The sequence below is a fragment of the Numenius arquata genome, chromosome 5, assembly GCF_964106895.1.
Source record: "Numenius arquata chromosome 5, bNumArq3.hap1.1, whole genome shotgun sequence".
Lineage (NCBI taxonomy): Eukaryota > Metazoa > Chordata > Aves > Charadriiformes > Scolopacidae > Numenius > Numenius arquata.
In genome coordinates, this window is record NC_133580.1 from 31,287,002 (window position 1) to 31,359,090 (window position 72,089).

The window sequence follows — 72,089 nt, forward strand, 5'->3', positions numbered from 1 at the left end:
AGGATTTAGGCCTTGGAAATTCCTAAAATGTCCCAGAATTGATAATTGATTACAGTGCAAAACTTGTGTGTGTTGTTGGGTCTTTAATGATGTAATGTGGGATACTTTGGCAATTCTTTAAAAATTTAGAACATGAAACTTCTATAAGATACACCAGTATAAAGAAATGAATCTGTTCTTAATAATGTTCTCTATACATCTGGGTAGAATAAGGTAGTACATAACGCTGAGCCTACTAGCCCTGAGCCAATATCTGTACTGGGCACTGTAGGGATAAGTTGGCTGGTTTTGCTCTCTTTTGTTTGCGACAGCTAATGTTATCAGTCTGTGTGAGATTGTTTCAGATTTCTCAAACACCATGTCAGTGGTTAAGTCAGGACTTGGTATCATTATGCTTCTTACTGTGATAAGTATGTTGGAAATGACAAAGCATGAAAAAATTAAAATCCAGGACCTCATTTGAGATCCATTATTTAATTTTGGATTCCTTTTGCAATGTAGTTACAGATTCAACACCCACTTCCATGCCCCCCAAATAGTTACTTGATGCATTCCAATTCCTTCCCTTCCTATTTCTTCTACGCTGTGAAATCCAAAGATCATGTTTTAATGCTCTGCTTTCTACTGGAAGAAAATTCATCTGGCCTCTGGGCAGTTGCCACTTGACCCTATGACATATTTCAGTGACGTGGGCAGTTTTGCCACATGTGAAATCCTTTGCCTGTTGTTTATCTCACAGGTGTTAGTGATGAATACTTTCCCTACAGAAGAGATCAGCTAAAAGTTTGAAACAGGGGAGGGTCGTCTCTTACGACACTTGAGTAATGTGTTGCTAGAAATAGGAGATGATAGTGCTTCTTCCGTGTTATTGTGAACCAATGTTTCACTTGACTTGCTTCCAAGCAACAAAATTACAGCATGTCCTTAAAAAACAGGGTTTTCTATGTCCTGAGGTGAATTTATTTAAGACTAAAAAAGTGGTAAGCACTTGGTAAAGTGCTTAATGTGCCTCACAAATTTTGAGCTCATCCCTTCTGCTTCTCTTGTTGAAGAATTTAATCCTGCACATAGCCTTGCCCTTGTTGAATAGTGTTTTTACAAGGAGCAAGTGGTGTTCAGGAGTTAAAAAAGTGGATTCCATGCACTTGTTTGCATTTAAATCATTGAACTTCACTATTTGTAAGTTTCCCAAGCTGTAAAAACTAATGTGGTATTTCCTTCACCTACAGGTTTTTGGAAGGTGAACTCATTAAACTCGATGTTCTTGAGATTCTCAGATAAAGGTCACACTTGAGATGCCTGTTGCTATTAAACTATTGCTTCAGGTGCCCTTTAGTGAGGACTGAATCTGTATTTACTTACAGGGATTAGATGGTAAATCTTTCTTTCCTAAGGAATCATAACTAACCACCAGCAACTATGTAAGGAATCTCAACAACTGTGTGGTGTCAAGCAGTAGACTGGTAATTGTTTACTTGCGAAGTTTTCTCACTGGTTGTACTGTGCTCTTCTGTCGCTTGGTGATCTATATCTACCCCCAAAATGAACTATTTGTAGGGCAGTTGCTTAAAGCCATTTGGGTCTTTTAAATTGGTTCTCTTAGTTATTAGCATTTGTTCACAAAGTTTTTCAGTTCTTCCCGTATTTTCTAAAAATAAGAATTATTTTTGAATATTTTGGAATAATTTTATAATCAGTTCATGTTGGTATACTTTGACAGCTATACAGGTGGATATAGAGAGGCCATTTCCTCATCTAAAGCAATTTATTGTCTGCTTCTGCAACCTAGAGCTTGGAAACATGCTGTGTCCACACATTTGTCTCACAAGCTCACAATAACAGGGAACAAGCTGACCTGAACTCTTATGTTTCTTTTCTCCCTGCTGGGCTTGCCTGAAAGGACATCTTTTGTAGGACAAGCAAATACAGACTGTCGGACTCTTTTAATTTTTGGCTTGTAAATTGTGATTCTGATTTGTCCTGTGTTCTGCTTTGCCACAGAGATTCTACTCTGATTTATACCAGAAGAGCATAAATTGACTCAAAGGACTTAACATAATGTATTTAGTCTTCAAAAACCTTTAAAAGTAGTAATGGACTATAAATCCTCTACAGCATTTTAGAGTTAGGATGATAAGAAACCAGTGTGTGAACTGACCTGTAAAATTATTGAGGACTTCTGCAGCCAGCTTGCTTAAGTTAATAGTACTGAACTACTTGTCTGATTTCTTTTGTGAATTTTTTTGTGACCCCCAGTTGCAAATCCCTAAGCTTTTTTTTTTTTTTTTTAATCTGTAACTTGTTCAGGAAGTATTCTCTGTCAAATGTTTGTGCTGTGTTATCCTTTAGCCATTTTAACACTTTCTATTCCACAACTTACAGTAAATACTTTGGAAGGTTGTGGTGTTTTTTGTTTGTGTTTCCCCCCTACCCCCCTTTTTTTTTCACTTTGAGTCACTCATTTCCATGTTTGAGTTGTGGTGAACAAAGGCAATGGTTTTGTGTAGGTTTTTTAGTATTCTGACCTGATAAGTCAACATACAGCTTCCAACCCCCCCCTTTTTTTTTTTTTTTTTTAAAAGCGTATTTTTTTTTTTAGTCATAGAACCTTTCTGGTTCTCTAAATTCATGACTCCTTTAAAATCAATGCTCTGGTACATTCATGACTTCAGCTTTAGCCTTCTGTACACATTGTGTATAAAAACTACTCAGCAGAGCTGGCAGTACTCCTGCCTCAGTAAGGTAGGCTTAATGGTGGTAGGCCTAAATGAGAGTGCAAGATTTTAAAGCAAAAATAGTTGAATATTAAAATTCAGCTGTCGCTGTCTCCCCCGCCCCCCCCCCCCCCCCCCCAAAAACAGCCACCAACCAACCAAACACACAGTCCGTAACATCCAAGTCCAGCACTAAATAAAACTCTTAAAAACAGGTGTGCCATGATGAAGTTAGTAATGGAATTAGAAATCCTTACATAAACAGTAAGCATTCAAATCTGAAAATCACTACCGTCATCTAGACAGGTATACATTAAATACTTGCTTGTCAAAAATAACTGTTCCATTAACATTTTGGCACAGTGAGAGAAGGTTCAAACTTAGACTGCATCCTGCCAAGGGCTGTTGCAGACATGTTAGTCAAATAATACTGAAACACACTGTGCATATACACAACTTCCCTCTAGTGATAAGTGAGAATGCCAAGGGAATATATGAATTTTGTGTATTCTCTCATATGTTGCTCAACAGAGTGACGTGTCTTGGAAAAGAGGGCACTGTGAGAAGGGTGGATGATGAATTATTCTGCTTGACTAGAAATATTCTGGGAAGAGAAAGGAGAAACCAGCAAATGAACATTGATCAACAGCTACTTGCTACTGGAAGTATCATTTCCTTCTGCATGTGAGGAACCCTCACAGAGGAGCCTTTTCCCCCCATAAATTCTAGTGAGCTCTAGAACACACTGTTACATAAGTTGAATCTATTTATTTTACGCATGTAACTGAAACGGGTATTTTTTGGTGCTTTTACTCTAACTGCTGAAGTAAGACCTAATGTCAGCATTACCCTGTGGCAGAGCTTATTCCACTCCACTGAGTTCTAGCACATGAGGTTCGGCACAGTTAAATCCCTGAAGTTGGATGCATCCACACCCTTTGTGAAAATGTACAGAACATGGAAAACAATAAGAGCTCTCTGTTCCACTGAATTGGGTATATTTTCCTTTAAGGGAAAAGCATTCTAAAATACTTGAAGTACATAAGTTCCTAATGGCTTTTAGATTCCTAAAGTAACTTTTAAAAAATTTGCAAGTTCTATTTACAATAACATTGAATATAGTCGTCTTTTCTTCTTTCTTTACTAGATACTTCAAACACTAGGTTTGAAGTGCTGTGCGTAGCTTATGGATGTCCTGTTACCTCTGGCTGCGTATATTAAAGTTTTTCCTGTAGATTATTTAGTGGTAGAACATTCTAAACTCCTCTCTGCTTTGTGTTTATGCGCACTTGTGTTTAGTGAAATAAGCATGGAATTGGATTCCACTGTTGTGTGAACTAAGTCCATAATAATTCATACATGTAATGCCTCTGATTTGAATAACCTCAAGATGAAATAGGAACTGCCTTTGGTTGATCTAGTGTGCTCCTTCTATGTGTGGTATTAGAAGCCTTACCTTGGCTTGTATGAAATCCAAACTTGGTAAGGCTGTCAGTGGGCAACCTTATACCTAATGGTATATCTATATGTAAGGGTTCATATCCTTTTCTCTTTCATTTTCTAAAGTCGTGTCTGGTGTACCTGAATGTTTTGATTGTCAATATGTATTTTCAATCCTGTTTAATTCTTATCTAACCTCAGAGGCATCCTGTGGCTGTATTCGTCAGTGTAATTGTGAGTTGTGAGAGCTTTAGAAAAATCTATTTTCTAATGCTTTTAAACAAAAGAAAGCCTGTTTTCTTGCCAGGCAGAGTTTGAATATTAATCTAGCCTATAAATGTTTGTAACTAGTTCACAAAAGCACAAAGTTTAAAAGCTGTCATGAACTGCATGGAATGCTGGTGCTCCATTGTGATAATGCTGCTGTTCTTGCAACAGCATGATGCAAGGTATCTTTGAAATCATGTTAACACACTTTGTTACTTCCAGATATCTGCAGCTAGACATGAAAATACATCCAGGATGGAGTTAAAACTGAGATGTGTTTTGTGTTCAAGTGATATGCCCCAAATGACTGAACTAATATTTGACTGAGAGCCATCTCTCAAATTTTAAAACTTTGTTTTAAAGTCATAGATTAAAGCACCACAGTTTTAAGTATATCCTGAATTTAAACTTGGCATGGCGGCAGTATGTACTTAAGAATTCCTGCAGGCCTGGAGTACTGTCTGTTAATTCAAACTTTTAAAATTTCGGTGTTAAGTAAGTGAGTAGAAGAGAAGTGACTGAAGATACAGCCTTATTCTGTATGATAACTCACTGCATCCCAAACTAGGAGATTGTTAGCTGCAACTGTAGTTTTCCTCTGAAGTAAGATGTCTTCTATCTTACAGCACCTTTTCTCCCCTCTCTCGTATTAGTAGTTGTGGAAAAATTAAGCTGGGTTCGATGCACGTTTGCCAATCCCAGGGGCCTGTATAGGACCTATGTTGGAGATGTGCAAAGCATACTGACATGATTTGCAAACTCAGAGCCGAGTTTTCATGTTTTTGGAAAGAATTTGCTTATTCAAGCATGTTTAGCAGCTGTATTTCCAAGGAACGGAGAAAGAGACTGATGTACTGAAGGCTACTGATCTAGAAAAATGTCCAGAACAACTGTTTTCTTCCTGGGTCCTGTAACGGGAGCTGGTAAGGCTATTCTGGTCCCTTCCCAGAAATTCTACCTACTTTTTCACCCTACAGGATTATGAGGAATAAACTTAAATGACTCCTGCAGCTGATTTAGCATTGCTTTCTCACAGGGTTCATCTTGATCCCTGCAGAATCCAGCCTGTAAAACACAACGCCAGCATGTTGTGTCTCAGACATCCTGCTGACACTACTCTGCTTATCTAATCATACTAATATTGACATATGACTGTTTCTCCTTTATTCTGTCACAACCCTTGTTCTTTAGATACATACAATTCAGTGCAGATATGTCAATATAATCTGGGCTTTTAGCTTTCAGTCATGCACTGACCCTCCCCTGGAATCCTCTCGTGGATTTAAAGGTCATCACCAGGTAAGAGGTTACTATTAGGCATGTACCTACAAAACATGAATTGTTTCGTCAATGGTTTTGAGATTTTAAGGTTGGTTTTGATCTAATTTTAGAACGATAGAAAATTTAAATTTCAAAGTGCATCTCCAAGACTTGGGGAGAATAGCTGAAATGTTTAATTTTGAATTTGTAAATGTAAAAATTCTTTTTTTATACTGCTACAGTTCAAAATAAGTCTACCTTGAAAAATAGCTCCAAACCTCTAAACTTCCCTTTTCTTACAAAATGAAGTTTTGTACTCATAAGAATGTGTAGTGTCTTTTTGCTTCTTTTAAAAAACTTTTTGTGTGTGTTTTTTTTTTTTTTTCCAAAATTGTAAGAGACCTTTATGTTTTCCAGAAGATGACTCTACTGGTAAAGATTATTTGAGCAATGTAAGCAGTATTGGTCTTCACAGTGAATACTGTTCTTTTTTAAGAAAGTTTATTACTTCCTATCTCTCCGCACACCTATCTTGGGTACTCTGAGTCATGACCCACAGCTGCTATAGGCTGGCTCAGCTCTCCAGGCACTAGCTCACTTCATACTATCCAAAAATGTAGCCCAACAGCTGCTGGATTTGTAAGTTAGAAGCCTGTTTACCAACTGAAAATCAGAGATACCCCTAGGCCAAAACTTTATATTCAAAACAACTTTAAGCTTTGACACTGGAAATATGATCTAGATAGTCTTGACCCTATGCTAACAAGGTGGAGACAGATAATGTTTCTGAAGTGTCAGCAGAATTTTATTAATCTTAGTTTTCTAATGAGCAGCTATGAACTGGGAATACTTTCATCTGCATATCTCCATTAAAGAGATATTCTTGTTGTGGTTGAAGATCTTTAAATATCTCTATGTATTATTACTTGAAAATGTAAGCTGTAAAGATTTTATCTGCTATTTTATTATAGAGGTTTTGTTTCTAAAGGTACTTGCTTAAACAATATTTAGTCCTAAGGAGTGAATGGATCATTTTCCTTACTTAGAAACAGGGTCTTTTACAATTTCAGAGTGAGTGCTAATGAACTAGCTAGTAGAGGGTTGTAGAACGAGTAATACCTCTTGCTGGGTGAAATCTATTGCATAATGTTAACCTTTTGTGTGAGCCAAGCTTCTCAGGGTAGTAAACAATACACAAATTGTACTGATAGTGCAGCCTCAGAAAAGAAGCAAGTTATGATTGATTTACCATAGCAATGCCATTATACCTCTGGTACGTTGAGGTTCATATCGTGCCCCTAGCACTTGTAATTCAGTATTAAAATTACAGTCAAACTCTTGTAAAACCTGAGATCCCACTTTTCCCTTTGAATGTTTTACTGTACCAACACGAGGTATTTTGGCCATTGTGCCTTAAAGGAAACATTCCTTTTAATTCTGTAATTTCAGAAACTTTTCTACTATGATATATTAGGATAAGGATATATTTCTAGTGCTGTTCTATGAACAAAAAACTTTCAAAAATTAGTCAAGATCTGCAGATTGATGAGATTCAGGCTTTTTTAAGCCAAACAGTATGTTTTTTGCCTGGCTTCTAGGAACTGCGTTCCTAGAGCTGTAATCCCTGAATTTCCTTGCAGTATTTGCAAGGGCACAGAGTTGAGAAGAACTGCAAGATTCCTGAGCTGGCAATACTGAAAACTGAGTATCTATCTTAGCATGCTATTAATCTGTAATTTATTTGACTGTGAGACTGGGGAAGCTAGAATAGAGTGGCTGTGAGTGTTTCAGTCTGCCTTGCCAAGTTAAAAATGAACAAATAGAACCCCTGGGAAATCACTTACCACAGTGAAGAGAATTATTTAGGGGAAATACATGAAAAAAGGTGTCAGTTGAATATTTTTACATATCTACCTAGATACTTCCCCTAGAAATATCCATTGCTATATATCATTTCATTCAAGGGTGTTTAGTTACAGGATGTAATTTTTTAATCCTATTTAAATAGTTAATCCAAGTAAGAGTTGAGAGAAAAAAGGTACAAATGTTAATACGAGGAATGGGTGTGTCTATTTTACCTGTCAAATGACGGAATTATGACTACTAGTTTCAAATAGGTTTATTTCAATTGGTTTGAATGACAATAAACAGGGTTCTTCTGACTTTGAAATAAGTAAATAACACATATGATTGCAAATCGTGCTAGCTTTGATGTAATTAGCTACAGCTTCACTGAATGAGAAACCCACCTCAGAAAGGATCTGGCGCTTTAGAAGATTGGAGAAGCTGATTATGCGTCGTCTTGCCCACTGCCAGTCACCATCTGGTGTGCTGGCAACCTGGGGTGGTTTAAAGGTGACAGTAACATTACACAGGTGTATGAGAAGAAGGAAAAAAAAAACCAACACAATAGTGAATCAGGACCATGAAGTACTGTTGGGAAATACTTCGTTTACAGTGTACAAACAGATTGTTCTTCTGCTTTGAGAAAGAGAATTTGGCTCCGTTATGTATTTGGCCAAGATTTATCAGACTTTACATGAACAAAAGATCAAACTTTCTGATTGGGTCCGTACATGACAGGAATATAGACAAAATCCAGAGCAGTCCTTCAAGTGTTACGTATACAATTTGAAAGGTACAGGATGTCTGGCCTTATTGTTATTATGCCCTTCTAGCTCTTGCAGTCTTTTTCGGTAACGCTCAGTTTAGAAACTTTTTTTTCCTTTTAAACTAGAGCAATATGAATGCATCACTCCCTGAGGAAAAATTTTGGCTATCTCTCAGAAATAGAGCAGGATTTTCATTCTGCAGAGGATTGGCAACAGAGAATAAGTCTTAATGGAATTATCCAGGAATTCCTTGAACTTTTTAACATTATGCAAATACAGGCCTAAGAACTAATGTAAATATAAGTTTGTTTAATTATGCTAATTTAAATAATCCTTTATATTTCTGTTACTGATAAAAAGAAACTCTTAAAATAATAACTTCTGAGATTAACCCTTTGGCCCTGCACAATAAAGCACTGACAAATCTTTTTGAGGCAACCAGCAACCTGTTTTGATTTACCTGATTTAACCAGTTTGCAGTTTCCAGTTTATCTACTGGTCATAAGGCACTTCTCAAATATAGTTTTGTTTTTTTTTTAAATTTTCAGAATGCCTTCAGTAATCAACTGTTACTAGAGCTGTGTTTAGAAATAGACGCACTTGAAGAAGAAAGTATAGGAGGTATCAGTTCTGCTGCTGCCATAGCTGCTGCCTGAAGAAGAATGTTGCCATTCCCTTAGCAGCCAAGGAAATCTTGTGTTGATTTCTCTGGAAGAGACCCAAAACGCACACATAAATGGAGAGGTGGGTAGGATGGAACATCTCCAGCCACCGCTGGTGGTATAACCAGTGCAGATGGGGACCATCATTTGCAACAACCTGCGACTAAATTGTGCTGGGGCTGTTTTAGCTGCCACCAACCAAAGATGAGGGAAGTGTGAAGGTATCTTAGCTATTTGGGCTCCAATTTGGAAAGATTAACATTTTGGGTTTCCAATAGCAGAATTTATATGATTGTAGCTCTCTCTAGATTTCCCACCCCACCCCCCACCCCCCCACCCCCCTTGGTAGTGGGTTATGCTGCTGGAATTTTTTTTTTTTTTTCTGCTAGACGCTTTGTGCACTGTGGTATGGAAGTTGTTTACGAAGAATTTATCCAAGCGAGTTGCACTGCTTGTGAAGTATGTTTAACTCTGCCTCCTTCATGGTGCTGCTACCCAGACAGCTTGGCACACACAGTGCAAAATTCTGGTTTCAGAAAAATTGGAATAGCGGAAAGTGTCTCAGTTCATGTGATTCAGCATAGTTCCACAGAGGTCTAAATGAGAATATGTTTAAAAAAAAAAAAAATTAAAATGTGCTATCTCTGCCCACTGTAGGGATATATAAGAAATCTGGAACAGGCAGTTACAGAATAACTTGTCAGTAGTACAAATATCACTGGAGCCAGAGCTGCTATTATTCATAGATTCATAGATTGGTCCAGGCCGGAAGGGACCTCCAAAGGTCGTCTAGTCCGACCTTCCCGCAGTCAGCAGGGACACCCCCAACTAGACCAGGTTGCCCAGGGCCATTACATGGCTGGTGTGCTGAAACATGAGGATCTCTACCCAAACCACTTGAGTGACAGCTTCCAGGACCAGTCACGATTTTATCTGTTTGTTAAAAAGGATGCATGAAATCACATGCTTTTTTTTTTGTGTGTGTGTGCATTAAACCTTCCTAAAAAGGTAGCCTAGGTCCAAATCCGTGTCTCGGCCTGAGGGAAGGAGGGAAGGGGCCTGAGAGAAGCGAGCAGCTGAACAGCTCGTTCCAAGGTCCAGCCGCCTCGACGGCGGAGATAGTGCTGCTGAGGTGTGTGCGCCTGGCCGGGGCCGGGGCCTGGACCTTGGCCTCGACTATCCCACCGGCTGTGCGGCAGGTCACGGCAGGTGGGCAGCTTGTGGGGCCCGGGCGGGGGTAGGTGTGTGTGGGGTGTGGGTACGGCTGGAAACAGCCCTTGGGGCATTTCAGCAAAGAGCGCCTGCCTCCGTGGCTGTGTCTGATCGTTTGATGACCCTTGCCCCCCCCCGGGGTCGGGGCTGGCAGCAGCCAGGAATTTTGCAGCCTTCCCCCTCTGCCCGCGCGTGGGGCCTTCCCCGGGCAGCCCCCTGCCACCCTTCTGTGGCGACACAGGGTTACGGAGAGACCCTGCGGCTGCCTTCAGCCCCGGGTCGGCGGGACTAGGCTGGCGCCCGGTCAGCAGCTTGACATCGCGGCGGCGACCAAAAGGCAGGCACCGCTCCGGCCCGCCCCGTCCGGAGCCGTGGGGCACGGCTGCGCTGTCGCCCGCCCCGTCGTCTCCCCACGACGGCCCCCCCCCCGGGGAGGGACCGGGCCGGGCGGGAGCCGGGGGCAGAGGCGGCGCCGGCGGGAGGGCGGTACGGAGGGGTTGCGACGCGTTGCTCCCTCGGCGGCGCTCGACGCGTCCCGCGGGGCTAGAGATGCTCCCAGGCGTGGGGGCGCGGGGCGCCTCAGCCACGGTGAGCTTCGCCGACGACGTGCTGCGCGTCTTCGGGTCCAACCACAGCCTGTCGGCCGGGCAGCTCTCCGCGCTGCTCCGGCAGCTGGGCGCCGCGCCGGCCCTGGACGCGGTGCTGCCGCTGACCCACCTGCACCACAACCAGGTACCGCGGTGTCCCCCGGCGCGGTGGCGGCGGGAGCGGGGTTTGTCCGGGTGGGGCGGTGAGGGCTGGGCTGCAAAAACACGTCCAGGAACAAGGGCGCCGAGGCGGGTGGGCAACTCCCTAGTTTCTTAAGTCTCATCGCCGTCGTGTTTCATCACGGTGAAGCGGGGAGAGAGGGAGGGAACAGAGTTCTCCTGAGGCGCTGGGCCCGAGTTTCGGTAAAGGTACCGGTTCACCGGTGAGACCAGTTTGTGGTAGGGGGGAAAGCTGCCATCCATCAGTGATCCATCACTGCAGTGGGGGGCTGCCCGTGGGATTGGCTGTACCCCTTCATTGCTCAGCTCTTAAACTGGCACTTCTCCTGGGTAAATAACACCTGGACAACAACAAAAAGCATATGAGAATCAGCTAGTGTTTCCCTCCTAGGGTTGTATAAACAAACCTTCAGGACTTGTTAAAATACAATTGCCGATTATAAACGGGTCTACTTGTGTAAAGAAACTTTTTTCAGAAATTTTCACATCTGTCTTCTAGGTTGAGTGCAAAGTGTATGCCCATCAATGCATCTACTGAAAGCTGTTTAAAACAATGTTTAATTTACTGACTAAATATCATTGGAATAGCAGTTTTCATGAAAAATGTTACTCTGTTTAGTGTCCCTATGCAGAACTTAGACCTGATCGCTACTTTTAAATTCTCTGTAATTTCTTGTATTCGTAGTGTCCTAGACTAAGTTTGTTTCCTTGAAGGCGAATTTTGAGGATGGTGATTTCCTTATGCTCAGGAATCAAGGGCACAAAGTCAGTCATGAAAATGAAAGGAAAGCAGGGATGACTGTTTGCTCTGGTTTGGTTCAACTTCCTAAGAAACAGAAGAGGCATGGTTCTAGGGACTTTAAGAATTTTTTTTTTTTAATGTTTGTAGAGGTAGCTCTTTTGCTTGTTCCATGAAGGAGACAAACCTTGGATAAGCTCCCTTTCTTTTAGGAAGAATGCAGTTCTGATGTCTTTACCCTCACCAGAGGTTTAAGTGAGAGTTAATGCTACTGAAATCAATGTAGTGTTCAGTATAAGCATGGCACTATTTGCCAGAGTCACTGCTTTCAAATCTCACAAATTGAACACTGTTTCAACACAGCGTATTAAAAATATAAACATTTGCAGCCACACACGCTAAATACAAGTTTACAGTGTTGACTATGGCTATGAAAAGAAGCTTTCTTTAAAAGGGGATAGAAATGAGTAGATTCTGTAGTTCTTCAGGTTTTCCCTCTGCAAAAGCACGTAGCCCTCGTACACAGGCTTTGGCACGAGCTACAGAGGAAATAAAAAAAAAAAAAAAAAGTAATGCTCTTTCTTATCATTTAAATGAGCGTTCCTTATAAGTCATTTGAAGTTTAACTGAAACAATTTTTTTTTACAAGCCTGTTCTAGTTGTGTCCATTTTGAATAATATCTAGGGTACCACCCTAAAATGTGTATACTTTTTTGCTGAGTTGCTTCTTTGTTAAAATTGGCTTTACGGCTGCTCCATCAGCTATTACGTGCATTTAAGCAAGTGCATTTTGCCTCCTGGCTTTTGTTCCTTCATAGATACTAGGTATATCAATGACCTTGGGCAGGTAGTGCATACAAATGCACACTCATACCAAGTAAATTAGACATGATAATTTTCAAAGACTGCGACTCTTTGTGCTCACAAGTTGATAATTGAGAGTATCTACTGGTTATGACAGAAAACATAAAGTGGCCTAATCTAATTTTGTGTGTTGGAAGGCACCAGAGGCCTAAGGTCTACTGATTCTCTAGGAGGAAAGTAAATACCTCTGGAGAGTGTTTCAGGTCTTTCTCAGACCCGAATTGTCCATTCAGGCTGCATAAGTATCTGACTGTAGGAGGAAACAAGGTTTATCTTAGCCTTTCAGTTCTTAACTTCAGGGTTCGGAGCTAGTGTGATGACTCCTAGGCCTTTCTTCCAATCAAGATAACACAGCCCTGCTCATCCAAGCCTGAAGTAATTTTTAGTGGAGAGCTGATCTGTAAGGGACAGGCGATACAGCACTTCAAAAACTGGCAGGAAGGAACAGTTTCTCTTAGTTTTATCCCAGTATTAGTGTTTCGGTTTAACGTTTCACTCGTAGTTTTGTTAAGCCTATTAATCTCACAAGATCCACCAGAAGTTAAAAATTGAAAGAGTTTGGATGTGCAAGTCAGAAGAAGATGGATGCTTGATTTCTGTTTTACTTTGATACCAGGATGACTTGAAAAGATAAGGGAGAAGAAAAAATGACTTAGTTTGTTGATGATGGTGTTTGAACATGGTGTTTGAACATATATTCATGTAGGCATTTATGGTAACTTATGTCCTATGATGTCCATGAAGATGCTGGGTTTTTTTCCTGTAAAAAGCAAAAAAGAAAAATTTTTTGAGTACTGTTTTGGAATTTTTGATTGAACTGTCTCCAATTCCTTATGCTTTTGGTTGCTTTTTCTTTTTCATCATGCACTTTTATAATTCTCTTTATTTTGTGTTTATATTTTCTTTCCTCTTCAATTTTTGACAATCACCTTTTCTTAATATATAAGCAAAGACTTCCTGTCAGAGAAATAAGTAGTAACTGAGCAAATTCAAATACTGGTCACTGCTGTTTTTTTACATTTTACTGTGGAATTCCAACACATTTTAGTCCTACTAATAAGGATAAAATTGGCAATTTTGGTATAATAGATGATGGCATGCTTACTCACTCTGTATTTTACATTATTAGCAAGATGTAAAAACATGAAACTATACTTGATTTTCTGTCATTGGATTCATTGTAGTATGATAGCATGTGTGTGTGCTGGAGGATTAAATTATACGCTCAAAAGTTTTGGTCAGAAAACACATGGAAGGTAAGTGGGCATTGGTAAGAAAGCTTGTTAGGAAAGGGGGAATGCCCTGACAGAGCGTGGCTTATGGTCTTGATCCAACACCATGATCTGATGTTGCCTGGCCAGTGAGAGGATAGACTTATTTGTCCTGCCCGCTAAGTGTCTTATTTCTATAATATCTTCAGGAAATTTTGGCATTCATGGACAGTTTTCAGCTCCCAGCATGAACAGCTGCCTTGAACACGTCCGTGTGTTTGTGAAATCCCTAAAGTGCATAAGTGTGTTCAAGCAGCTTCATCTGGTCTGACTCTTCCTCGTGGAGTGCTGCTTATTGAAGGCATGCTCATCTCCTAGCATCCAGTTCTTACCTGTGCTGAGTGACAAAAGGTGCCACCACATCAGTATTAGATGCTTTAATTTGTTACAAGTTGAGGAAGAAGACATATATCATACATATATGATCACAAGTCATATCTCTATTTTGCCTTATCCAGGCTCAGGCCAAGTAAAAAAAAAAAAAAAAAAACAAATGCTGGTCAGACAGGTATTCACTGCATTCTTTCTTTGCTGTTGCTCCTGTGTGACCCGCTGCTCAGCCCTGGTGTGGGCTAGGCTAGCATTTAATCTGGAAACATCTAGAAACTGCAGTCCCGGTTGCTGTTGGGTATCTTGCTACTTCACATGTGGAATGCTACAGATAAAACAAAGGTAGAGCAAAGATAAGAACGTGACAGAAGATCAGAAAAGGGACTGAAGCATTTACAAGATGGTTGGTAGTGTAGCATTTTATGTTAATTTTCCAGTTAGAGGTCCTCTTTGCATTATTTTTGTCTGAGCAATTATCCCATCCTTTCTTTCAAAAGATGTGGTCAGCTGGCATCTGCTTTTCATTGTAAAGATGCTGGTGTAAAGAGATTCTAGATAGTCATGTATCACTTTTTTCATTTAACATCTTAAAAAAAAAACCAATCCCATATTGGTCGTGGTTTTTGGGAGAGCCTTACCAGGAGAAAGATAAACGTCTGTTTGAATAACCCAGTTGATGTTTTTTTAATTTTTTTTTTATTTTTAAAGTCTAAATATTTTGTAATTGTGTAAATTCTACTGATATAAGTCCTCCCTAATTTTGATGAAAGCATTTTTAAAATTATTTTTTAACAGTTGAGGGACGTGATCAGTAATGTCATATCTTTTTTGCAGTTGTTTGTTAAACACTGGGTGACAGTCACATCACAGCCAGTCCCCTCAACTAAGCACTGTGACAAGGTTTACTGAATAGCAGGGGACAGACATGACGGTAGACTTGGTGAGCCAGGACCTCATTCTCAGTCCCCTGTTCCATGAGGCTGAATTTCCTTTCTACTGAGATCATCTGTCGGTCTTACAAAATAAATAGCTCGTGTTTTCACAGCAGTGTGGCTTTCTTAATGTATTTATCCTCCAAAGATAAATGCAGAGTTTTGCAGTGTGCAAACTTGAGTTGCTCCAATCCAAGGCTTCCAATAGATTTAATCTTTTAATTAATCCTTTTGATTGTGCCAGTGAACTAATGCAAGCTTGCTTTTTAGCTCTTCGATGTACGTAGGAGTTTACTGAGAGGATGAAGTGACTTAAAACAATGAATCATTTATAGGAATCATTATCCTCTGGGATTGTCCCTGATCAAAATAATAATAGTAATTAAATAAAATGCTGTTTCTCATCCTTACATAAAAGAGCTCTCGTCCGATGGTATTTCTTGCTTATTTGTTTGTATGTAGCCAGAGTCTTAAGTTTATTAATTCATGCTGTGTGTGATTTATTTTCTGTCCATCGTCTGTTTTTCTATCTAGAACATGGTTTGGATTTTTGTAAGATAATATTAATACAAATATATTAGTATTTTAAAACACTAATAATCTGTTCTGTATTTCTAGGAATGAGATAGTTAAAGATTATTTCTCTTGGAGATAGTTAACGTTACTAATTCTCAGCTCCTACTGACTTGTTTTTCTAAGGGCTTTTCACTGTAGACTTCCAGAAATGGCTCTATAAGCCACTAATACAAGAAGCACTGTACAGGAACTATTCCTATAGACCGCAACTATCCTCTCTTTGTTCCACGCTGGACATATTAGCCATGTATTTTGCATTATTCCATAATGCAGAGTTAACGGTAAAATGATTAGGCACATAACCAGTTTAGAAAGCTCCTGAGGTTCGTGTATATTAAAGACCGTATCTTCAGTGGTGATTTCTCTGTACGCTACTTCCATTGAGATTACATGGAGCAACATGCTTTAAAACAAAAAAACCCACCATTTTCTGCTATTAAGCTATATTTATTTTATATGTGATACTTTGACATTTGCACTGACATTGAAAGATGAAAGTACATGCACATTGCTTGTATATATGTGAGTATTCAAGGTCTCATGGCCTTAAAAAAATTTATATTTATTTAGGTTCAAGCATGTACTTGAGTGCTGTGCTAGACTGGGTCATTGAAGAGGAAGGGTAGGAACACACTGGATGTAATTTAGCTGAAGTCACTTGAATTGGCCTGCATGTTCTCTTCCTCCAAGCTGAATTACAAATAGTCACATTCAAATGATGTGTGCATGCCTTTGACCTTTTGGACAGTATTGGAAAAATTTTTATTAGTGGAAGCGGAAGCAGCTGTTGAAGTAAATGACTTGCGGTTGCTTTGGCTTATCTCTAGAAGGAATTTGCTTTACCAATAATCATCTTGAATTATTAGAGAAGTGCTGTGGAATCTGAAGGCTAGCAAAACTGCAAAGAGCAGGGAATAACCATTTATTTTTATTTTGCTAAGGCTTCCAATGCTCTACTTTTGCAACCACGCAGAGATTTGCTACAGGGAGAGTTGTGCTCTGACTCGATGTCTCATATAGAAAGAAAACATTTGACTTGGTTTTTGTCTTGAGACTAAACCTTGTACAGCAGTAAGCCAAATCAGTTTTGCTTACACCCAAAAAACCCCCACTCTTTCCTTATTGAGCCTTGTAGGAAATAATGAATGTGAATAAACGGAAAGTGTTAGATGAAAGACTACATCAGTACAGAACATTTCATATAAAAATACTCAATTTTTCTGTAGATATATATTTTAAGGTGTTTCCTGGTTTGTCTTTTATCTTTTTGGTTGAAAATAACAAACAGAGCAACCAGCCTTCCCCCTGTCCTGGTTTGGCACTGCTAAGTATATTTGTCCTTGACCTCAGGACATAGATACTCTTATGTCCTGACCTGAAGGCAAAGTGAAGATCCCAAGTAAGAGTTTATCTCATTGGGGTACAGGGTGGTTTTACAAAACAATGTTTGATGTTAACAATTATTGCTATAAAATGAATGAAAAATGTTGAGTGCTGCTAACATTTAGACCATTTTTAAACAGCTAATTGGGGGAGAGAAATAAGAAGCGTTGTTGTAAAGAAGAAGTGGTTGCTTACATGAATTACGTTACACTTATATATGTCACTGAATTACCAATCATTTTCTGACACTGGCACTGAGATTTTAACTGTATCTGGTCTGCTCTTAAATTTAATAATTTTGTAATTACATGAGATTTTAATTACTTTGAAGCTATTTTTTCAAATATGTAAGGTTTAACTGTCCAGGTTCATAGGGCATAAGATTTGCAAACGTCTATTTAAAACATGTTTTATTGATTTGTGATTTATCTTACTTAAAGTACTTTGAATCACTTCTGCTTCACATTAAGCAATCACAGTGTTTTCATGCATAGTCTGCAAACACTGCGTACACTTCCTTGAGAATGCATTACAGTATTTTCATGTTGTAATTCTTGTGTTTCTTATTGTATGATGTATTTTTTCATTTTGCTTTAACGTATTAAGGTGGTAAAATCCCTTTTTATTCCAGTGCTTGACCAGTGAGGAAATTTTTTCTTTGCATGGGATACCGAACAACAGCCATGTATCAAATTCAAGCTTCTCTACAGTATGTCCTGCTGTCTTGCAACAGCTAATTTTTCACCCATGTGATCATCAGGAAAACTTTGTGGATACATCTAAACCACATTCTTTACAAGGTTAGTTAATATTAATTGCATTAATACTGCGACCGGAGTGGGATTTTCTTAGGAGATGAGTAAGCATTTACCTATACATCACAGGAGTGTCTTGTTTAGGAAGATATAGTTGTAAAGTGGGAACATAAAATTAAAATAATGTTTCAGGTCAGTGGATTATCTAAACAAATATCCTGTCTCTTAACGGTGATCTTTTCAAAATGATTTAGAGAAAGGTGAAAGAACTGACTAGGTAGGTATGGAATAATTTGTCCATTAAAGGAAGAGTCTTTCTGATCTGTTTTATTTGGATAATGGTTTGTGCCCTGAAGCATAAGGGCTTTTACTAATAGCTGGTTAATAGGAGAGAAGATGGGAGTACAGAATGGAAGTTTGTGTGGGTGATTTGCAGTGGGAAATTGGCCTTGGCAGGATGTGTGTGTATCAAGGTAACTTAGGGTAAAATTACTAGGGGACTGCATTCAAGGGGAATTATTTGCAGGTGGGAGTTGTGACATCAGGGGAGCCAGTGACTGTTTTACTGAGAAGAAATGCTCATATTCTTTCCAAACTCTGACTTCTTTCATGTCATCTTCTGTGCTGCCTTCTCCACATGGAACATCATCGCTTGGCTGAGTAGCCTTAATATTCCTTCCTCCTATTTTTCTCACTATTTTTTCTATATTTATTGTGCACAATACTGTACAGTAAAAAAATGTAGGTCAGGGAAGATTCAGCTGGTTAATGAAGTCAGTTGTTGCACTGAGAAGGATCAAATATGTAATCGGCTATTTATTTGTCTCAGTATTCCAAATAAATTTGTTGTTCCAAGGGACTAGCTAAGTTAAAAGTTATGATGTTGGATGAGCAGGTGCCTAAAGGCAGTATTTACAAGCAGAGATAAAGCAGTGTTTTTCATAACTTTTGAAATATTAGTGTTAATAACATTCTGATTAATCACAGAATTGTAGAGGTTGGAAGGGACCTTCAGAGGTCATCTAGTACAACCCCCCTGCCAGAGCAGGTTCACCTAGAGCAGGCTGGACAGGAATGCATCCAGGCGGGTTTTGAAGATCTCCATAGGAGACTCCACCACCTCTCTGGGCAGCCTGTTCCAGTGCTCCGTCACCCTCAAAGTAAAGAAGTTTTTCCTCATGTTGAGCTGGAACTTTCTGTGTTCCAGTTTGTGCCCATTGCCCTTTGTCCTGTCACCAGGCACCGCTGAGAAGAGCCTGACCCCATCCTCTTGACACCCGCCCTTTAGATACTTATAAGTATTGATGAGGTCCCCTCTCAGTCTTCTCCAGGATAAACAGAGCCAGGTCTCTCAGCCTTTCCTCATAAGAGAGGTGCTCCATTCCCTTGATCATCTTTGTAGCCCTCTGCTGGACTCTCTCCAGCGGTTCCCTGTCCTTCTTGAATTGGGGGGCCCGGAACTGGACACAGTACTCCACATGTGGCCTCACCAGGGCGGAGTAGAGGGACAGGATGACCTCTCTCAGCCTGCTGGTCATGCTGTTTTTAATGCACCCCAGGAGACCATTTGCCTTCATGGCCACAAGGGCACATTGCTGGCTCATGGTCAGCTTGTCCACCAGGACTCCCAAGTCCCTCTCTGCAGAGCTGCTTTCCGGCAGGTCAACCCCTAACCTATATCGGTGCATGGGGTTATTCCTCCTTAGGGACAGGACTCTACACTTGCCCTTGTTGGACTTCATCAGGTTCCTCTTCACCCAACTCTCTGGCCTGTCTAGGTCTTGTTGAATGGCGGCACAGCATTCTGTTGTGTCAGCCACTCCTCTCAGTTTTGTGTCATCAGCAAATTTGCTGAGGGTGCACTCTGTCCCCTCATCCAGGTTGTTGATGAATATATTGATCAAGACAGGACCCAGTACTGACCCCTGGGGAACACTACTAGTTACAGGCCGCCAATTGGACTCTGCATCACTGATCACAACTTTCTGAGCTCTGCCATTCAGCCAGTTCTCAATGCACCTCATTGTCCACTCATCTAACCCACACTTCCTAGGCTTACCTATGAGGAAGTTATGGGAGACAGCGTCAAAAGCCTTGCCGAAGTCAAGGTAGACAATGTCCACTGCTCTCCCCTCATCTACCCAGCCAGTCATGCCATCATAGAAGGCTATCAGATTGGTCAAGCATGATTTCCCCTTGGTGAATCCATGTTGACCACTCCTGATAACCTTCTCTTCCTCTGCCTACTTAGACATGACATCCAGGATGAGCTCTTCCATTGTCTTTCCAGGGATGGAGGTGAGGCTGACTGGCCTGTAGTTTCCCAGGTCCTCCTTCTTGCCCTTTTTGAAGACTGGAGTGACGCTGGCTTTCCTCCAGTCCTCAGGCACCCCTCCTGTTCTCCATGACCTTTCAAAGATGATGGAGAGCGGCTTCACAATAACATCTGCCAGATCCTCAGCACTCACAGGTGAATCCCATCAGGGCCCATGGATTTGTGGGTGTCAGCTTTGCCTAAATGATCTCTAACCTAATCCTTCTTGATCAAGGGAGAGTCTTCCTTACTCCAGGCTCTCTCTCCTACCTCCAGGGTCTGGGGTTCCTGAGGGCTAGCCTTAGCAGTAAAGATTGAAGCAAAGGTGGCATTTACTACCTCTGCATCCTGTGTCACCAGGGCACCCACCTTATTCAGCAGCGGGCCCACATTTTCCCTGATCTTTCTTTTACTGTTGATGTACTTGAAGAAGCCCTTCTTACTGTCCTTGACATCCCTTGCCAGGTTTAATTCCAAGAGGGCCTTAGCCTTCCTTGTTGCATCCCTGCACACTCTGACAACGTTCCTATATTCCTCCCAAGTGGCCCATCCCTTTTTCCATGTTCTGTGAACTTCCTTCTTCCACTTGAGTTTTTCCAGAAGCTCCTTGCTCATCCATGCAGGTTTCCTGCCTCCTTTGCCTGATTCCTTACTCATAAGGGTGCACCAATCTTGAGCTTGGGTATCACATTTATATGTGATGATAACTGTTAAGAGTTACAGATCATTCCTAAAACTTAACTGTGTCAGTAATAATTAGAATTATATTTGATTAATCACTGAAACCATGGCATCAGTTTACCATGGTTGTTCTAGATTGCTTATACCGTATGAGGACACATATTGTCAAGAAGTCCGTAATATCTTACTACACTGGAAAGTAGGATCTGTCTTTCTCTTTTTTTTTTGTTTGGGGCTGTTTAATTAGATTGTACATGGAAAGTTTGACCTGTAGTTAACCTCCTAAGCTATTTAGACCATCCCTCTTGTTTTTCTTTTATCCTGCCAGCTCAGAAGCAATGTCCAGTAGCCAGATAAGCAAGGCAGTCTTCTCCCTGCCCCTCCCTTGGCTGCAGTGCAAGAAATCTGCAAGGCCCATGGTTAGGGTTTTTTAAAACCACAGGCATATAAGGCTGTAACACAGTGGTACCTATTTTGAAGGAAGATTCACAGAAAGGCCCAGTGCCAAATGCAGATGTTGATTTATGCTCACCCCCGCCGTATCACAAAATGAATCTGCGTTGTGGCAGCATTGAGACCAGCTGATTTCACTCACTGCCTACAAAGCAAAATCCTCGATGCACGTTTCCAGCTGTGCTTATGTGGATTTTCTGCCCAGGGACTCCCACACACTTAACAATATTCTGTCTTCCAAAATATGAAGAGACAAGACATACGGCAGAAATTAGTACAGTAAGCTTTATGGGACAGCTACTAGCAATTTAAAAAAAAGTGCTACTGAAGCAGAGTAAAAGTTAAAAGGCAGCATGTAGCATGTCCTTTTTCCTTGGGGTTTGTATATCTCATATCTAACCTAGCTGACTTTAGGGGCATACTCATGTCCTTTCCTTTCTTGCTTCTCAGGAAGGCAATAGGAAGGTGTATAGAGCCGTATGAAATAGCTGGAAATTCCCAGTGCTTTCCTTCTGTCCAAGGCGAACAGGTTCTTTGCTCTCTGCCTGGCTTTTTCGGAAAGGTATTCATAACCTTATTTCCTCTTCATCCCAGGACAGGGCTCAGGAAGCCCCACAGCAGTTGTCCTCACTTCTTAGAAGGAACAATGCTGAGCAATGGTGTCCTAAAAGAGGGCATCTTACTTGCACTCCTGCTATTTTATTTTTTGGATTTCTTGTGGCTCTGGGTGTCTTGGCTGTCTCTTTGTTGGGGCCACAGTTCTAGAGACAGAAAGAATAATGGTTATTGGCCAAAGCTGACCGTGCCACCAGTCTCAGGGGAGAGGAGAGTTTGTGTCCTAAACAGAATGCTCTGCTCTGATCTGTGAAGTCAGACCTGCCAGCTTTCTGAGGTGCATGGACTCACAAAGAGCTTAGTGTGGATGGAGTCCTAGTGAATGAAATCAATTTTAAGACAGCAGTGCATACATGATATTGTGAAATACAGTCCATAATACAGTAACTTTGGCAACATTGGTTGTCTTGGAAATTTAAAACTTTTTTTTCCCCCAATTTGTGGTATTTCTCTTGAAGTACCGGTTCCTATAATTGTGTAATTATGGAGTAATCATTTTTTTCTTTCCAATTATACTTCAGGCCCTTCTGAACTCAAAGAAAGGCTTGCCACACAGCCCAGGAGCACCTTCCTGGAGAACATATAGGAAAGATCTTAGATTTATTTTTATTCCTTTAAAAACTTCATTAGTTTAAACTAGTCCCCGTATTACTGAGGCTCATTGCAGGATCTGTGGAATAGCTATGATGGGTAATACTTAATTTATTCTTTCACTGTATGAGGTTATTTGATCACTTATTTTAATTCTTCCTTATTCTTCCACTTTGGGTGAGTAAATCAGAAACAAAATATCAGTATGTAAAATCCCAAGTTCTTTGGACTATCCAGACCTAGGACAGAATTTTAAAAGTAAAACCACATCTATCTTCTGGCACCGCAGATCTCTGGTACCAAACTAGGAAGGGGAAGGGCTTTTTTTTCTTTTGATTTTTTTTTTGTGTGTGTGACAAAAGGGGATACTACATACCAGTGGATTAGAGTACATCCCTGTTTGTGAGCACAAGTCCTTTAGTATGTTATGAGACATCTCCCATTGCATTAAGTATACAAAATAGTGACAGTTGTATGATGTATAATGTGTACTTCAAGTTAAGTGTCCCAGTATGTTTTGCTGTTCTGACCAAAGAGTACCAGCATGGAAGTTAGACCATTTGTTAGTGAAGCCTATTAGTATTGTGAGAACTTCTTTGACAATTTGGCAATAACCTTTTTGTCTGTGCTTAGGTTTAAGCTCCATTCTCCTATTATTTTTTTCATCCGCTGATTTACACACACAACTTGTGAATTTATCCTCTTTGTCTTTTGTTGTAAAAAGGAATTAGTACTGGCTTTTTGTATTGTAATTTTTGAAACTTGTTCTGATTTCCTGTGTCTGATGAAGTAATTTGGGCAAGTACACTAAATGCTTCGTATCTGATAAATGTGATTTTTATTTTGTTAAGGCACTTTAAAATGTGCAGTTTGCACAGAACGTGTAGTAGTTGGCTGTATACAAAATTGAGACAGACTCGTGCTCCTATAGTAATCCCAAACTGTAAATAGTGGGTTTTGACTTGTGATGGCATTGAAAGTCCATTTGTTTTTATAGACTTGATTTCAAAAAGATATTTACAAGCTTAATTGTAATTTATTTTAATGGAAATTAATCTCCTGTGTAGTTTAGTAAATCTACCATATTTGGTTGTGTGGTTTTTCCCCTCCCTCTGTCTGTCTCTATCAAAAATGGCAAATGAAATGTTCTAATTGGCATTGTTTTACCTTCTGCAAATGCTTTAAATGTTTCTAATTCTTTACATAGAAAAATTGTTACGCTATGCAAAGTAGAGCCATCCTAGTTGCAGGTGAGGAATCTAGCTTATGTTTGCCAGCTGTGTTGAAGGAAAGTTGGGCTGCAGATCATAATCTGATCTGTTAGTGTCTGCTAAGCAGGGGACTTCTCTACATAGGTATTGTAAAGCTTATAATGATGCAGCTTTCTGGATTATACCAAACTGTTCTCTTATAGCCAACATTGTGTTGGCTTTGATTATTATTTGTGGTTAATTTTTTACACAAACCCACTGTCTATGTGAATAACTTTGTGGGTCTGTGGCATCACTTGAGGCAGAAGTTGTAGACCTCTTCAGTACGACCTTTAAAGCTTTTCTCTGTACTCACAGTGACTTGAGATGTCACTGGGAAAACCAGTAGTCATACATAGAGGGACAACTTTGTGATGCTTATGAATAACAACAACCACCACCACCACTGACCCCCAACCTGTATTTCGGACTCCAGAATAATTGTGCTATGGCTTTGTACAAGTCCTGGTGTCTGAACTCTAAAAATCCGAGACTATGCTTATGGTGAAGGAAGCTAAGTTATGATGAACCCTGGTGCATTTGCCACTTCTTAGGAAAGCTTTTTCTGTGTTGCGTACCTAAATCACATGTCCATCTTTTTGAAGCTAGAACCCTTTTTTTTAATATGCTTTTTTTTCTCTGTTATAATTGTCTCTACTATCGGCTATCCTGCCTCCCTGGTTTGATAAGCACTGATGGACCGTATTTTCAGCTACTTTGAATTAGAGAAGAAGGAGTGTTAGGAACAGAAAGTTGATTTGATGATGATTTGAAGATGATTTGAAGGCCTCAAGATGATTTGAAGGAATCTTCCTTTATCAGGAAGGATTTTGGAGTCTAGTATGCCAAGAGAGCATATAGTTTATCTTGGAGTTCCTTAGGAGTAAATGACAATTGGGTCTAACCCTGGGACTACTAAGAAGTTTTCACTCCTGTCTATGTGTAGCTACTTTGATTGTTGGCATAAGCCTTAATTTTTACTCTTCGCTGACTGTAGAGAGACCTGATTTATACTAGCAGCAGATAGACTATCCCAGATCTTACACCAGCACAGTTTCCATTTTTAATATGGTACTACCAGATGATGCTTACAGATATTTCCTTTCTGCAGGTACTAAGATATCTTAAGTATCTATGCATTTTAAGATTTTTGTATTTGTGAAGTATAATTTCAACCAGGGAATCACTCTTTTTCCCAATCCCTTGCTAATTTAGCTGTTAGAAAAATCACAAACAACCTGAAGTGGGCATTATACTAAAATATTTTGTATTTCTGCTTGTTTATCCACAGTTTGGGGATTTGGGTTCCTGGCTGTGACTATCATAAACTTGGCATCACTTCTGGGATTGATTTTAACTCCCCTCTTAAAGAAGTCATATTTCCCCAAGGTTTTAACTTACTTTGTGGGCTTGGCCATTGGCACTCTCTTTTCTAATGCAATTTTCCAGCTTATTCCAGAGGTAAGCAAGGGGAATCATTATTTGGTTTGCGTACTAGTTTCTAAAGTGTATTAATTTTAGAAGCATGCTCCAGTGGGGTTCTGTGTGTGGATTGCAGTCTCCAAAGAGTTGTGGATGGGCTTCAGTGACATTAGCTACCACCTCTTTCTGGCTGGGTGAGCAGAACCACCAAGATCCATGTCTAGCTGTGCCATGAGAAAGACCAAGGGCTATTCTGCCTCTAGGCAGGAGGAGAAATGCATTGGATAAAATTCTAGTGAACTTAAATGGGCTATAGGTTAGACCCTCCTCATCTTGGAATTTACTACTATATTCTGCATATAAAGTTCTACTAAATTAAAACACTGTTAACATTTAACCCAAGTTAAAAAAAAATCTAAAAAGATCAGGATCTTTGGTAATTTCAGCTTCATGGAAACTCGTGGTGGGTAGAGAGACAGTCTGTGTTTTAGAGGACTATCTGTGTGTGTGGGACGTTTGTTTGTTTGTTTTTCTGGAAATGTGCTAAGATTACAGACTAATTTGCATTGCTTTTTTCTTCACTGTTAGGCATTTGGGTTTGACCCCAAAGTAGATAACTATATTGAGAAAGCAGGTGCTGTGTTTGGTGGATTCTATATTCTCTTCTTCGTGGAAAGGATTCTTAAAGTGATATTGAAGATCTATGATCAGGTAATGAAAAGGTATCACTAACTGAATGAGACTTGCCTTAAAGTCCCTGTTATATTTTATGAGATACTTGATAGTTTAATAAATTGCTTTGGTTTTTTTTCCATTTCATCTGAGGAATTTAGCCTAACCACATATTCTGATATGTGTGTTTAAAATCCATATGGATAGGGGAAGCAATCTCACTTTTTCGAGGGAGTTATAAGCAGAGTTGGGAATAGAATCTAGATGCGAACGTGATCTGCTGTCACTGGCGTATGCTCTAGTTGCTTTCAATGGCCAAATTGTTGCTGTGCTAGCTAAACAGTATGCTAAAAGTAAGAGATAAGTTAGGAACTTAAATACGTTTGGAGTTCATTTAAACATTTAAATGTTTACTGCTGCCTATTTAAAAATTTACGTGGTGCTGAAAGCAAGGCAGTGTGAATATGATGCTCACACGTTTACTTTTTTTGATCTCTATTCTCTTACGTTTATTATTTTGCCTTCGTTTTAATTAGCTCCCTACTTATTTATTTGTCACCTAGGCTGGACATAATGACTCTGAAAATGGTGAACAGAATCATTCTCAGGATAAGACTAACCCACCCAAACCACCATCCTCCAGCAATGGGGGGACGTGTTACGCAAATTCAGCCATCATAGAAAGCAATGGAAATCTTGGGTTTGACAGCATCAGCATGGTCTCAGCACAGGTATGAAAATTGTGTCTGTTTATTTATCTTATCCCTGCCAATTGTATAAGCATATCTGAGAGGAGAGTTGTTATGAATTTTTAGTGCTTCTGTCAAGTTTTTGTAAACTTATAGCTTATAACTTATTTAAGCCCTATGAAAAAAATGTGGAGTTTTGGGGCAAGTTTACAAAAGCTGAATGATGCATTCAATTTGTAGCCAGCAAAAAGAGCTAATAGATATCAGTGTTGGGATGGGTAAGACAGAGATATATTTAATCAGATAATTCACTTAATTTGGAGTTCGCTGTTACTGTTTTCTTTAAGTAGTGATAGTGTGTTTTAGTGTTGCATGATCCATATTGTGTTCCTGGCTATGTAAAGACCTAAGTGTGAGAACCTGGTTCCTCTGAATCAATGATTAAGGAGAAAAAATGATAGAGGAACTTTCATGCAGTATCTTGTGAGCACTGCTTGTGGTAGGTCCAGTATATTTGGTTCCTGTGGGAATTATGGAGGTAATACGTTGAGACAGAAGCCATTCCTCCTGGTTTAAGTATTATTTTCATTCAAATTTGTTCTCTGTATTTCTCTGTGTTTGTTTTTGTACTACAAATACGACTTCCTTCTGTCTGAGAAGAAAATGGAAGCAGGAACAGAAAGTTGGTGTGCTTCTTTACTCTTTTCCCTGTACAGGGAGGAGTGGTACTGTCCCTTATTTAAAAAACATAAACCCAACACATAGAAACAGTTCTCTGATAGCTAAGACAGACTTTTTCATAGCAAAGATTTCTGGTTTACACCCAAGTTCTTTAGCCAGTAAGTTGTTTATGGGGAGCAGTGAGAAGTAGGAAGCAGGCCCTAACAGCTGGGGAGAGAGTGATAGCAGGCTCATGGGGTATTTAATGCACACAGTTTAAAGAAGAAAAATTGTACTTGTCCTTACTGTAGAAATGTCATGAAGTGTGATGGATATTGGGCGTTTTAAAAACTAGGAGAAACATGCTTAATAATTAAAATTGCTTGGGCACTAAGAGGGAGTTAAGTATTATAAGTGTCCCTGAACTGTATTTCGTGGATTTATAAAAGGAACAAAAGAACCCTCCACTCTCTGCAGAGTTAGTCATCTCCAGTGGCACAGGTGTTGTTCTTCTGCCCTGTTTACCAGAAGTTTTATGTGGACTTACTCCATTATTATGTTTCGGCTTATCTGCTTATGCATAACATAAATGTAACTAAATCATACCATCAATTATAATAATAAAATGTAACTATAAAGCATATCTTTCTAGCAACTAGTTTAGTTGCAGTGCTGGTGATCATAAAGTATTGTAGGTCACCCCAAGATCCTTTGTGAAATACTCATACTTTTCCTTTTACATGCATTCTGGACTTTAAGAACTTAAAATTTCACTAGAGGTTCTTCTCCTCTACTCATTGTTCTTACAAAAATTCACGCTTTCCATTCTTTCTTCCTCTTTCTCCTGGAAGTTACAGGGTAAAATACACTCTAGAGCCAAGGCTGGTTGCAAGGAAATACCAGTGGCAGGCAGATAGGCCTCTGCTGATATTGGAGGTAGCAACAAAAAAGCCATCATTACTCTTTTCCTCCTCCAGACAGGTTCAAAGGGGCCAGGTAGCCTTCAGAGTCATTAGGGGGCTGAGGAGGGCCAATGTGGCAGAGGGGTTTGGGAGCAGTGAGGGTAGTGCCATGAGGTTAGGTATGCATTCAACTTTACAGGCATTTGATATTTATGAGGGAACCATTTGGCATAAACCAACCCATACCTAATAGATTTTAAAGTTGTCCATGTAATCTAAAGCTTATTAGAGAGGGCAAACACAGTGTAGCCAGAAATCATCATGTAGGCTTTAAAGAGGGACTTGGAAATCTGATTGTGCCAAAGCGTGGTAGATGTTTTCAGCTATGGGGATCCATCCATCTTCTCTCTATTAATGCCAGAACAGACTGACTGCCAGAGTAAACCTAAATGTTTAATTAGTCACATACTTTCAGATTTTACTAGCAGCAATAATTGCAGCCTTGGAAACCTCTTTTGTGCTGACCCAAAATTTGTATCTACTATGCTTTAAAATTATGTGCCTTGACAACAATAACTTTGAAGAAAAGCTGTTTCAGAGACAAATTGCTGAAATGTCTGTATCCTCGAGTGAACAACGTAAGAGTTGTATAACAGAACTTTATGATGGCCTTTATTTATGCCCTGGAGGCAGTGTCAGGATTCCTTCTTGGTCCTGTGGGCACTTGCAGAGAACACAAAAGGACGTGTCTGGTTCATGTCTGAGGGAGTTAGAAATGTATTAGAAATAGCAATAGTAATGTGATGAGATATCATAGGATAAAATAAGAAAGTGTCTGCATAATTTCTTAAGTTTGGAAACAAAGGAAAGGCCATTACTTTTAAAGAAAAAAATGTGTCCAGAAGAGCAAAAATTCCAAGGATGTCTTTGGTTTACCATTAACTGTGGAGATACAAATAATACAGAACTGCACTAATAATTAATAAAAGTCAGATCTGATAGTCCAGCTGGGTATTACAGAGCTCCTTAGCTGGCATCTCTTCTGTGACATCTGCTAAACTACCATGAGAAAGTGGGAACAGTCCAGCAGAGACACTTTGGGTTTTGCCTTGGAATCCTATATATTTGTAGGGTAAATTTGTCAGTTGTCTGCCTTATCTTCAACATCAAGAATACGTATTAGTCATTCATCTACTTCTATCAGACACACAGTGTGGTAAAGTTCAGAATGTAAACCCAGACAAGCAATGTCATCGTACTTTATATAACTTACAAAAGAAGTCAAGACATTATCTAAAATAGATTACAAGTAAGAATTATTATGCTTCAAAGCTACAAAGTAAACAGCAGATAGCTGTATATATGTTACAAAAGCCTCTCAGAAACTGATACCTAGTTTTTAAACTATGATTGTTTCTATATTTTGAAAGATCGAAACAAGAAAGTAATTTTTAGAAGTAAATAAATACTGTTCTCCTAAATGAACTGCAGTTACTTAAAAAGAAAAAAAGATAAAACAACCCAAACCTCAGCAACTTTCTAGTCAGTTCCATTCTTGATGAGTTCAACAGCTAGTTTTTAATAGCATCCTCTTACTCAATGTTCATTTTCTTCATACATGCATAGAGAGCTCAGCACGTAGATTTGTAAATCATTTATTTCAACAAAAAAGCCCTTGAGGTCACATTTTTAAGTTTGTAATACATATGCAATGCTTTGGACTGTCATTGGAATTCTCAGCTGTGCTACTAGTACCAGAAAATGAGTCTTTTACTTAGTTTTGTGGCTAAGCTGGTTATGCCCCTGCAGCCAGCAGAAAACTGTAGGCCTACATAGGGTTCCTACATAAAACCAAAGGTGATTTGATGGGAACAAACGTAAATAACTATGTACAAGTGACATTTCTGTATATGTGTATTATTTGCTCACTGTTTCATTGCCACCTCTCTTTCTCATGTATAATAGAAGTTGCTAATATACCTTTTCAAAATACAGTCCCTTGATATTAATGTTATTGCTTTATCAGAAAAAAACTTGCTGTTTTTGTTGGGGTTTTTGTGTGTATGTGTGTTTCCAAAAGAAAAATATTGTTTTTTTTTTTAGCAGAAAAATGCATGAATTATTCAAAATGAAAATCTGTGCATTATCTCAAACTCCCTTTCCTCAAGGAAGCTAGAAACATGCCCAAGAAAGAAGATACGCTTTTGGCAGAAATCAGGATGATCTACAAAACAGTGCTTCCATCAGTTCTTAGGCAGGTTGAAGGATTGTCACCAGGGAACAGAAAAAACTGTAGGGGAACAGAATTTCAGCTCATGGAGCTGGATGAATGGGTGAAAGAGCTTCACTAATTGTACTTGGATATTCTCATACTTAACGTTTCTTTTTACTTCCAGTTACCTAATATATGTATTTTATGTGGCTTGCTTTGTAATATTTCTTTCTTAAAGTGAAGTTCAAGTTGCCTTTGTGGATTAAGGGAAAGGTCTATTACTCATAAGTAAACCTATCCCAAACAGTATTAGTACAGGTGCAAATTAGTCATCCCAAAAGTATGATTGGCATTGCTTGTATGTTAGATAAAATGTTGAGAGGAAAACCTCCAAAAAGCAAAGGCAAGCATGTAGTACAAGTCTAAAACCTATGTGTTCAAGTAGGCAGGGAATATCTCAATTTTTGGATATCATTGCTCATTTTCAAATCATAAAAGTATAATCTCAGGCTTTCCTATGCACTGAATAAGAGCTGTAAGTGTGCTTTGTGGCAGTTGTGGCACTACTTAACCAAGGCTCTATTAGCTACTAGTTTCAAGTAGTGCAATAGGCATCTGAGTCAGAAATCTCTGACCTGAACTTCTGTCCTGTCCCAAGGCAGCTCCTTGATGTAGAGATGTACTATGTCAGATAAGAATCTGGTGAGCAAATAACGAGACAGACCTTCCTGCTCTGTCAGTAAAGATTTTGTAAGAATGTATTTCTCAGATTTCTTTAAAGTTCAAAATTTAGTTGGCTGGTAGTGTTTGATTTTGATATGGCAAAACTGAAACAATGTGCAATGTTAATTTTAATAACTGAGGAAAATTCCTTGGAATAATCTGTGACCTTTTCATAAAGAGGAAGAGGTGTTACTCTACACCCTTCTCCTACAAGAGGAGAGGTGTATAAATATGTCTATGGCCACGCAGATATATTATTACTGAGTACATATTCCAGTAAGTAAGGACTGGTAAGTAAGCCTTATATGCAAATCCTGTTTTTAGGGAGAAATGCTATAATGCTTGCAAATATTATTTAACTACTATATATGTGTGTACAGAAATTTATCAGAATGGATCATCAGGAATTTTTTAGAGGAAGTTAGTTTGTGCTCCCAGCTAAAATGGTAGTTCCTTTTATCTACTTCAAGTTTTTCATTATTTCATGGCACCGCATGTATAAATTACTTCCACTTGTGGGAGGAATTATTGAAATCTCTGGTGTGTGTGTGCATTGCAGTTTTGTATTAGCCTGTTGTTTTCATGCTCTGAGACTTCAACTTGCACAGTCAGAATTACCCACTGCTGTTTTTATTAAACATGCACTTACTTTGTAGAAACAGAGTTGAATAGCTGGACTTCACTGTCATTGCCCAAAATTAGAAATCAAGTTTATGGGGTATCTGGATGTGTGTCTATATTCACGTGTGCCTGGCTGTTACTGTGGCTGCTGCTACCTGTGCCTTTTACATTTGCTGTTGCTACCTGTTGCTTCTTGGACCAAGCATTTTGGTCTCTGTATGCAGTAGTGCTTAATTTTATACTTCGTTTTTGTTTAAAGACAAAAGCATGATTCATTCTTTATTCCATATTTTGTGTAATGGCTTTATGGTGGTGTTTTTTTCCAGGAAGAGCCTGTCCAAAGCAGATTGTGCAAGTGTCTTAATGGGCGTCCACTGTCAAAGATTGGGACCGTTGCTTGGATGGTAACACTGAGTGATGCCGTACATAATTTCATAGATGGTTTGGCTATTGGTGCTTCTTTCACTTTGTCTCTACTTCAAGGGCTTAGTACCTCCATAGCCATCTTGTGTGAAGAGTTTCCTCATGAACTGGGTAAGGAACTTCATTCAACATGTTTACTGTGGAAGTCACTGTTGTAGGAGGTTGTGCTGGCCAACGTTGGCATAGATTGAAAAATAATGGAAAAAATATTCGTCAAAAACTTCCCAAGCACCAAAATACACATCTAGCACAGGAAGTTCCCAAGTGTAAGTGGGTGGAAGCCTGGAATGTATATTAGAGAGGTATTAATTGTCCTGTTCATATATGCTGCACACACTGTTGTATTAAATTTTTTTAAAAATCACTATAGGTAGGTAGTTCTGTGTTCCTATGCTCTTAGCTCAATTGTGCATCACCTACTTGTTTTAGAATATTTTGATTACCTTAGTATTGAAGGGAAATGGTCATCATTTACTTGAATGAAGAAAACCAACAGTGGATTATAATTTGTATATAAATCATGTATTTTCTTCAGACTTCCTTTGAAATAAATAAAATAATCACAATATCATTTTCTGAAGATGGTTTTGTGTGTTTTTCCTTTTCTTTTAGGGGATTTTGCCATCTTGCTCAATGCAGGAATGAGTACTCGGCAGGCTCTCTTTTTCAACTTTCTGTCTGCATGTTCCTGTTACATCGGGCTGGCTTTTGGTATATTAGTAGGCAATAACTTTGCTCCTAACATCATCTTTGCCGTGGCTGGTGGAATGTTCCTGTACATCTCCCTGGCAGATATGGTGAGATATAATTTCATTTTCAGTTATTTATTTTTCTGCAAGAAAACAAAGATTGCACTACGTCTCTCTGATATAATTTAGTATTTTGTCTCTCTCATGCCAGTGTCATCTACTTATTGTTATTAGATGTTGTCATCAATTATACCCTTAATGGCGGTACACGAATAGTTATGCTTATTCATGAAACTTGAAAGCCTTTCACTTCACAGATTTCACTTTGAGAGAGACAAGCTTTTCATGAATTTGGGCTGGTTTCATCAAAGAGTAAAAAGCGTATAAATACTTTGTTTCAGCATTCTAAAGTGGCAAAGTATTTCAGCTTATTATTTTTCGAAGATTCATTTGTCTCTTTGTTTAAACCATATTTTAAAAGAAAATAAAAAAAAATACAACCCAAAATGAAGCAAAATATTTAGTTTTGAGTTGAATGAAAGGTGTTGTGTAACCACAGTGGTAATTTTGGGGTTGTTTAGATGAAAAATCTGACTTAAATTCTATTTTGGTTTAAACTAAACAGTGCCAGCCCCAATTTCTTGGTTCAGACTAAAAAAATTGCTGAATTCTATTCAAAACAGTCTGTGTGTAATTTATTTTTTTAAAGTGTGCTAGAAAATACAAGCCAAAGAAATTATGCTAACATCTAGATCAGATTTAAACATTGGGAAATAAAATCTGGATTCCAGGCAGTCAGCAATATTCCATATTGTTTTATCTTAAAATTAAAGAGATCTTTCAAGAATTTTAACTTTTATTATGTTTAATTCAGTGTTGCAAGAACAGATGTATCTGCAAATATGTTTGCACCTGCCACATGAGAATCCATTTGAGTGTAGAACTGGAAGAGCAAGGCCTGAATTTGAAAAGATTTGAGACCCCAGTTTGGTTCTATATGCGTTTAAGAACTGTCATAGTTATAGTGACTATTAAATGCTATTATAGTTTAGGTAATAACATAGGATTTAATAGGTAGTATGTTAAACGAACAATGTAAATAGTTCATTTTACAAGTTTGCAGTATCTTAATCACTAATGCTTTTCATTTAATTTCACTCATGTAATGAACAGTAGTGTACTCAACTGTGATGTGTAAAACTCATGGCATAAATTTAGAGTGGCTCAACTTAAATTTGTTATTAAATCCATCAAAGTAGGTAACATGCTTTTCTTTGTATCTGTTGTTCTGTTCTCTGTTTCTTTCTCTCTGCTTCTCCCTCTTCCCTCCTCCCCGCTCTCTCTCTTTTTATAGGTTTTTGGATTGTATCAGTTACCTATCTGAATTTTTCTTCCCCCTGAAAAGTCTGAAATAGGGCACTCAAGTGCTTTTAACAGAGATCTGGCTTTCCGCTTTCTGTTACGATTTTCACACAGTTCTGGTTTGCTTGTCCAGAAGCAGGTATGATTAACTAGAATGTCATTCCTTCCTCCTTTTCTTTTTGCTGTTCTTTTTTTGTCCCGTGTTAGCATAGTCCAACCTTTGCCAGTAAGATCACGGTGTGGTGAGGCTGTGGATATGTGAGAACGTGTACACTGAGGTGTGTGCGCAAATGAGCCTTGCTGTGTGGCATGAAGCTGATCTGGTTTGTTGTCTTTGCCTCTTGTGCAAGAGGATTACGGAGCTCTGGAATGATTTCTGGGAAGGTTTCCCACTTCCCACTAACCTTAGTCTGTTCTTCAAGAATTGCATTACCTTCAATGGTTGGTTTTGCCTTGTGAGATCAAAGAAGGATACAGCTTCTGACTCGCCCAGCCTGAAGGTTTCTAAACTAACGCTGAAATGTACAGTCTTCATTGCATTCTGGATATACTACTCTCCGGACAACAGGAGAAGAGTTTAAAGCTTAATTGAGTATGTTTGTCAAAATAACTGCAGCTGACTTTATCTGCAGCAAACACATACTCTGAATCACCCCATATGGGGGACTTCATCACCAGTGCCCATCTGCCATCACCTCCATTGGCTCTTAGAGGAAGTATCTTTGTTTCTGCAGTTCCCAGCATATCAGTCACCTTTTGCTAAGGTGCAAGTTACGGAATGAAGAATCTCTTCATTGCACTGTAATGTATTATTGCATGCATTACCACCTGTTTCACAACATTATTCTTTCTTCCTTGCTTTACCACTTCCTCATCAGCCCACCAGACTTTCTATTTGTGACAGGTTTCTTATTCCTGAGGGGTTGTCTTATGTTTTCAGCTTCACTTCATTTGCTTATAGATAAAGCAGAAAAATCATAATCTTTGATTTCCTGAACAAGGATTTCTCTGCCTATACTAGTGAAGGAAGAAACACAACATTTAGCAATATAAGGGCAGCTGCTCCTAGCAACATATGGACCAACATTTAGACCCTAGGAGACTGCTGGAAACAAAAAGAGGAAATTTGCATGAGAGACAACCGGGTGAAATGACAGTAGAGAGGAACAAAACACCAGTTCATTTTAGCATCCTAGGTGAAGTGGGCAACTAGGGTGACCTGTTCCTGTGACTGCCTTCACCCTCTGTTAGTTCTAATATTGAGTCCAAAGTAGCAATATGGTTCAGTTCTTAATGCTTCAAGTTATGCACACTACCACGAGATGGCAATACTTACCTAAAAATATCCCTTTTTTCAGTTCCCAGAGATGAATGATATGCTGCGAGAGAAAGTGACAGGAAGAAAGATGGATCTCACATTCTTCCTTATTCAGAATGCTGGTTTACTAACGGGGTTTAGTGCTATACTGCTCATTACCTTGTATGCAGGAAATATTCAGCTGTGATAATGCAAATGAAAGTGGAATCGGTACTGAAGACATCAAGTAAATTACAAATGGAAGACACTTGAAATCCATAAAGGGACATTCATTTAATCTACTTGGTTTTGAAATGGTGACAAGTCCCATCCTCTCCTCGCTCCAAATACAGGAAGTTCTTCTTTAGGACTTGCAGTCAATCCAAATAGCAGGAGCCGTCAACTTCTGTACTATGCCAAAGAACTGATTCTAATTTTTTTTTTCCTACTTAAAATTATCAGACATATCTGAACTGTCATAAAGGATGTTACTTGGCCAGTAGAGCTATGCAACACATGCAACTACATGCAACTTAAGACCAAATGAAAGCTGAGGTCTTGAAGGAAGATGTTTATTTAAAAGAAAATAATGGAGTCTCATATCCTTTTTAACTATGATAAGCAAGCAGTTTCAAAGCTGGTTAATTTTCATGACTCTTGTTGCAGTATTTGTCTGTGTAACATCCCCTTCCCCCACCAAAAAAAAAAAACACCCAAATATTTCAGAGTAGGTACTAATGAAGCTAAGATTTTTAATTACTAATTAACACTGGAAGGAAAGATACCAGTTACTGCTTTTGATCTTTTCTCTTTATAAGTGCACTAGGGAATTGTTGATTTATTTTGAGAACCACTTTTTTTAATTAGAGGGAACCCGTGTTAAATTTATGGCAATTTATCAACTCCATAATATTTTGGAAACATCAAGTATTTAAAAAATGTTCAAGCATTTTGTATTTTATGAAAATAACAATGTTTTATATTTAAGTTCCACAAATATCCCTTTTAATAATCAGTATTTTTGGTTAAAATTTTACAAAATGGAATTTAGAAAAAACTTGCTAAAATCAACATTGCAGTAAGCTTTCTTGTAATTTGAATAATTTTCTTGTGTGCAGTTGGGTGAAAGTAAGTGATACTAAAATATACAAACTTTTATTACAATCTGTTGCGTGTGAACTTTCTAAAATCATGCTAATATGTGTGAGTTTTTCTGAAATAAACAATCCTGCTACTCTGGTGTTATAAGATGTGTGCAAGGAAATTCATTAAAAAATATATATTCCATTTCAGTGACCGCTAAGCTTTGAAGGAAGTGTTGTTATTCTCTAATAAGTTAGTTTTTTTCATTGATTTTTAGGCAAGTTTTACAACTTCAAAGAAGATTCTGTTTCTTGACATATTTCCTGGCAGTAGGAATGGACAAATCTTTTATTTTTAATTACTATTAAAATATATTTTCTGTCAGGTAAAGGATTACTTTTAATATTTTATTGGAATCGCATCTGTAATTATATTATAAAAAATAACTCTTCTAGGTGTCTGGTTGATAAAAACCTCAAGGCAGACTGCACAGGAGTTGTAAATGATACTTATTTTAAAATAAGTTGTAACTGTTAAAATGTAATTACAGTAGTCTATGATATTTGCTGTATGGAAAAAGCATTTATTAGTCACTTTATGCCCTCTAAGTTTCTGTGAAGAAGAGTCCACTCGCTCCATGTTCTTCCCTTTAATTCTTTCTTTTGTTGATTCCTTGGATATAAGGTGTTTGTAAATGCTACTCTTGTGTGTGACAAGAATGTATTCTAGTAACTATGAAAGTTCATTGACTTTTTAAAATCATTTGACCATTCCTAGTTCATGAGATTATTATAATAATACACGTACATGGTACTTTTCACCTTTAAATCCAAACATTTGCAGGGCAGACTGGGTTTCTGTTATCTCCCTGAGGAGTAAAAACTGAGACAAACAGGTCATTGAAATAACCTACTTCTAGATCACAGAGCAGACTAGAGATGGAGCAAAGTCTGGTTTTCAGGGCAGTGCTTTAGTCACAAACCAAATTGCCTTTTCTGCTAGTGGAATATTTAGTAGGCAAAAAAGCTTTTTGATTTCTTTATGAGCTGGTTTGTCTGTATAATCTTTGCCGTTATGTTTGTCCAGTACAAATAACATAAATCTGTTCCAATCCTAGGACTGGCAGTGATTTCATAGATTTTGCTGATGTGTCCAGGGAGGAAGAAACATGAGCAAACAATCAAAAAATCATTGCTTTGTGACAAATAAGACTGCAGTAAGTTACTCACTAAAAGTTTGGAATTTAGTTGAGGGAAAAATTTTCGTACTCTTTTTCATGTTAATGTCATGCATAACACTGTTCATCTTATATTCTGCCATCTCTTCAGCTGTCTTTAACAGTTGTGCAAATTCTGTATATAACGTAATATCAGAGGGCTCTTAGAGGCTTTTGTATTTGTTATTTCCTTAGGGCAAATTATTTGACATCTAATGTTAGACATTATCTGACATACACTTGGGAAGATACTCTGTGTTAGCAATACTGTCATAGGTAGTATACTGTCATAAATAGATCACTATCATAAAGTTTCCTCTTTTTTTCATGATATAGTTTATGACTCAAGACACACTTCAGTAAATTTCACTAGAGGTGGGGAAAAAAACCCCACACCACCACAAACCCCCCCGTCTATAAAGGACACTAAGTAGGGAAGAACAATTGATTTTGGAGCCAAAAGCATTTGAAGAGCAACAACATGGACAAAGGATAAGCCCTAGAGTTCTTCTGATTCCTTGAAGAAGGGATATGTGGAAAAGTGAAATGCTCTATGGAGGAGACCTGTCAAAAATGCGATACATAATTACTGTCTATGATTTTAGGAAAAACTAATTGAAAAATTGAATCGGTGCTTAAAGTTGAGGGTTATTGCTTTTGACATTTTGATGAGTTCTTTGTTGAACAAAAATTTAAAGCATCGAGCTAAAAATTTGGTCTCAACTATAACCAGCTACATTAAACATCAGCCTCATTCTAACAGCAGTCTGGAACTCATTGTGGTCTTCTATATGTTGAGGTATTGGCTCTGCTGCTCCACCAAGTTTTGCAGCCTGCTTAAAACTTTGTGTTGCCTTAGTTAAAAGAGCTACAAACCTGATCTACCTACTTTAAAGATGACTTGAACATGCATAAATGACATTCAGTTACGCTAGTGACAGCAGTGGAAACATCTCCTATTTGATACACGTAGACAATCAATTGTGTGTGCTAATTTCTGTATCGAAATCTGTAATTCTTTTTTTAAGAAACTACTGGTGTTAGCTGTGTGTAGATGAACAGATTTACATTATTTGCATGTTGTTTTGTCTTGTGCTGTAGCATCTCATCTGTGTAACTTTGAAGGTGGCTAAGATCCAGGGAGAAAACAGTCTTAAATGACTTTTTTTCCTCTTCATGCAATTCTAATGAAGCCATTTATGTAGGCAAACAGTGTTGAGACAAGTTTTAACTTCTCTGAACATGCAACTTGTTGCTAAATTTTGAATATGGGTTGAACACGTGTTTCCTTTAACTCTAGACAATAATGCTAAGCAGTAGAATTCAAGAAATCTTTCCGATCACTTGAAACTTAATAAAAAAATAAAAGTCCCAAAGACAGTTTAAGTCCAGTGAAAGCTGCTTAAATAGAAATCTGATTGTAAGAACAACCTATAGCAAGAGACACAGTCCCACTCTCTACAGTTGTGGGAGCTAGTCAGGTGGAGTTGATTCCTTGGGTATGTTGCAACAACTTCAGATGTTTGAGCTTCCAACCTATGTGATAGGTGCAAGAAAGCACAGGTGCTGTGAGGCCATTTCCAAAAGGATCAAAATGGTTCAGAATTCCTCAATGGAAGTTTGCCTAAAGGAAAAGAAGATAGAGAAAATTGTCTCTAAAAATGCATGTTTTATTTCAGGAATACATATGGAAAAGGGCACTAACTTGGATTATCCTTCTGCAGGCAGTTACTTTGTATAGATTGGTAGGTGCCAGGAAACCATTTCATTTATGCATATGCACCAAATGCATATTGTAGCTCTTGAATTTTATTTTACTATAAAATCCCAAGTTTCCAGGAATGCTGTAGCTGCCTTATCAGCTCTTAAAATACTTGATGCACAAGTTATCTCTCTTAAGATTTGAGAAGAAACTCCTCTCCCTATCTTGCAGTTCAATTCAAAATGTAAAGGTGTGACAAGCTGACAATGGTTGCTAAAATGAAAACTAGAGAGAAAGCCATGTCTGTTAGCAATAGATATAATGCATCTGTCAAAGATAAGGTCACGTTGTATTTTTAGGATTTAATCCCTAGTACATTTCTTTTGTATGCAATGTATTGTCTTTTTTTTTTCTTTACTTGTTACAGTACTTTTGAAGAAGATAAGGTATTTCCATGTTTTGTAGTGCCTATTATGACCATAATGCTTTATTCTAATTTAAAAAACCCTCCCCAATTTCTACATCAGCTTCCATTTTAAAGTTAAGTGCTACAGCATTTAAGGTTTGGGGTAAAAATAGGAGATATTGAATGGCATAGGAAGCAAACTGCGGAGAAGATGTAGTGTGTACATATGGATAGCATGAGAATTTAGGAGATAATGTAATTCTGCATAATGTAGCTATTAACTGCTGCTCTGGGTGAAAGCACTATGAAAGATTCATGGGATCCAAATTTGATTTCCGTTAGAGAAATAACTGTTCCTGACTCTTAAGAACAAACAACTTCAAGTAAGGATTGTTACATTCTTCAAGATAGAAGACTAAATCAAAAAAAGCAGAGTATAGGCAACTGCAGTATCCAAAGAGGGGCATGGATGTCTCTACCGTACTCAAAAAGCTGTTCTGTCTTGTGACACTGGCATTTGCAGTCTTTGTTTGTATGTGACAAAAGACTTTGGGAGAATCATTGCTGCAGATGAGTAAGAGCATCTGTAATAGTGACATGGTGGGCTCCATGGTACTTAACACTCCACCTGCTCTTTCCCCTTCCTCTAGAAATTAAGACTGGTGGGTCAGCATATTTGGGGAGGGGGCATTTGGGGTGTCTCTTTTGTACAGGAAAATAAAGAGAATGTTCCTAAAAACACATGAGGAGCACTGTGCTGTTGAAGGTGCTTCAATAAGTAATTCTTTATACAGGACACATGCAAGGGAAGAATATAAAGTAGAATTGATTCATAAGAAAAATGCTTGTATTCTTACCAGAGCTGCTTAGTATAAGTCTTGGAGAACTGCTTCTTTAGACTAAACTCCAGATCAAAGAATTTGGAAAACATTTTCTCTGAACTTTTAATTTACAGTTTCTTTCTCTGAACCACAAACAAGGCTTTTGTATCGTAAAGTCTTACATAGATGAGCAAAGCCTTTCAGCTATTTCACCCTGTTTAATTCCAGTCCAATACTGTTTTTCCTTACCTTGACTACGTCCCTGGATAGTTGTTAATTTCCTGCTGATTGCTAGCTATCTTGCTTGATCTTTTAACTTGCAATCTTAGCTTGTGTTAGAGCAAAAAAAGGTCATTATTTTTACTTAATGTTGAAAAAACAACCCACCCTTACTATGATTTACTGCTCTTGTTCCTGTGCTTAATCAGATTCTTCTATGAGCTTTGAATATAAAATATTTTACTGTGATTGTCAGCATAAAATCCAATGCATATTAAGTTACTGTGTTGGCTTCAGCTTGAACTGTTCAGTTCTCATGTACTCATTTCAGACCTAGATTCCAAATTGTCCCATAAAAGGGGTTCTGCGTAAAGAGCATAGCTTACAGATAAGGAAAGTAAGTCAGTAACATGAAATAGCTATGCATACAAAGGCAAGAAACAGAGCTCGGAGTAGAATTATGAGCCTTCTGTCTGTATTTTTTAGCTATCCATTAGACCATTTGAGAAGATTGATGACATCCCCAAAGCTAATATCATCAGAAACTCTCCCTGATTATTTATTGCCCTCCTTTAAAAAATATTGATTACAATCTGTCCATTGTTTTCTGTAGCTTTTGCGTATGTACAGTTGTTGTTAGTGACTCTGGGAGCAACACATGCATAAATGTGGTTTAGTTTAAAGGAGAAAAAGATGCTGTTCTCTGGCAATAAAATCCAGACCTTTCATACATGGAAAAATACAATATTTATGAATTACTGTTTCCTGAGATCAAAAACATACTGCTTCTCAGAAACTCCAAAATGTGATCACCTCTGTTTTATCATGGCTTTACCTCATCATTCACAGCCAATATCTCATGATGTCATCTACATATATCCCATTCCGAACTCCTGTTTTACCATCTTGGCAAGTGTTGAGGAGAAGCCCATCATGATTTTGTTTGCTAAGAAAACATAGGTTGCTGAAATCAGCCACATGGTGTTTTGTAGAGTTAGCCTTGGCAGTGCCTGAGATGTTAAAAAGAAGATAATGGTAACTAGTAATCCCGTTCAATAAAAGCATTTAGTTATTTTACCAGATATTTTATTTTGTAGAACAGTAGTGGTATAGACAAAGACAAGAAGAAATTTATTTATGTCCAGCTAGCCTTAGTCAGTTGGAGAGACAGCAGCAGTCATCTCTGGGTAGGCTGGTTCTTGAGAAGAAAACATGCACAGTTGCATTCCCTTACTGATAGAGAGTGAGAAAACCAAGCTAATTAGAAGAAACATGAAACGAGATGATATGAGTCAAGCATATCTAGTTAGAGAATACCAAATGGCTTCGATGTTATTGGCCTGAAGGACACAGAAACTACACTAAAATCCACTTTTCCAATTCATGGGTGAAAGCTAGTGGAGTTTTTGTCTCACACCAAATACAACAACAAAATCCTGTCTAAAGAAGGGTAAGTAATTTCCAAGTTGCTTCTGTAACACAAAAAAACCATTGCTACATCACTGATTTCTATATTTTTGTCCTTGCAATGAATTGCGCTAAGCTGACTTAATTGTAATGAAAACTTTTTTTAAGAACATTTCTTTAATCTTTGAGAGTCATACTTGTGTGTGATGCTGAGAAGATTTTGATTATTTCTTAGGTTTTCGTATATTGAAATTAATTACATCTTGTAAAGTTTATCACAAAACTTTTCGTGTCTCTCTTCCTCTCTAATTTTCTATATACTTCTTATAGTCTACAGGAAGCTCTTGACCATTTTAATAAGCTATTAGTAAGATAATACAGATCCCCTTTTGGTTGTAAAAATGTTGGTAGTGATTTGCAATAGGTAAGTGTTCATTAGAAGTAAGTTATGGTGTGATTTGTTTGAAGTTTCCTTTCACAAACAGCAGACTCAAGTGCAAAAAAATGATTCTTTTATGATTAATGTTCTTATATTAAAAAGCATGGTTCTCTGTGCCAGCAAAGAAATTGTCCTCCATTCAGTAGAGATTTTGTAATTTTTCACCTCATTGGTGTATTAGGGAAATCAAAGCTACAGCTTCTGCTGAATTGGTAAGTAATTAGATGAGGTATATAATGTTCCCTGACCCTTTTTTGTTTTTAAAAAAAAATCAGTCCATAAAAATTACTTCTCCCTTTTTGCATTTTTATTGCTCTTCCAGTCATAGCTAAATCTATGGTTGCTTGTCTTACCATAATGAAAAATCACTTAGCAGCTCAAATGAATGACTTTCATTGATAACAACAAAGGACCTTGTTCACTGAAGTACTTGTAACAAACTTCTTCTGTACTTCAGGGAGAAGTTTGGGTATGCAAGAGGCGTAGAGCTGATTTCTAAATATGACCATAGTCGCCGTATTTCATACTTGAAAATGTATGTCTTTGAAGAGGTCTTTTGCCAAGATTGTTTTGTGAACTTTGAAACTGATGTGGCAGTGTTGGACTTGCACTGTGTATAACTTCTTGCTTGACACGTTGAATGGGTTATGTCTGTGCTTCATAATGAAGAGTTGTGTTGAGAGAGACCTATTCTAGCTCAGATAAACAGAGCATTATGTGTTCATAACTAGTGTATGCAGGAAGAAGGACAGCCGTATTGATAAGGCAGTCAGCCCTAATAAGAAAGGTGTATTATGTCATGAAATCACAGTATCTCTTTGTGACGTAGTGATAATATATCTCCATGAAATTATAGTATTATATATTTGCATAGTAAGTACCAGGCACAGGATTTTCTGTCTTAAATGTATATAGCACTGGAGCTTACTGTGCTACAAACTTGTTCTGTCATAACTGTATTCTAACACATTTGAGATAAAAGCTGCCTATAGACCAATATCCTCACTCATTAGTTCAGTTTAGCATACTCTTTTTTTTTTTTTCTTTTCAGAGTAGGATGTATAGAATGCAGCTACAAGATAGTATGAAACAGTTCTACAAACCAGTGAAAAAGTATGACATGAGGAACTTTTGCTTGTTCACTGAGAGTAAAGCTCCTAACTTTTGAAAGGCTAACAATGGTGACAGCAAGCAGAACCTGCATTTTGCATTTTATCTGAAAAATGATAACCTTTGGTACTTCCAGCACCGTAACGTAATACTTGTTCAACATACTCTCTACAACACTGTATAAGTCATCAGTTCTTGGAGACTTCTTAATCACTTGCTGGATTGCAGCCTCGCTTCTTAGCTAAAGTCCTATTTCCTAGTCTACTTAACCATGCTGAGGAGAAAGCTCATAGAGTAAAACACAACAAAGAGGTGTCAATCTATTTATAAGGCAGATCTCACCAGTGCAACTTAAGAGCACTTCTCAGCTGATAACTGGATGGTTGTCCAGATACCTCTTGACACTGTATTGAGATGACACCCATGTAAGTAGCATCCTTCCTCCACCCTCTTATCTTCTGTGTCCACTCTAATTTCCACTGGATGGAAGGTGGTTTGCCAGCACGGGTAGATCTGTAACTGTTTGCTTTAGGCGACTGGCGTACCTGAGACTGTGATTTACTCTCCAGACCATACTTGCCTTGCAATTTAGACACAAACATATGTACCAACATAGCTATAGAGCAACAATTTGAGCTGTAACCACATTTGACTAGTAATTACTTACCCTGTGTGGGCATGAAATACCTGCAAATTTCCCAGCCTAGTGGGTTCAGGGAATATGCTCTATTTCAGAAACATTATCCTTTTGGGTCTTCAAAGTGAAACTGCATCGCACTTCACAGTTTACGAGAAACTTGAAACTACTGGTATTGGTAGGAAATTTAATTAATAACTACATAATAGAGGGCACTCCATGAGCCACAAATCCTGCTTTTCCCCCAGCTATATCTACTCAATATTTGTCTCCTGGACAACTAAACCTAACAAGATTAGTAGATCTGTACTAGCAGGTCAGAACAGGATAGTTTGGTCAGGTTGCTGGTAGGTGATACAACGCTGTGTGTGAGGGAGGAACTTTCTTGTTCTTTCTCCCTCAGGGTGGGGGAGCAGGGAAAGTGTATAAAGACATAGCTGATACCAGAAATGCAAGTCAGGGCAATTGTGATTCGAGAGGCACAATTAGTAATATAATTTCAACACACTAGCAATAATTATTATAATTACTTTTATTTACATAAATTAAATTCTGCATTAAATGCTGTAATTAATGTTATGGACACATTGTGATTTGTGACTTGTGAAGTGAACGATGATTCAAATAGAGCTTTCCCCTTGCACGGTGAACAGTGACTTTCTCTTTGAGGCTAAGAAATGTTGTAGTTTTATACTTTAAATAACAGCTTTTCTTTGCTTCAAGAAACTCAGCCAAGGATGGGAGCATATGGAAGGCACTGACTCCTCTGGGCACAGTTCAGTATTCACTAAGAGCAAAGGAGAGAGAGGGCTGCTCAACTAGTCATCTGGAGTCTAACTGATCCCTGTGTAAAGGAGTCAAAATATAGCACCCAGCAATAACAGGCACAGGCCAGAGTCTGAAAGGTAAAGTTCCCAGCAGTGGGTACGAGCACGGTAAGGTGAAATGTCAATATGGGAAGGGAATGGCACGGCACCTACTGTTTCTTTTGTGGGAAGAATAAGGAGGAGTTGTGATTCTTTACTGAAAACTGGAGGCTGCCAGAGGGCAGATCTTGGAGCAACTGGTGAGAAACTAAATAACGAAGAGAAGCAAAGGCTCAGGGTTGGCAGTGTTGCTGCTGAGAGGATGAAAGTACTTCTTAAGGAAGAGTCAGCTGGAGGGTTTGGGGGCAAATATACTGCGAAAGCAGGGTTGGGTAACGTGGGGGATGGATGATATCTTGGGAGAAGAAAAACGGGATAACTGCTGTTTTAGCTGGACTGGAAAAGGGCAAGTATAATAGATGGCTGACATAGTCTGTCATGCCTGCCCTCTGATTTCTGGTAACCCCACATGGGTTTGGAGTACATGCTATAAAGAATTGAAAGAAAGTAGCATAAAAGATCACCCATAGTGTGGGAAAGATGGGCTGGGGCACATGAGAGACTAACCAAGTTGGAATACATCAGTGAGGTGAGGTAATTAAATGTATTTATGCTGTATTATATATTGCAAATGTGAACTGTTGGTGTGGACTGCAAGCATATGCTGAGGCAGTGCCCCAGTCCAGGTGGTATGCATGAAACCATTAGCTGTAATAATTATTTCACAACTTCTCTCAGCTGGGTTCAGGTGGCTAACAGGGGAGTGAGGCTTTTGCAGGGCCCAGAAATGTGCTTTAGAAGTTTTAACTATATGAAACTGATGAAGATGCACCATAAATGGATTGAAGAAGCACTCTTAAGGGTGTTTATAACAGAACAGATGGTTCCTCCTGGGCCTTACTGGCATCTTACTGCCACCTTACTGCCACTCATACGTCTGCTGGGATTAAAAGTGAGTTAAAGAGAAACTTTGCTACCTGAAGGCTTTTGAGGAAGCAAAAAAAAAAAAAGCAAAAAAAAGCCTGGCTTTGAAAAGGGAGTGACTGGAGCCTGTATCACACTAAGAAACCTTGGAGAGGTTTGGACTTCTGTGTAGATTTGTGCTAAAGAAAAGGTAAGAGGGGTGCTGTTGCTGGGAAGGGTGAGCGAGGGAAGCTGAGGAGCCTCTACCACTGTGTGTGATAAGGAGCTGCTTGTGCTTTTCTGAACATGCACTGGGTCCTGCTGCTGTTTCTGAAGTGGTGTGCTGAGGATGCTGGCTGGAGAGCTGTGCTCCAACCCAGCATCTGGAAAACCCAAGGGAGGCATGAGGCAAAGGTATCGCAGTAGCAGGTTTCTCCAGGAGCAAGTACGCTGTAGTGGTGGCTGCAGCATGGAGTACTTATAAAGGAATCCTATAACAAAATCTTTATAGAATATTCTGCATTATTGCAAAAAGAGCTGGAAGTTATATAATTGCTGTGGGGAATAATTTGTGGGCACCATAAAAATGATGGAGGGGGAGGTAGCTGCAGGTCAGTTCTGTTTGTCCAGATCTACGTGTTCAGCTGCATATCAATGTATACAATGAATACAAGATGTAGGGTGTCTGAGTCGAAACCTGTTGCCCTGCTTGATACAGCTGTGCTGGGTGCCAGAGAGCTGCTCAGCAGAACATGGGCTGTGTTGATGTAAGACAAAGTGCTCGCTGCTTGACCTGTCTCAGGAGTGGGGTAAGTGAAATAGTGGGGCTGATATGCTGCTCTGACTGGGCTAATTAAGGCAATTTGCTGATAGCTTAAATTCCTATCTTTGTTTTCTTGTTAGGGCTTGTTATTTTTGAGGATGTGTGAACTGTGATTTCTGAGAACTGTTAATGGGTTCTTTTGATTGCTTTCTTTTGACCATACAGAATTTTATGAAGATGTTATTCTTTCTCTTTTAAATGGCTCTGTCCTGTTAGGTGTCCAGACTGTTGGGTATTTCTTCATTATTTTGTTTATTGTTGTAATGAGGATGATAACCTTAGAGATGCTGAGTGTTTTCTATGGGGAATTAAGCCACCAGAGGCTGTGGGAATTCAAGGGTGCCTGCCAGCTTAAACAATTGGGTCTCTTTTAATGTTAGTGTATTTGCTTAGTTTTAATGGAGGTGGACGTGAATGTACCTTCTTGGAGAGAGAGGTTTAGGAAACAACTTTTTACCACTTCCTCTCTGCTCGCTGTTGGGGTGGAGGAGGGCAGCAAATCGCTGAAAACTAACAAAGAGAATGAATAGTAAGGAAGATACTGTGTTTAAGATGGAAGAAACAAGGACTGTTGAGAGCTCGCTGCTCTCTTTAAGATCTTTAAGATTTCCTACCTGTCAGGAGTGGTATAAGCAAAATTCCTAAGTATGTATGTGTTACAGTGATTGCCATGCAGAAAATCATGTGTAACATTTAAATTTAAAGGTTTCAAATGCTTTCTGTTTTATCCTCTGGAGAATAAGAGCTCAAGGAGGAGTAAGACCCTGTGACTTGCTGACACTGCAGATAAAGAAATACTCAGCTTGGCTTGTAGTAATTCCCGAATGGAAGCATGAGGAACACAGCACAGAGATGCCCAAGTTCCTTGGGTCTTCACCAGCACGTGTCTATAACAAGGGTGACTGTATTTGTGTAGTAATGCAGCCAGTGTCTGGTTAAATGGGGTATGAGTGCATATGAACCTGGCTGCTGTCCTCCGAATCACACTGGTGAGTCCATGCAATGCTGTGTGATCCTACTTGCATATTAAAGGTGAAATGAGGTTTTCAAGTTAGATGTGAGTTTAACTGCTGCTGTGATTTTGTGTAGATCACTTAAATCTACCTTCTCCCTTCATTTCCGCTGCCTCCCTGAAAAGGCAATAATGGTCCATCTTGTCTATCGGTTTAGAGCATTGCTAATTGCAAGCTGTTAGTGTTTGTAAAACACTTAGAAAATGAATAGCTGTCTTGTGTGAGATCAATTTGCCACTCTTTTCTTACCACAGAAATAAAAGCCCATCAGTGTCGACTTGCCTCGGATCCTCTTTAGACCCCAGGCCTGACAACACTGAGGCCTGAGCCTGGGGAGGCAAGTTGTGACTCATATAGTGGCAACAGAGCTACTTGCTGTCTATTCTTCAAAAAATACACAAATCAAGGAAAAGCGTTTCAAACCTTGGATGTAAAATATTGCTTTGATTCTATATTACTTCTTGGCAGGCAAGTTGCAGGGAAGTTTGTCAGGATTTAAAAAAAAAAAAATGAGGTTGAACACTTTGTGAATAGACTTGGGAATGGCAAAACAATGTGCAATATGCTGGAAGCCAACAGGGAGAAGTGTGTAGGTGGTAGTAAGAGAAGAAGTTCCTATAAAGGATACTGAGTACTGTCATAGTCCTGCCCTTCTGTATTTCTGCTAGTAAGTACAAAACCCGTCTGTTGAAATTCATAAATCTGACTTCTTACAGCTCTCCCTAGCTACCCCAGACGACAAATTCCCCTTCACAGATGTGGCACAGTTCTGCAAGTCAGAACCCAATGTTTGCTACTTCAGTGAGCAGCCCTAGCTAAAGCCTGGGTCTTCCCACAGGACTCGGATTTAGCATGGCCGACTGCTGCTATTAACATTAATTTGTCTGGCAGACTAACTAGAAGTGTCTTTTCAAGTTCCAAATGCTAAGATCCAAGATGACAAGGTGGCAACTATCTAGTCACGTAAGTAAAATGCATAGTTCAGGCTGAATTTTTAAGCTCTGGATTCTTTCAAAGAAGATAAGAAGAACATGGAAACTCTCTCAACATGAATAGACAAATGCAGAAGTTGTAACTGCCTTTGCAAAATTGGAAGGATGTCCAGACTGATGGTTTGGTCCATGTTATGGTCAGGGTAAATGAGGTAATGTTCCTTTTTAGCAAGGCTATATATTTCATAGCTGAATCCAGTCAAGTTAAAAATCTCCTTTCATCAAAAATACAGACTTAAGTTGAAGGCTGGGATTAATGTAATTCCTGTAGGACTTGTAAGAATATGTATGGTGTATCTTCTACAACAATTTCTGGCTTCCTTGAACACCTGCTGTTCTTAGAGTAGACCCAACCTTGGTCATACCCTTTCTAGTGAAAGAAACTTGGAGGTCCAGTCTTCATGAGTGGCTGTTGATGTCTGCAGACTGGGATAATGGGGCTAACCAGGCCCTTGGAAACAGAACCTGCATGTGTGGGCTGCAGCTTCTAAGTACTGAGCCAAGATACTAAATTCTACAGGAAATGCAGGTGTGGGGAAATGATTGCTGAATCACACAGCAGTGGATAGGGGAGAAAGGGTTGAACATGACTTTTAAGCTATGGAATAAACCACAAAGCTCAAATCACAGCAAAAATCTGTGCACTGGGCTGTTTCTGATAAAGGACCTAAAAAGGCAGCCTGGACTGAAATAGAGCAGACGACATTAGACCATAGTGCTCCCAGCTGAGAGCTCAAACTTCAAGCTTAAAGTCTGTAGCAAGTGATTTTAGAGACAGCAAGTTGGAGAAACAGTTTGGAGTCTGGCAGACACTGGAGGCTTAAAGCAGAGATAGATTTGACTGCTCGTTTGCTGATGGTTGCTTAGGCTGTTTTGTGAGTAAGAAATGACAACTCCTCCTGTTTTGCCTTAGCAACTGGATGCAACTGTGCTTTCCTGCAGAAAGAGCTGAGGATATGTTCAAGCTCAGCCAATTTTGTACTTAAGCCTGAAAAGAATATATACCTCCCTTTCTATTCCCTATTTAAAAAGCTCCCAAAGCTGTATTGAATCTTTGCAAAGTAAATGGGAGCAGAGAAAATTGGAACTGGCAGTCTCTCACTGAAGAGGTATGTACTGTAACTTTACATTGAGGTATCCTTGAGCTGCTAGTGTCGCTTGCCCCTTTGGTAAAGTAAATCAGTTTTTTTTCTTGACTATTTATTTGTTTGTTCCCTTTGTGGGAGCTGTTTGATCTCAATGTTGGTGGAAAAAGTTTTGGTGAAGTCAGCAGTGCCATACTTGCCCTGATGATTCTTAAAATTGAATCACATACTTTTTGCTTGAAATGAAGATTAAAAACTTCATCCACCATGGGAATATTTGTGTCAGGCAACAGTACAATGTGCTGTAACTTCTCAGTGCCAGTTGAAGCTCTTGAGGTTCTTGTTTGTGGTATGGGCAATCAAAAAATGGAATCTACAGAAGTCCAAGACCTGAGCTTAATTGAGAGAAACTACTGGAGCATCTGAGGAAAGCTATTCTTCTATTCAAGGTGTCTCTCCTAAAGTCCTTCCTGGATAGGATCATCCACATCTTCTCAAAAATCAAGGTGTGTTTTTTGAGGTCCTGTGTTAGTGTTCCCTTTAACCCAGTAACAAGAAGGAAAGAAAGGGAATGTAAATTTTGTTTATGATGGCAAACTAAGAAATATAACTCTCAGTATTCTCTTGATAAACTTGGGCCCATTATATTATGGTAAAAATTCATTGCTCGTGAGACACTCTCTAGCTCAGTAATGTAGGAAATATAGTACCATATAAGGGATATTTTTTTCCTTACACAGCTGGCCATTTAGTTGTGGTTTCCTAGGAAGGTCAAGAGGAAAGGAGCTATTATCAACTGTGGTTGAAGCCTTTCTGATCTTGCTGGCTAACATAGCAGCTGGAGAAATTATTTTCCTAGCCTTGAACTCATTCTTTGCAATTTTCTTATCTTTACTACTAACAAAGAGTAACGCTTGTCTGTGTTACAGATCAGCTGCTTTTTTTTTTTGTGCTTTCTGTAGTGTTTTCATTGCCTTTAGTGCTGCTGGCAGCTCAGCTGATGATTTCATGGGAGAATTGCCGCTGAAATACCTGGTTCATGTCTGTAATGTTTGCTCATTTTGGATTCCCATAGGAGATATTTTACAGCAAAGTACACTGATTATGCAACTGTGCATAATATATGGGCTGAGAGAGCTCCTCACTTGGCTTAAATCAGCCTTGGTCTCAAAGCTGCTCTGAGGTTTTGTGCAGTGTCCCTCCTACAAATGCTGCCTGTACTGAAGAGTAACACCTTCCTCTCAACTGCATCACCCCAATTCTTAGTCATAAGTGGGTGTTTCATAAACCAAGGCTGAGGGATTTTGTGAGATTAGACCAGTGATTTTTATCCCTCTTGTTGGACTGCTGTCTCCATGGGGCTGTAATATAAAGGCTACTTTCATTCTTCCCTTGGCAGATTCCATCTATTGTGACTGTCTCCCTCACTTCAAAAGGCAATCACAGAAAAAGAAATTCGTTATCCTCGCATGTATGATGAGTTCCTGTAAATAGCCTGTTGAAAAATACTCTTTGGAAAGAATGGAAATGGATTTGTTGTCATAATTTGCACCACCTTACAGAATTTTGAGCAAGGAGTTTGCCGGTAATTAAAACAGTGGCTAGATTCGTCAGGGAAAACAGTTTTTCATTTGGTAGACTGCAGATGTTTGGTGCATGCATACTGGCTGTTTCTCATGTTTGGAAACAATTTTCCCCTCTGTTGTGACAGAATTGACAGCAATAGATGGGCACTAACTACAGAACTTGGAAGATGCTGTAGGTTGTTCTAAGGCACAAACAAGTTATTGAGTTGTCACATACTTATCAGTTGTTAATCACATCACTCCCTGTCTCAGCATAGCTGTAATAAGGTTCTTGCTGCAGAAAAGCTGTGCTTATTTATAGCTTGTATAATTACACATTTGGCTTTAAATTGTGAAGTAGCAAACCAATTGCTAATGGCCAACTGCTTTCTTAAATGGAAAAAATTATCCCACCGATCTTTGAGACACTGAAATAAGCGAACTGTGCTGGACCATGGGGGAAAAATTCGGAGGAAGTTTTAGGGGGCGAAGAGTCCACATTATGGTCATCTCTGGCTTCTGGAGGCACTTGATACCTCTAAGTCTTCCCCAAAATCAATCATGACATCTGTGCCCTGTTTGGATATAAAATTCATTTTTAATTCCTTAGTGCTCGATTGCGCTCAGCACTCATAGATGTAAATCCATTTCCTACACATGCGAGCACTTGATTATTCAGGCTGTGCAATCAGACTTGACTGTAAGTTCTTGCGGATGAGGAGAGGTGTGGGCTGGTCTCCACTGACAGCACCAGTAATGCCTCTGTTACGGGATGGCCTTCACCCAATGCAGCTCGCAACCCCGATCCCTTGTGGCCTTGCTGCACGTGCAGCTTGCTCTTACAACTGATGTGCACAACACCAAACTATCAGAATTTCTTCCTGGCACATATCTGCTTTGTACACAGTTTGTCATGAAGAATTGGTTTCAGTGTTACTCATGTGTGTTCACTAGAAATGACTCGGTGTCATTCCCTTGGAGCGTGGCTTTAGAGCTGGGTTGGTTGGTACAGGAAAAGTGACAGTGTTAAAAGGGCCTTGCTGAAGAGCTCTCTTCAAATGAGTCGTATGGGTTCCTATCCATCATTTCCATACTTTTCATATGACATAGATGTTTCAGAAAGATCTCTATACTAGGGAGAAAAATCTTGAAATCTCTTGCAAATCTGAAGCCGTTTTCTTCCAATTACATGAGAGGAGATCACAGTTTGAGGCTGAAATGAAGTCAAATCCCTTTGAAGTGCTGAAAAAATAGCACCAACCTTCAGAAGGATGAAAACTGACAATGCTTGAATCTTACTGACATGTAAAAGACACATTGTTAGCTACTGGAGAAAAAGGAAGGTGCTTTTTTATTTTTTAAATAATATATTTCTGCTCTTATCGTTTTCTTCACATTCCATCCTGCCATGACCTGTAAGTTTTTCATGTGATAATGAGCATTTTTACTTCTTTGTTTAATTGGACACCATGTAGCCAAATAATTCTGTGCAACCCTTAGAAAACTTAGCAGAAATACCTGGATAGATGTTGATCTCAAGTCTAACAATTGGTGAAAAAAGACAGCTCAAATAAGTAGAGGGTCCACTACCAGTGACTGTTACTACTGTGAATAATTTTAAGCTTTTGTGCAGCTGCATTTATTTCTCCTTTTCTAATCCCTGAAGCATCGTGTAGAGTATAGAAATAGAGCCTTTTATAAATCAGGACTGTATAATAAAGTATGGTGAAATCCAGCAACTAGAAAAAAACTTCGGTATGTATGTGTCGGCAAACTTTAATTTTGCCTAAAGAATGTAACGTGCTGCTTTTTAATTTGTGGTGCAGATACAGCAAATCTGCAATTAAGCCTTCTAGCAGGTTCTGTAGGACTGGTAATTGTTTTGTAATCCTTCCTTGGAACACAATAAGCGCAAACAGTAATCACAGGTTTAATGAGTATAATCTATCATAAAATACCTAACAAAACAGTATGTGCAATATTCTGGTTCATGCTTCGACTATTCCAACTGTATTAAAGGAGTGCAGGGATCCGAGTACCTACCTAGGCAGGAAGGAGAGAACAGACTTCTAAATAAGTAAACAGTATGTATCTGTATGATAAACAAGAAGGCTTATTCAAAATTAATTTTGCTCTTGTGAGGGTGAGTGGAAGGTTCTTACTGATTGCAGGCGCACGCCCTGCTGCTATGCTAAGGCCTAGTTTCTCTAAAACCGTTTTCGAGTGATCACAGGGAATATACACCAGGATGTTTAGAAAAGATTGCTGAATCGTGAACTGTAAGACTCAATATTTTTAAGTTCATCGTTGCAGAAATTCTTATCCATGTCTTTGTTCTCTCATGTCTTAATCACTTCAGATTTCTCACATGTGCATTTACCTTTCAAAAACCATACGGCATACCTGGGTTCTGACTTCATGTAAACCAAAGGGAGAGTTACCCTAGAGCTAATTATACAGGCTCTAGTTCTACACTGCCCTTACCCTTATTCCTTTATGAAACACATCTCTGACCAATCTGGCATTCCAACTCTAGCTGTGTGATTCTTTTGGGGAGGCTATTGACACTGGATAACACTGAAATTGCTTTAAACTGAAGTTTCTGGCCAGGGTTCCTGAAAAGCTCAAAACTTGTAAAACTTGAAATTGGGAAACCTTTTTAGCCTAAGATTAAATGTAACCTGGCATTACCTGTCACTTCAGGCAGACCTTGCTGACCTTTAGGTTAATTTACTCTGTTGCTTAGCTTCTCACCACCCTGATATGCCAAGAGAATTTGTTGCTTGAAAAGCAGATAGTTGAAAAAGTAGTGCAAATGTGGTTCCCAAGGGAACGCTTTCTGCCAGGACAAACGCATAAACTTAATATATTTTTCTAGCCCCTTCCTGGGCATACAGAATAGTATGCTCTAGCGGGAGTATCTTGCCTTAGTAGAAAGCTGACTTTTGTTCTGCAGACCCAATTGCTGTTCCTTTTCTGGACTTCTCTTGTGCTGTCACCAGAGAGAAATGCCACCTATTTGAAACCCACGTGTGGCAACTGTTGCAGGCAGTCTCTTACTCTTCCCTTTGATTTACATCCGTTGAAACCACTTAAAGGAACTGGTTATTCAAAAAGCTTACATGAATTTCTCTTCAGCTGACTTGCAACACAGTGTTGTTTCCAAGTGATATGCCAGTCTGACATCAGTATTAAATAGAATATCACACCTCATGGACTAACCATCTGATTCATTGTGACAATTTTTTCCTCTAGTGTCTGAAATTGTAATTAAGGGAGGAACATGTGGGAGAGAGAAGAAAAATCAAGAGATAAAATGAGAAATTGGATTGCAGAGGCAAGAAAAGAACCTTTTAATTTATTACTCTAAGAGAAATATGGGAGCAATACAGTCACAGGTAATATTTAAACACCAAAGTGAAGCCGTTCCATGTAAAAATATACTGAAGTTGTTGAAGGCTTCTGTTTAATATCAGTTATAGTTCTACTTCATTTACAGCTATTAAGACTGTTAAGTTCTGTTGTGCAGACCAGAATAAGTGAGGTTGCGGAAGAGGCGATGGGAGGCTTCTGGCAGGCAATAGTTTCCCATCCTTTATAGCTTTACTTAAGGCAACAATGTGCTGTTGAACAAACTAATTTGGCTTTTTATTGCAGTTGTGGCCTGCGTGTGGTTTGTATCAGAGGTATTTAGAGCTTTTGACCACTATAGCAAACAGATTCAATAGCCAACTTCCTATCCCTGCCTGGCATGACTCAGACCCTGTGATAATGAGGATCACTTTAAATCATAACACTTTAAATCTTAACTATGAAGTACATGAAATCCACCTCTCCTATTTCTAAGTGTTTTGAACATAATAATTTATTCAGTATAGCACCTTTCTTGATAAGAAAGTTTGGCATGGGGACTTTGTCTTCAGTGAAGTCCTTGTTAAAAGCCGTTTGTAACTTGGTGCATCCCATACTCTCGCTTGACTGTGAGAGGAGGGCTGAGGTGAATGTCACTCCAGATCGACCCATACTCTTCCCTGGGATGGATGTGGACGACGTTGAGAAAACCTGCTGAGCGTATCTCAAGTGACATGCTGTTGGGGAATCGGCTATTTTCTTATAGTATTTGGGCTGTCATTCTTCATCTACACGAGTTTAGAGCACTGTCTTCTGTTGTACGACCATACTTTTTGAAAGGATACTAAATGCTGTAGCTCATGCTGCTTAAAGTAGATTGTGGAATAAGGTTTATTGCTTGATAATCTTACCAGAGCTGGATGCCTTCATTTCGAGCAGAGCTGTGTGGATAACGGAGTCTTAGACTGCAGTCTAGGGGCACAGTTCCTTTTTTCAGGGGTCTTAGTGCAATGAGCTCACATGGAAGAGAAGATCCTGGGAAAGAGGACTTGTCTGGGAGCTGCCTTTTCTTGTGGCATCCCCTTCCCATTATTCCTACTATTATTTCTCCCAGTGGCATCTATTATCACTAGAGCAGACAGGCTTGGAAAACCATAAGGGGAGAAGGCGAAATTTGTTTGCTCAAGAACTTAACATTGTTCTTAGATGTCTGGGAGCTACTAGGAGCAGTGGGATTTAGTATGATTTAAGACCATTCATTCCAGCTTCCCTTTTACCCAGGGGTGCCTGTCAAGCAAGGAGAAGTCCCATTCTTTGAGACCTGACGTGGCCTCCTCCAGATCCAGGCTAGTCCGGATCTCTGAAACACAGCCAGCCAATGTCCTGCCTCTGAGGGGATGGCTGTGCAACAACTTCAGATTTACAGCACGTTGGCTGTTGCTCAGTAATTATTCTGTGTGGGTTTTACTGCTTGGCAAATGAAAGATCGCTTGTTCCTCAGTTACTGCTGGGTAAGAGCTGGCACGCAGCAAGTACCACGGCTTTGGCTGAAGGGCTGTGAATCTAAAGGAGAGATGGCTACCCCCTGGGCTGCATGCTGTAATCTCAAAGAAGTGAGGCATATTCATACAATACAGGCATTTCCCAGTTTTTCCAGACAGGGATTTTTATATTGAATAAAATTTGCTATCAGTTACGCTTCCAGCGTGGAGAGTTTGACCCTTCTCCTAGTGGGACGTTAGGTGTGCTTTATTTTAAACCTGCTGTGATCTTACTTCTTACTGTGAGGAAAAAATAAATCATGAAAGAACATAAGACAACTAGTTGCAAAATTAAATACATATTGAAAATGGACTTAAACCTCTAACCAATGAAACATAGAATGTATTGTGAGAGCTTGCATCTACATTTCCAGAAATATTCTCCGTTTTGATTATTGTGTATATTGTGTAAATAAGTGCTGTGTTCTTGGTCTCATGTTGCTCACCTTTTTTCTGAAGGTAGCTTATGTGAATACAGAGATAGCACTTCCCTTCTCCCTTGTAAACTGCTTTAGGCACAGACAGCCATGATCTGGAAGTGCAACACTCTGTCGGGTGGAGTCTGATCACAGCAGTGACGCTTCTGTAGTACATTGAACTGTTTTTATATCAAATACTTATGTCACTTATAGAATGATGCTGAGACTAGTCAATTGTTTAGGTAAAAAAGCAACCTCTAAAAGGGGTTTGAAAAGAAACCTATCTCTTTGGCAGGTTATTCCAGAAGAATCCTTGGAGTCTTTTGCTAACACAGTTAAGACTGACAAGTAGCAGAATAGTTTTTGAACTGAAAAGATAGACTTGAGGTCCGGACCATTCCAGCAGTGCCGGCTTTGCTCTTGTTGGATATTTTCTTTTTTGAAGAGAAGCTCCAGATCTTATCTTTGTCTCCTTAGAGTAATGACAGGGTATCTTGGGGAAAAGTTTTTTCAGTGATTTGCAGTGGAACATGCTGAAAAATAGATTTGTTTTCTTTATTAAATCTATGGAATGAATGCAGGCATAAGATGGCTTATGCAAATCTGCAGCAGGTACAATCTTCCTTTAGAAACACACTCTAGCTGTTTGGAAAATACAGACTGTAGCTTTTCGTGTGACTGGAATAACTGCCTTACCATAATCTTTAGAAATTAAATCTCTTGACTGGAAAAGGCAATTCACTGAACTGACTTTTGGGGTATGGGAGGAGAAGGGAGGGAAGAGAAAGTAAGGAAACAAAATGCTTCATCTCTTTCACCTGAAGAATGGCTGCAAGGGGTAGGAAGGACAGGAATACCAATGGCAATGAATCAACTGACTCCCTGTACCACTAGTGTAATGTGTATAACTGAGCTTAATTTTTCTTTTCACATCTTCATACAGCTCTAAAATATAACAAATATTTCCTATATTCCATCCTATCACATACTCTTCCCTCTTCTCGGGGTAAGTTAAATTACTGTTCTCTGTAGGTAGTAACTAATGATAGCGGCAGCACAGTTGCTTTTAGTGAAACTAGTTATATCCTTTTCCAAAGCAACCCTGAGGTAGCGCAACAGAATCTGCCTGCGCTTTAGGAGCGGATGGCTCTTCTCCAAATATGCTTTTATTCTAGTCATGTAAAATAGTGGGGTGTTCTTTCCCTGCCCCCATTTCTCCACCAAAAAGTTTGAAAACTGTACATACAAAAATGCACTGCGTTTTGAGTTGGGAAGGTCAGTGAATGAGAAAAAGTGATCTCAGTATTGGAGGGGAGGGCTGGGAAGGGGGACTAGAAGAAACAGGGGAAGAACATCATAGTTTATCTGTAGGTGGTGAGACCCGACTCCCCACCAATTCAAGCAGCAGTTAGGAATTGTGAATCTGCTTAGGAGAAGCACAGCAGCCACCTGCCGCAAGTTGCATTTCCAGCAAGCAGCACTCATTAGTGTAAAATACTTCCTGGTGGTCCTTGAAGATCTTCAAAGTTTTCATGTTACAAAGTCAAATGGTGTAGGACTGTGTCCTTACAAACTAGCCAGTGCTTGACAGACCCTTTTGTAAGGAAAACATGCTTGCAGTGTGTCTCCTGGGACCAATAGTGTGTTGTTGTAGCATACAAATAGTAAATGTAACATTAAGGTATATTAAAAAGAAGAGACTGTAGGTACAGTAGGACTAATCTAGTTGCAAAAGCTCAATGGGAGGAAGAAAAAATGAAAAATTTTGGGATGGGATAGTTAAATATCTTTATATGGTAAAAATAATACAAACGGAACTGCACTTTTATAAGTATATTCCATAATTTAAAAAATCCTTTTGTTAAAGGATGCTAAAATGAATATGAATTACGTCAGCTTTTACTGAAAACACTTTGACATTAGTGTAGCATTTTTTTTTGTACACAAACAGCCAGGTTCTGAATTATAAAGAGGGGAAGATTTACTAATCTGTCCTAATTTCCCATTGAGGATTGTGTTGGCCTCTCGGCATAGCAGCCATGATGTGGGCATGTGGAGTAAAACAGTGAATTTCCTCAACGCCTTCCTACAACAATAAATTGCATTAATCTGGTGTCTGTCCTGTGTATAATGGATTATTTAGAAGGTCAGTCAACTTCCTGTGTATGTGTATATATCTTTAAATACCCAAATATATCATATATATTATATATCATATATCAATAATATATCAAATATATATCATTAAATACCCAAAATGTCAATAAAACTCTAAGAGCAGATCGAAGGGAAGAAAATGGCAGTTTTGTCACAGAGAACAGGTTTTTGGAGCCATCTTCAGTTCTTGAAGTGAGAACAATACCATGTTTCTCTTTGTTTTAGTGGAGGGAAGGGGATCTAGGTGAAGCATGTCAAAGCAAATAGAACATCTGTCAACCTCAATTCCATTTTTACCCACAGTAAATATTCCTTTCCCAAACTTGATTGACTCTGAGGGAGATGTGGCAGGAGTACAGCTTCCTGAGGTCATGTAGCGCTGGAGAACAGGTAGGGAGAGGTGAGTATGAGTGCATCACGTAGCAAATGCCTAAAGTCAGTTCAGAAGAAACTGAAGCCTTAACGTTTAACAGGTACTCATTGTAACTCTTAATTAATTTGCTTCATGGCAATAATTAATTGTTTTTGTTTGCTTCTGGGGCATAACTCAGAAAATTAGATGGCAAACAAATTCCAGCGTAAGTATCTTCCGACCAATAAAACATCCAGTGTAAGGTGCAAGTGTCTTTGCAGATCTGCATTTGTTTTGAGTGGGCTCGGCTTGTACTCTTCTGTTAAGCCTTTTCTTTGGCTTCCTGTAAGTTGCTGTGATTATTGTTGAGAGGTTTTGCAGCCAACGTGTTACATCCGAAGTGCAGAGGTGGGTGTTCAGGAGCCCTCTGAGGTGCAATGCCACCAGAGTGCTTGTTTTCTTTTGCTAGTTCAGCAGGGACAGGAGGAGATCTTAAACTGTTTTCAAAATGTCTCTCCCAGTACTGATACCTGGTGGCAAAGCTATGTGTTACTTCTTACCTTCCGATGGGTTATAAAAGAGTATCTGAATGCTTGCATTTGTTACCAGGGCTTGTAGTGTTCTTTCTTGATTTTTTTTTTTTTTTTTAATTTTAATCTAAACATGCTGTTTCCTTTATATTTAAGAAATTGGGCTGAAGTATTATGCACACCATAAATAACCCTGTGGTTCAATTTAAACAAGATTTGGAATTCCTTACATGTAGTTGTTTTCTTGTATACATCTGATTCCAGAATAAAATGAAAGCAGAGTACAGCAGTCTCTGTTAATGAGATAAGTGGTTTTTTCCTATGGTTAACTGGGGATTAGCATGCTCTGAGGTAGGATGATAACCATAGGCTACTCTCATGGTTGCTCTAAAGAATAGGCAGCAACATAAGAATTGTGATGCAAATAGGTATAAAACATCCAATAGATATTCTTTTTGCCCCAAATCCAGTGGCTGAGATACATCCTGAGGTATATTTTATGAATGCGTAAATCTTATTACATACACATGTCAAATATTCTTTTAAATTGGTGAATTCCTGGCATCCACTATAGTTTTAGCAACACTTACAGTGATTAATTTATACATATTTTCTTTCCATTAAGCTTGCCTTTTGGGTTCACTCTTTTGTATTTTGAAGGTACGGCTAATGGGCATGTCAAGTTCACTCTTTATATGTTTTTACACATATTCTAGTGTTATCCTTTCTTACTTGACTTTCTGATTTTAAGAGTAGCAACCCCTTCCCAGTCTTTCACAGTTACCCATAGATGCAAATCATTTGCATATGGAATAGAACAACTGATTTGAAGGCTAGGTATGTAAAGGTGGTTTAAAGCTTGTTATCCAAAGAGGAAACAACTAATTTTTTTTTTTTATTATTTTTATAAATAGCAATGTGTTTTTGTCTTTATCCTCCATAATTTTCTTTCTTCAGTGCAAGATTTTTGCTGATGCTTTAGCAACAATTGCAGATTCAGCAGAATCTCTCATTGAACTACTCAAAAGTGATTGCCAAGTGTTTCTTCCAAGTTACTCATCCAAGCTCCTGCAGAATGTATCGTTTTTACAAACTGGAAAGAAAAATGTGCCTGATTTCAGAATATGAACTCAATATGGCATCTTGTTGCCTTGTGACTTCAGTCCTGAAGCTTGTCAGGATCTTTCTTTCTAGGCTTACTGAGGGGCTTGGTTTATCAACACATCCCACCTCAGTGCTGGTCAGAAGTTACCTGGGCTGGCTGGGGCTCTGGAATGAGGACTCCTAGGCTGCCCCACGTAGTCTAATTAGCTCTACCCATGCTTAATGAACATGGAATGATATGTTTAATGTGTGTGTGTTAGCCACACTAATCTGCAGATGGGACCTGGACAAGCAGGGGAGTCTCTATATTTTGCATTCTAGGCAGGTGTTGCAAGGGCTTTGGAAAAGAGGTGTAACTGAAGGAGGTCTCTGTCCCAACACAAATCTGACAAGAAGCTGAAGCCATGCTGTGATGTCAGTTAGGAAGCTGGCTAGTAACAAGAATGCTATTGATCAAAAGCAATTTACCAAAATTAAAAAAGAATATTGAGCAGATATATTATCTGGATGAATACTAAGACTAACAAAGAATGTATCAGCTAAAATGTTAATCATAAATTATGCTTTCGCATCCAGTGTCGGGACTGACAAGTGCAGTTATATCTGCTGAGTTGAGCCTTCTCCATTTCTTTGTAATCTAAGTGTTTTCTGGGCTTTAGTTTACAGACCTTGAGACTAGGAGGACTTCTTGCATTGTCCATCCTGTTTTTCACTCGCACTGCTGGAGCACTGCGCTCCCTAATGTGTTAGTGCTTTAAAAATAAACCCAACAACAAACCCTCAAAATTCACCACCACCTCAATCTTGCATACATCGGAATTCTCCTGATACAATCATTAAAATGGCCTTCAACGAGAGCAGAGTCTTCTCTGATGAGGAAAGTCTCTGCCAGTTTTACTGCATTGCAGTTGTGTGAATGTAGGGGAGAGAAAGTAAAGGGGGTCTCTGACAATATGATTAATTATAAAATAATTAGCTAGCACATCTACTGGTTTCCCTGTTAATTCACATTTTGCAGTGAGCACAATGAGAAGCCATTTCATTTAAGGCAAGGTACTAATTTAAAGCTTACTCTCCTTAGGTTGTGGATGTTTGAAAAAAAAATTAAAAAATTCCATTTACATTGGACCTCTAGAGACTACCGTGTCTCCGAGTAACTTATGAAATTTCAGCTTAAAAATTATGAACAAACAGTGTAGCTTAATGTAATGTTTCTTTGTCTGCCCAAAGAGATTAACACAAGGCTGGGTTGTTAGAACATGTTAATCACTGGCAACAGTGGTTTCAAAATAAATGTCTTTTAAGCCTCATTTATTTAAATATCCTAAAGCGTCTGAAGAGTGCTCTCCCTGTTATTTACTTCCTCTGCTGCTGCTAAGAAATAGCTTCTATTTGCTAGATGCCTTTCACAGAGAAAAGTTAGACTCTAGGAGGCTCGCAGTGGTTATGGATAATATGAATTGTCCCATCCTTGCAATGCAGCCAGCTGCAGAGCTGAAAAAGTGCCACACGTTTCAGCAATGAGTAAACAAGTTAAGGTAGAATAGCCAAAAATGGAGCTTTTAACCCCCTTAGCTCAAGCTTTCTGGTATTCTCTGTCCTGGACAAGGCATCTGGCATGTGCTGTAACGCTCTTAAGTCTTAGTCTTGCAAATACTGCTTTCTATTTTAGCAGCTTTATGCTTTTTTAGAAGTTGTGTGAAAACTGCTAATTGCTAAAGAAGACCAGAGAATGCTGGATCTCTCCAAACAATCAGAGGCCTTATGGTGGTCAGCTTCTCAGCACTGAACTTCCTTAAAAATGGGTATTTGGTCCTTCCTAGAGTATACCCAGAGTTCTGATGCCTTAGAATGAGCCTGAATTGCTCAAAGCGCTCAAGTTGGAGAACAGCCGGCGTCCTTTGGGCTCCAAGTGCATTGCTTAGATTTGGGATGAGTCTCTGAGCTTAACCTTGTCATTCCCTGTGAGACCACAAATCACAAGGACAAAATCTTCTAGGGTGTTCTGTGCATGCACCTGTGGCAGGGTGGTGGCAGCCACATGGACTGTGGCCCCCTGTCTTGGGTGGAAATATTTGACAGGGTTATGATTTAGCAGTGATTCAAAATTTATTAGTGATTTGAGGTAGATCAAGAGGTTGAGTTTTAGCAGCACTTAATCATTAACCTATTTAAAAATTTACAAAGTGATTTGTAAAAATGATGGAACAGTGACTTAATTACAGATTCGAACATGACAAGATTCACACTAACTTACTATAAGGTAAAATCAATGCATGCGCATATGAGCAAAAGCACAGATCTCTAATTAATATATATTTATAAAAGCATGTGCACCCTCTCCCTCATGCGTCTTTGCTAGAATCAAAATCTCTTAGTAGCAGGTAACACTGAGTCGACGGGTACCCTTTTTAACTCCTCGGTGCGTACAGACAAACGGAACACCCCCATCCATAAAGGGTAGTGTGTATATCACAAACGTATAGGTGGAAAGGTGGATGAAAGAGAGACAAGTCTATAGTTAAAAATTTCCCTTTTCTCAAGTTAGAGTAAATACTCAGACTGCCTCGGCGCTCCTCAACGGGCAATAATTAAGACTCGAGAGGGTTGTCTTGCCCTGGTCCTTCAACTCTCGAGGCGTCTGCCTGAGCGGCATCCCGACTCACAGCCCGATGCGATCCAGGAGAGCTCAAAGGGTCTTTACTAGAATTGATGCTTGTAGGGTCTGAGATAATTCTTTCATCAGGTACTTTTCCACTCTGGTCCAGCTCGGAGAATGGAATATTCTGGTACTTTCCACCAGTTACACAAGCCCAGAACTTGCTAGATCTTGGGGTCCTGGTATCCCCTGCTCTGTGGCCATGATCCAGATGTTGTCAGGAGTGATGGATTATAGTTATTATGTTTGAAGGCAGGAGCCGTGGGAGCCAGGCATGCTAAGGGGTTGCCATAGCGTTCTGGTCCGTTGCTCTCCACCTTTTCTTTCTTTTGTATTAGACCATTATGTAGCATTCTGGTCCATGGTGCTTGGCGTGATTTCCTCCCCACCTGGGCCACACAATAATACCAAGTGGCCTAAAGGAGGGAAGGGGGGAGTGTTGCACCACCACACCCCCCTGAAAAAATGCAGTTGGCAGCTTACAACCACAGTGTAGAATTAAGCCACATGCAATAGCTGCTGTGCCAGGATATTGTGCCCTGCTGCCCAAGTCTCAGCTGGGGCTTTAACAGCAAGAGCATCTTTCTCTTTCCTCCTCATTTCTTTAAAAATGAAAGTAAATTTTGCAATGTATCTGTAGCAGGTAGTCACCACATTTGAAATTGGTGTACTTATTTAATGGTCTGTATAATTTAGAAGCTTGGTTTATTGCATTCAGAGTTGAAAGCCTTCCCTTGATCATTATTTTTCCATGCTTTGCATATCATGTTGCTATACAGTCTTTTGTGTTCGCTGCAGGTTATCTAGCTGAGTTGTAATCCAGCCCCTCTGCTGCACTGAGACACAATGATTCATAAGAAGCCCTTATCTACTGAGAAAACCAGATAGATTTAAAATGGCAGTTTCAATCTGTAGCAGCACTGGGGGTTGTTACAGTCTGGTTGCTGGAGAATTTACTGTAGTCTGTGTCACTGCAATCAGCTGAGCACATCAGCTGATAAGAGATTGTGGGCTTCATCTTGAAGAGTTGGTGAACTGTCAAATAATGAAGATAAAGTAAGGGAATTATGCCTTCCCTGCTATTATGCACCATGTCCGTGCCCCATTACGTCTTCCCTTTGCTATTGCATATATCATGTCATGCTGGTAATGCCCAGGTTCACGAAGTGGGTTTCTGAGAGCTTGAAATAGTGCTCACAGGGCTGTTTGTACAGCTCAGTGCTGGGCAGGCTACATTCTTTGCTATGTGAGGCAGAACTGTACAGTATTGAACCCAGAGGGAAGAGGAAAAAGTGCTGCTAGAAAAATTTGAGGAGAAAGAGTGGGCCCGATGTGCCCAGGTGTTATAGTTGTGATGGTGTCTGTAGAAAATGATTGCTTTGTCTCCTAAAATTTTGTTGCATTGAATTTCTGTAGCAATGACCCTTTATTATGATGTGAAGTGGAATGCATAGAGACAGGAATGCCTGGGTTCCAGCCTCTGTCTTAAATAAGATGGGATTTTTCTTCCTGAACAGGGCAAGAGGCAGATATATCTGTTCTGGATGAGAAGCAGGATTTGACAACGTGACACGAGGTAATGGTTAACTTACCTTCATCTCTCATGCCCATCTGATTCTAGTGCAGTAGGTGTCAGCTCTCTTGCCTGAGGACACAGTGGCAAGCAGAAGCATCTCCAGGTTTAGTCTGTCACGTGGGACAGGAGTCCTTTTCTTTGCCATAGTCCCAATCCCACCACCTGAGTGAAAATGTGACTTCTCCCTTGGCCTGTCCTTGCTCATGCGTTTGGGCTGTAGCTGGCCTGTTGAATAACAAAATCCCTGGGGCTGGGGTGGAGGCACTGTCAGCCCCTGCCTGCCCAAGGAAGAGCAAACTGGTCAGTGTGGGTCTCTGGGCTCAGCGGTGGGAGGCTTGTGCTCTGTGCAGTGCTGGTGAGGCCACAGCAGTGTGAGCACACAGAACCTGGCAGCTGCCTTTGCCTCTGGAAAGGATGGTGTGGTGCATCCCAGTACTCCTGTACGATGGGTCTGCTGTGTCAGCAGGGGTACCTCCAACCTAGAGACTGTAATGGGGAGCTGCCTTTTCCATTGCTATTACGGTGGAGCTCTTCAAGCTCTTGAATTTCAGCTGTCTTCAGCTTCTTTGAAAACCCCACTTTCCGTGTTTGATGGTTACTGATGCTGCCTCCGGATCTAAAATTAGCAACTACTTGCTCTTGCAAATAGCCCTCGGGGGCTGTTTCAGTGGCTTTGCGTTAGTTAGCTTGAACACTGGCATATTACTGTGTGTGTGATGTAAACCTGTGACGGTCCATCTTGTACGGCCTTTCAGAGCCTGCTCTCCCCACTGCTGCTCTTACTCTCTCAATACCAGAGTCACAAAAGCCCTTACTGTAATTCTGAATGCATACGTGCAGCTGGGCTGTCAGCAAGGAATATATGTGGGCGAGTGGCTGAGGGAGCATGAATGAATGATTGAACAGAGGTAAATGCAACAAAAGGCGTGGGTGGAAAGAGAAGGCTTGAAATTGGCTCACCCACCACTTTAATATGTTCTTTACAATGATGTATACAAGTGAGAAGAAGATGGTGGGGTCTTTACTCTCCCAGCCATTTGAATTCAATGTGGTTTTGTCTTGGGCATATTTTTGTTTCTACGCTCTTTTTAGGAATGGGGAAAATGCCCTGGCTGCCAGTATTTTTAAAAGTGTGCTTGAATTTCCTGAATAAATAAGCTGCAGCTCCTGTGGTGAGTGCAGGGAGCCTTGCTTAACTTAATGCTTCATGGAAAGCTACTAGATAAGGAGAGCTTGGCTGTGTGAGACTAAGCAAGCAACTGACTATGGGATTTTCTGATATCCTAAAACCCGAAGTGTTTAGCAAACAGATTAGGTCAGTGAAGCAAAACAGAAGTGCGGATGTTTCATTAATCTGTTCAATTTGATGATATCTGTGACCTATTCACAAAAAAAAATAAAATAGTAGTATGTTTCCCACCACTGAACCGGTTTCTCTCTGGGCTGTGATTTGGCTGTAGCTGGCTTGCAGAAATGTAAGGGAGAATAAAAAAGAACTCAATCCCTGTGTGGCTGCAAAAGGGTTAGCTGGCATGCCATGGGGAAAGAATGTCCTTTATGGCCTTCTGGATAGGCAACCAAGCAGAAGGGAGAAGGAAGAAGTATGTGGGTGGGATATTGGCTTCTCTTCCTCGAGGCACGTACCACGCTAAGATGGGAGGGAACGAGGGAGGAGGAGGCGCTAGGCTGAGCTGTTCATAGAGATGCAATAAGTGTTTGAGCAACACAGAGCAGGAGACATGTTACTGTGTGGCTTCCTTTGAGCCAGGGGACTTACGCACTTTCCCATAGTGTGTAGCTTGCTGTAGCCCTATCTGATCTCACTAGCCTTGATTTTCATTTATGCTAATTTGGTATCCTGTGGAAAACAGTACAGTATCTCAAATGCCTTCTGTCAACTGCCTGTAAAAAAAAAAAAGTATCTTGTACTCTTGATTGTGGTTTGCTTTGTAGCCTTAGAGTTATGAACCTGGTCAGTGAACTAAAATAGTCTTCTCCCAATGGTAAATCTGTTTCTTTTCACCCTGTCGTTGGTGCCACAGAATATGCATGCATTTTTCTGCATGTAATTCAGTTCACATGCCAGTCAGGAGCACCACCGCATTTTGTTCCAGTATTTTGCTGAAAGATAAGGGGGCCACTTAAATTAGCTTGGAGAAGTGGAGCTTGCGACAGCTGTACAAAATTTGGTCAAACTTTGCTTCAGGTGGACAGTAACCAGGTAGGCTATGCAGGTCAAATTTCTGCTTTTTCTTCAGTAGTGGTCTAAACACTTTAAATTACGAGCTTTTACAATCTTCTCTATTAATCTGGGTTATTCGGTACAAGCCAGACATCTTACGTTGAAAGGTGAATTAAAGAGTAGTTACCCTGTGAAATTTAGAACCGCAGGGTGATGATGACCATCAGGCACAGATAACTGACCGACAGTATTGTGGCTGTGGACATAGCATCTGGAACAGTCAAATCTCACCTCTGGAAGCGTTAGCTGATCTGTGTTTTAAATGGGAAGCGATGTTTTTCTTAACATTTAAACGTCAGCAATTTGTCACTGTATTTCGGCCTTCATCCAGTTAACCCTGGTCCTAAGCGGGGACTACTGATCGCTCAGACCCTGCTCTGGATGGGCTGGAAAGAGAAGACTTGGGGGGAATATCCCAGCACAAGGGATGTTTGAACACCGATGCCCATGCTGGGGTTAAGGCATCTTGTCTCCTCTGGGAGAAGGAAGGGAGCCTGCTTTGGATCCATAAAATTATTTACTTACCTTGTTTTATAAAATAATACTCCACCTGCTGTCCTTAAAAGGCAGAATAGTCAGGGTTTTACAGCACTGAGCTGTGGGAAGTGTTACTTACTGTTTCCAAATAGCTGGTGCTTGGTGGGGTACGGATGGCAGAAGCAGAAGTGTAGATTTCTCGAAGACTATTTTGGGAAGCCGACCCATGCTCCAGAGAGAGCTCATTTTGTTAGAATCCTGATCTCAGCTTAATTTTACAAACAGTATGTGTTTTTACTCTGAAATGCCTCCAGTGTGCAGTTTTGTTTGTCTTGCGTGTGTTTGCAAGGCATGCAATTAGACGCAAATCTGACATCTAGAATGTAAAACTGGCAAAAGAAATGGGAACTGTATTCAGATCAGCAGTTAGAGTACAGGATGATGTTAATGACACTTGTTGCAAAACAGACAAAAAAACTGAGGTAACACAATGCTGTGTGATGGCAAGCGAATTCAGTGTTCAAGCTCACTTAGCTGGAAATACCAACAAAAAGTATCTGGAGAAGAAATAGTGCTGCCTGGGAAGTTTTATAATGCATCTTTTCTACAAAACTCTTTCTACAGTGTGTTCATGTTTTGTAAACTTCTACTTTAGGTGGGCAGGAGAAAATAAGAAATGATGTGACAATGCTCAAATGGCAATGAAATTACCAGACCAGAGGAATGGTGCTGCCTCCTTCTTTCCCTTCATTGTGCTGGTACCCCAGCAATAATGCCGAAAACCAAAAATACTTCAGTCGTTTTTTCCCACAGGAGATGGATTATTTTAGTGTGATTTTAGCCTTCTCTTAATAACCTAAGGCAAGTCAGGTATGACATAAAGGCAACTTAAAACTCATTAGATGGATCAAGGAGAGAAGAATCGTCTGTAGAGCAGAGGCAAAAGTTTCTTGCCTATTTTGGTCTCATCACTTTTTGGCCAGTCTTGCTTACCAGAGCACTCTCACTACCGCTGGGCCTGATACGTTAATTGGGATTGAAACTATTGAAGAGGAATGCTGTGGAAGTTGTGCAAGATAAAATATGCACTGCAGTTTGTGATTTCCCTGGGGTAACTGTGTGCCATCTGCGTATTAATCTCACTCCAAAAGTTTTTAGTGTGTTAGGGCTGGAAAAAGTTTGTTTTTAATGGTGTCGATACTAATGAAGAAGCTTGCTTGGCTCCAAAGGGATTTAATTGATCAGTAGAGACAGCATCAGGAACTTCATTTATTGCATCCTGTGGTTATAGATTGACTGTATTCACCCTAAAATAGAAGACTAATGTAAGTTGTTGGCTGTATTGGCTGCGATGGGGTTTTTGAGGGTATACTTAAATGAAGGCTTCCCTCTTGCACTAATGGTGCAATTTACGCCTTGCCTAATCCTTTCCCATTCTCCGCCTCCTTCACCAGAGCAGTATGTGTCTCTCCATACTGTGAGCCCAAAACTATGACTCGGAAGAATGACGCAGGCTCTGTTTTGCAGCCAGGCAGCTGCTGGTATTTGCTCGTCTGGCTAACAGCAGGTGGGGAATTGTTAGGTTAAGCTGCAGCTTGCGTTCATGGCATAACCGCTGGTACTTACATGGCTCTTGATTATTTTTTTTTTTAATTATTTTTATCAGACTTGAATGCCCTGTCACCTGTATTGCAACTTTGTTCGCATCGGTGGTGTGGCGTAGGGGAATAGAAAGGATGCCCTGAAGCGTCCCCATATGTGCAAAGGGAATTTGATGCGAAACTACTGCATGCTGTATGCCAAACGTTCAGGTATCCACTTCCAACGGCGACATTCACAAGCTCATTTGGGTGCCTGCCTTCCTCGGGTGTCTAGGATTGGAGTTGAACAGCCACCGCGTTTGGGTGAAAAAGGGTATAAAAACCTACCAACGCGAAAATCTGAGAGATGGGAGTGGTTACTTGCAGTGATGCTGTTTGTTCGGTTGCGTACTGCCCCATACGGTCCCTGATTGTTTTCTTCCAAGTGCGACTGAAATCTAAGCTGTGGGGTGGTGTGGGAACCCAAGAGGTGGTGGCCCTGTGCATTACGTAGGTGGTTTCTCACCTCCAGAGTGAGATGAGGTTTTCCTGTAGTGATGTGTGCCAGCCCAGGCCTTGCAGGTAGAACTGCGTGTTCTAACTTCAAAAACTACAACAAAGTTTATGAAAAGCTTTCTATGGATGTAATCTATCTGGACTTCTGTAAGGCCTTTGACACAGTCCCCCACAACATCCTGCTCGCCAAATTGGAGGGATACGGATTTGATGGGTGGACTGTTCAGTGGGTAAGGAATTGGCTGGATGGTCGCATCCAGGGGGTGGTACTCAATGGCTTGAAGTCCAGATAGAGAGCAGTGACAAGTGGTGTCCCTTAAGGGTCCATGCTGGGACCGGTACTGTTTAACATTTTTATCAACAATATACACAGGGGGATTGAGAGCACCATCAGCAAGTTTGCAGATGACACCAAGCTGTGTGGTGTTGTCAATACACCAGAGGGATGGGATGTCATCCAGAGGAACCTGGACAGGCTGGAGATGTGGGCCCAGGTGAACCTCATGAGGTTCAACAAGAGCAAGTGTAGGGTTCTGCACCTGGGTCGGAGCAGTCCTTGCTATCAATACAGACTAGAGGATGAGGTATTAGAAAGCAGTCCTGAGGAAAGGGACTTGGGGGTGCTGATGGACGAGAAGCTGGACATGAGCAGGCAATGTGCTCTCGCAGCCCAGAAGGCCAATCACATCCTGGGCCGCATCAAAAGAATTGTTGTCAGCAGATCCAGAGAGGTGATTCTGCCACTTTACTCTGCTCTGGTGAGACCTCATCTAGAATACTGTGTGCAGGTCTGGAGCCCTCAATATAGGAAGGACATGGACCTGATAGAGTGGGTCCAGAGGAGGGCCATGAAAATGATCAGGGGGTTGGAGCACCTCTGCTATGAGGACAGGCTGAGGGAGCTGGGGTTGTTCAGCCTGGAGAAGAGGAGGCTCCGGGGAGACCTAATAGCAGCCTTCCAGTACCTGAGGGGGGCCTACAGGAAGGCTGGGGAGAGTCTGTTTACAAAGGCCTGCAGTGACAGGACGAGGGGCAATGGTTTTAAGTTGGAGAAGGGGAGATTTAGATTGGATATTAGGAACAAGTTCCTCACTATGAGGGTGGTGGAACGCTGGAACAAATTGCCCAGGGAGGTGGTTGAGGCCCCTTCCCTGCAGATATTCAAGGTGAGGCTCAATGAGGCCCTGGGCAACCTGGTCTCGTTGGGGGTGTCCCTGCTGACTGTGGGGAGGTCGAACTAGATGACCTTTGGAGGTCCCTTCCGGCCATTCTATGATTCTCATAAGAGCACTTAATCTAGCAGAGCGAAGTATTGCAAGAGTTGGAGAAGGAAGGTTGAATTAGCCAAGCCTTTGCTAGGCACAAGTCTTTCAGACAGGTGTTACACCTCTGTGTCTTGCCTTGAAGTGCACTGGATCCAAGGTTACCTTCTGAGGAGCTGCTGTAACCCGACCAAGCTTTGTAGCTTAGTGCCCTGGGGTGAAGTGTTCTGGTCTGTCTTCTGCCAGGAGCGAAACTACAGGTTCAAAATGAGTCATCTTAGCATTACAGTTGATGAACTTGAGTACTGGCCAACGAAAAAATACTGCATGTATTCTTTTTTTTTTTTCTTTCACCAGGTTGGGTGCATTCTCCGTAGAGATGGCAACAGTGAACTTTTTCTGCTGGTAAAAATTTTCCATGCGTTTTTTTTTTCAGACAACTAACGTGGCCTAGATATCTCATAGGAGCAAGTATCTTAGGTCACTTGCATCTGCAAACAATTGCAGTTAACATATGTATTTTTTTACTTTTTAACTCTGCTTTGCACTGTGTACCATACCAACCAGGGAGCATCCGTGCTGGGCAGCCTCGATGGATTCTTCCCCTGTGTTGAACCCCTGCTGTCTGCATGTGCGGGGTCTTTGCAGAAGTGAGCTGAGACTTTACTCCTGGGTT

At 39.8% G+C, this 72,089-nt stretch overlaps 1 protein-coding gene across 1 annotated transcript; it reads left to right on the plus strand.

Annotated features, from left to right (window-relative positions):
- Positions 1-10,716: 10,716 nt before the first annotated feature.
- SLC39A8 (solute carrier family 39 member 8) lies at positions 10,717-35,568 on the plus strand. The gene is made up of 8 exons (XM_074147779.1): positions 10,717-10,899; positions 17,661-17,829; positions 24,980-25,149; positions 25,699-25,821; positions 26,346-26,513; positions 31,916-32,123; positions 32,625-32,809; positions 35,422-35,568. Exons 1-8 carry the CDS (start codon positions 10,717-10,719, stop codon positions 35,566-35,568), a joined length of 1,353 nt encoding a protein of 450 aa, XP_074003880.1.
- The last annotated feature ends 36,521 nt before the right edge of the window (positions 35,569-72,089 follow it).

Excerpts from the sequence above, each read along its gene's own strand:
- SLC39A8 (XM_074147779.1), top strand. The coding sequence starts at position 10,717 with ATGCTCCCAGGCGTGGGGGCGCGGGGCGCCTCAGCCACGGTGAGCTTC. Across the intron at positions 26,514-31,915 it reads TCAGCATGGTCTCAGCACAG|GAAGAGCCTGTCCAAAGCAG; the intron begins GTATGAAAATTG and ends GTTTTTTTCCAG. Across the intron at positions 32,810-35,421 it reads ACATCTCCCTGGCAGATATG|TTCCCAGAGATGAATGATAT; the intron begins GTGAGATATAAT and ends CCCTTTTTTCAG.